The 72,089-nt window shown below is 45.4% G+C and overlaps 1 protein-coding gene across 1 annotated transcript; it reads left to right on the top strand.

Moving 5' to 3' along the window:
- The first annotated feature begins 20,897 nt into the window (after positions 1-20,897).
- On the top strand, positions 20,898-42,612 carry LOC309567572 (syndecan-4-like). Its single transcript, XM_082272966.1, has 5 exons — positions 20,898-20,956; positions 37,472-37,610; positions 39,090-39,130; positions 39,692-39,878; positions 42,330-42,612. Exons 1-5 carry the CDS (start codon positions 20,903-20,905, stop codon positions 42,476-42,478), a joined length of 570 nt encoding a protein of 189 aa, XP_082129092.1. The 5' UTR covers positions 20,898-20,902; the 3' UTR covers positions 42,479-42,612.
- Positions 42,613-72,089: the final 29,477 nt, after the last annotated feature.

The raw sequence follows: 72,089 nt of genomic DNA, 5'->3' as shown, positions 1-72,089 counted from the left end.
GTGTACTGTGTGTTGCTTTTACTGTGGATCTAGTTGTTAGCAGAAAAAACAGGAGGAGAGAGAGATAGCTAGTACGCCCTACCTCTCACCTCCTGTGCAATAGCAGAGTGCACAGTGGGTCTTGTGAGTTGTGACTCTTGGGTGCCCTACAGCACATGAGGGCCACAAATGTTCATGTATAGTTTAAATGTTCTGTAGTGGTGAAGAGAGCTTTCAATTTCACACGTCCACAGGAAATTTGCAGTGGAATAAGGCACCAACACTTCCTCTATAGTTCAGGTGCCAAGTGACAACATTACCTGACACCTGAACTGTCCATGGCTCTGGAAATCTTCAAAAGACTTTTTCAGCCTACTTCCTACAACTTCACTGCCATGGCCCACTGGCACCACAGACTTCTGTATGAACTAGTACCTGCTGCAGAGAAGAGGAGTGGTGATGTGGAGGCTAGGCTGGCCTCCCCATGAAGGAGTGTCCTGCAAAATGATTAGGAATGCCCACCGCATGTGCTTGTCGGGACTGTAAGCTGGAGTTCAGGCATGAGTGAAGAGGCAGCTGAAGGATGTGCTGATCCTGGGGGAGGGTTCCTCTCCAAATCATTCTATAGTGTGGAGCCACCTTTTCCATTCATCTGCTCTCATCACTGCACCTGCAAGACCACTCTCACCATCTCACCACCATGTGACCCCCATCCCCACTCTACTGCACCTGCAAGACCACTCTCACCACCATATCTGACCCCCCCCCCCCATCCCCACTCTACTGCACCTGCAAGACCACTCTCACCACCATATCTGACCCCATCCGCACTCCCCACTCTACTGCACCTGCAAGACCACTCTCACTACCATATCTGACCCCCCCCATCCCCACTCTACTGCACCTGCAAGACCACTCTCACCACCATATCTGACCCCATCCCCACTCTACTGCACCTGCAAGACCACTCTCACCACCTCACCACCATATCTGACCCCATCCCCACTCTACTGCACCTGCAAGACCACTCTCACCACCATATCTGACCCCCCCCCCCCATCCCCACTGCACCTGCAAGACCACTCTCACCACCTCACCACCATGTGACCCCCCCCATCCCCACTCTACTGCACCTGCAAGACCACTTCCACCACCTCACCACCATGTGACCCCCATCCCCACTCTACTGCACCTGCAAGACCACTCTCACCACCATATCTGACCCCATCCCCACTCCCCACTCTACTGCACCTGCAAGATCACTCTCACTACCATATCTGACCCCCCCCATCCCCACTCTACTGCACCTGCAAGACCACTCTCACCACCATATCTGACCCCATCCCCACTCTACTGCACCTGCAAGACCACTCTCACCACCTCACCACCATATCTGACCCCATCCTCACTCTACTGCACCTGCAAGACCACTCTCACCACCATATCTGACCCCCCCCCATCCCCACTCCACTGCACCTGCAAGACCACTCTCACCACCATATCTGACCCCATCCCCACTCTACTGCACCTGCAAGACCACTCTCACCACCATACCTGACCCCCCCCCATCCCCACTCCACTGCACCTGCAAGACCACTCTCACCACCTCACCACCATGTGACCCCCCCCCATCCCCACTCTACTGCACCTGCAAGACCACTTTCACCACCATATCTGACCCCTCCCCCCATCCCATCCCCACTCTATTGCACCTGCAAGACCACTCTCACCACCATGTGACCCCCATCCCCACTCTACTGCACCTGCAAGACCACTCTCACCACCATATGTGAACCCCTAGGGTTGCCACCTCATCCCTTTAAAACACATATTTATTACACAGGTCCTGTGGTTGATTAAGGTGGTAATTAAACTCAATTGGTGCCTTATCTGCCTCAGAATTCATATGTGCTCGGGTTTAAAGGGATGAGATGATAGAACCCCCCCGTCTCCACTCCACTGCACCTGCAAGAGCACATTCACCACCTTTTGTGACCCCTCCATCCCCACTCCACTGCACCTGCAGGACCACTCTCACCACCATATGTGATGACCCCCCCTCCCCACTCCACTACACCTGCAGGACCACTCTCACCACCATATGTGATGACCCCCCCTCCCCACTCCACTATACCTGCAGGACCACTCTCACCACCATATGTGATGACCCCCCCCCGCCCCACTCTATTACACCTGCAGGACCACTCTCACCACCATATGTGATGACCCCCCCTTGCCACTCCACTACACCTGCAGGACCACTCTCACCACCATATGTGATGACCCCCCCCCCCTCCCCACTCCACTACACCTGCAGGACCACTCTCACCACCATATGTGATGACCCCCCCCCCCGCCCCACTCTATTACACCTGCAGGACCACTCTCACCACCATATGTGATGACCCCCCCTCCCCACTCCACTACACCTGCAGGACCACTCTCACCACCATATGTGATGACCCCCCCCTCCCCACTCCACTACACCTGCAGGACCACTCTCACCACCATATGTGATGACCCCCCCCCTCCCCACTCCACTACACCTGCAGGACCACTCTCACCACCATATGTGATGACCCCCCCCCCCGCCCCACTCTATTACACCTGCAGGACCACTCTCACCACCATATGTGATGCCCCCCCCCCTCCTCACTCTACTACATCTGCAGGACCTCTCTCACCACCGCGGCCATCCAATCCTGCTCATACTGTAACCCCCCGCTTCCCCTCCCCCCTTTAGGCACCTTCATGCCTACCCCACCCTCCATTCCCACCAATGTACTTGCCTCTTGCATCAGTCCTCCTGCTCATCACTCTACCTGTAAAATGTCTTCCTCACCCCTCTGTACCAATGCACACCATCCTAGAACTGAATACTAGAAAACAATAGGATAACGTTTACAAGAGCAAAAAAAAAACTCGGTCGGTCGGTCAGGCAGTTTTTGAAAATAAGGATCCTTATCCTGGTGTGTTAGCTCTCAAATTGAGCCTCAAATCTCCTGCAGAGCGAGAGAAATACTTTGGTTTTCTCGCATCTTCTTATCCTGGGTTCCAATGAATGTCAATCTTCACAATCCCAAAAACAAGCATTAAAGTGTATGGAAACCCTCCCAATGAGCTTCTCTTATTTGCTTCCTTTGTATTTTGGTCCAGTGTGTTTGTAACTTCCGCTAAACTCTGCAAAGTTATTTTAAACAGTCTTATCAGCCATGCCGGAGATCCCGGAAAGACGTCATCGGCCAAATATGGTCATGGCTGAATTTGGTCAATGGCATCACCCAGAATCCTAGCCTGTTTTGTTGTTATAAAGGGGGCTTCCAGATTCTGGGAAGTATCCCCCCCTCCCACCCTCATCCTAACCCCCTCCGTAAAGAATAATAAAAGATGCTTATTCAGACATACTGCCTAGGTGGCCAGGAAAGAGAGGACAGCCATTGTGTGCCCCTCCCCCCAATTAATTTGCCAAACTGTTAACAGGCTGAATTCATCATGTCAACCTGAGCCCAAAGCTCATCCTTAGTGACCACATTCCATCATGTTTCTAGGATTAGTCTGAATAACTAGTTTACTAGTAACATTGATACTTTGCTTTTGATAGGCAAGCAAAATGCACAAAAATGTTAACTGGTAAAAAGTGATTTTTTTTCCCCATAACCATTACTTTTTGTTTACGGTTGGTTCATTCACACTTCTGAATTAATATCAATGGGCTGCCTTCCCCATAGAAACGCAGTTCCGGGTCCTTTTTAACCACTTTACCACCGGAGGATTTTGCTGTCTTACGTCCAGGCCACTTTTTGCGATTCGGCGCTGTGCGACTTTAACTGACAATTGCGTGGTCGTGCGACGCCGTACCCAAACGAAATTTACGTCCTTTTTTTCCCACAAACAGAGCTTTCTTTTGGTGGTATTTGATCACCTGTGCGATTTTTACTTTTTGCGCTATAAACAAAAAAAGAGCGTAAATTTTGAAAAAATAACAATATTTTTCACATTTTTTTATATGAAATTCCCCCCCAAAAAAATGTAAAAATCAAATTTTTTTAAAATTTTTGGCTAATTTGTTTTCTGCTACCTATGTTTGGTAAAAAAAATCACAATAAGCGTATTTTGATTGGTTTGCACAAAAGTTATTGCGTTTACTAACCAAGGGAAAGATTTCTGTCATTTTTGGTGTTTTTTTTTTAACGAGTAATGGCGGCGATCTGCGTTTTTTTTTGCGGGACTGCGACATTGCGGCGGACAGATCGGACTCTTGACTGACATTTTTGCCACTTTTGGGGGTACCAGTGACATTACTGCAGTAATCAGTGCTATATATATGCAATGTTACTGTAAAAATGACACTGGCAGGGAAGGGGTTAACTTTATTGGAGAGGGAGGGGTTAATGTATGCCTGGTGCTTACTAACTTGTGTGGGGGGAGGTGACTGAGTGACACAGGGACAGATTGCATGTTCAGCTATGCTGAACCCTGCAATCTGTCTCTTTCTGTCACTTAGGAGATCCGCCCGCTCTGTTTACACAAGCGGGCGGATCTCCAGACTCGATTCCCCGACGATCGGGGAAGAGGAGCGGCGATCACCGCTGCTCCTCCCCTGGCCCGACTCCCGCTGTGACTGAACACAGCGGGAGCGAGCCTCCGGCGGTGCGCGAGCGCTGCCCAGAAGGGGAGGAGTCCAGCGACGTAGGTCTACGACGCTGGACGGAATCTAGCCACTTTGCGCAGTACAGTCCCAGTGACTGGTCGGCAAGTGGTTAAAAATCATGCTGCACCAAGTAGCACCAAGCAATTTAGTGTGCACAAAAACGTGCTGCATTTTCCACTGTGGGGGTGGGGGGTTTCCATTAAAAATGAATGGCACCCCCGTGCATCTGCTAAAGAGCAGCCTGTGGGTCAGAAACATACAAGTGTGAACCTAGGTTTATACTAGATTTTCAAAACAACAAGTTCTATCAGGTTCGATAAAAGCCTTAGTGCAGTAATGGTGGCTATATACGCTTTGATAGATGATTGGTTTGTCTTCCGATCGATCTCTTCCGATCTGAATCATTGATCCATAGTCAGCAACCCATTTGATCAAAATGCCACCTATTGTGAAGTGGATTTAAGTTTCTAGCTTACATACAGTATGATCGTAAATCGCATGATTGATCACATCTTTATTTCCACCATGTAACCTCATAATCTGATCGATGGAAATATGATCGTATTAATAAACAAATGATCTCAGTGCTGCTGATCATTGCAAAACTATTGTTAGCTTTCCATCCTGGCCAAACTACTCTGTTTGATAGAATCCAAGTAAAGCTGAGTCAAAATTGTAGATTTGATCGCTTTGATCAAATCATAGATTGATTGGATACAAAATAAAAAAAAAATAGTGTGTATGGCCACCATAAGGTTCATGCTAAAAGGCTGCTGTTAGACATTCAGGACGCGATCCCGCTGGCTTCTGAATGCCTTTTTTTTGCTGAATGGCAGTTTATAAAGGGGATAATGTGTCGCAACCATGAGCTAAGTGTTTGCTCGTGTCTGTGGTGAAGCCTCATTGACTTGAATGGCCAAGTTTGTTAACTTTGCATGTTGTGTTAACTTTGCATTGTGGCAGTGGCATGTGAATAGCCTACTTTGGCTGTTGTTTGGCCTTTAGATGGGGGATGGGGGGTGCTAAAAACCATGATTTAGCCACTTATTTTCCCCTCCCCCACCGGCCACCTGTTCGAGAGAGGCGTTTATATAGAGTTTTTTTTTTTTTTATATCAGACCAAAAATTGGGGTAACTGTCCATTAGAGGGGCAGTTGGGTGCTAAGAAGATTTCTATGTATCCATAAAACATACATATCGGGGGTGCCAAATACTGTATCTATGATTTAGGACCAGAGTTGTATAAAGTACTCGAAACCCATACTTGAGTAAAAGTACAAGTGCTCGATCACAAAGTGACTTGAGTAGAAGTGGAAGTGCTCGATCAAAAAGTGACTTGAGTAGAAGTGGAAGTGCTCGATCAAAAAGTGACTTGAGTAGAAGTACTAAAGTATTCAACATTTTTTGTACTTAAGTATTGCAAGTAGCTTTTTTAAAAATTTTGCTACTCCAAGTACTGAAAGTAAAAGTACCAGTAGTTTTGAAAAAAAAAATGCTACTCAAGTACTGAAAGTAAAAGTACAAGTACTGTGTTATGTAGTTTTTAAAGAAAGAAGTCAAAAGTTTGAACATCATATTGTTTTTCATTATTTCAAATGCAGCTTTTATTTATACATACAGTAGCATTTATTTTCGTATGCGCTGATAATACACATATTTTGAGCTTCATGAAACCTGCCATCTACTGTTCTGACAGTGGTAATTTTTATAATAGTAACGAGTAACTATGCAGCACAAAAAAAAATATCGGAGTAGAAGTATTGAAATCATCGAAAAAATGTAGTGAAGTAATAGTGGAAGTAGGAGAAAAAAATTCTACTCTAGGAAAGTACAGATACCGCCTTTCAGTACTTAAGTACAGTAGTGAAGTAGTTCTACTTAGTTACTATACATCTCTGTTTAGGACCCATACACACTGCAGTTTCTGAAACCACAAGTGTATTCTCAGCAGGAACAGTGAAATGCAAACCATGTGCTTTTCACACGTGTTAGATCCCACAAAAACACATCCATACGTGTTAAACAGTGTCAAAAATCATCAAAGTTCTTTAAAACAAATTCTGAATATTTTGGAGTGTGAGTGGACTCTCAGACGATATGCTGTACATATATAGGTGAAGATCCAGTACCTAAACTGCCCTTATACTGATCATACAATAGGCAGCGTTGTGGCAGTTGGTGGAGGAAAATTGGCCCAGTCATGGTACATCATGCCCAGGCAGTCCAGCGTATAGTCTCTTGTAGACTGTATAGACCTCTTGTAGAATGGCTGTGCATTGCTTTACATCGGTATATGGCTTAGGGGGCGACCTGTGAAGTCGCGTGCAGCACGACTTCGGCGCGACTTGCACGGACTTCATAACATGAATGTCAATGCAAGTCGCCTCCAGGTCACCCCGAAGTAGTACAGGACCCTTTTTCTAAGTCAGAGCTTAGAAGGGCTCCTGTACTACACAGTGGGAGCGTGAGGACCGCGACTTGTCAGGCTGACAAGTCGCCTGACAAGTCGGATCAATGTGAATGGACACTAAGTCTCAATTCACATTAGCGCGACATGTCAGGCGACTTGGTCAGCCTGACAAGTCGCGCTCCCTCGCAGTCCATTGACTGCTACAGGACTCATTCTAACAGGAGCGACACAAGTCGCTCCGACTTAGAAAAAGGGTCCTGTACTACTTTGGGGCGACCTCGGAGCGACTTGCATAGACTTCCATTATGTGAAGTCCACGCAAGTCGCTCCGAAGTCGTGGTGCATGGGAATGCACAAGTCACCCCCGAAGTAGTACAGAGTCGTGCCGCCCCAGTGTGAACCGACTCTAAGTGGCTCTTCACCCTGTTTGTAAATAAGAATTTAACCACTTGCCCCCACCGCTCCTGCAGATATACTGGGAGGAGACAGCATGGGCAGGCTCAGTCACATATATAAACAGTGATTGTGCGTCCTCCAGGTTAGGCGCATTCCCACTAGGCGCAGTGTGCTCCTCACGTGACTGCTGTTAATGGTAACCGGGTCTTTATGTGATCTCAATGATAAGTCATTGCGATCACTTAATAACAATGTAAACAACCTGTCATGAATGGCTTTCCATTCACGAACAGCTTGCTTACTGTTGTGATCTGTGATTGGCCCAAAGCAATCAATGGCACATGTTAGCTTAGCGAATCACAGATCACAACCATTCATGCACAGGCACGGGTGCAATGTGTGCTTATTCAATGAAGGGCGGAGAAACAGTTCCAATACCCAAAAAAGGGCGGTGATAGAGCCAGGGTGAGTGATAGAACAGCCTCATTTTTCAATGGAAAAACTCCAGATTCTTTGCAAGGAAATTGCTAAATAGGATAAGCACTTATTTGGGATGCTGATTTCGTCATTTCAAATATTTAGAAGCTTTGCCTGAAGTTCCTCTTTAGGGTGATTTCACATTTTTCCATTGAAAAAATACATTAAAAACACATACTGTATGTGTAAATAACTTTTCTCCCTTAGAGATCGCCTCATTCAATTTAAAATGTGTACACCGTGCCTACTACACACTATCTAGAGTGCACACAATGGCCCCAAATACACCACCGGGTTGCTGGAGATGTTCTCCCTCTAAAGGAGATTTTCATCATATTTGTTGGTCGTGCTTGGCCATTACTCAATACTAGGAGGAAGCAGTTCATATTATATGAAAGGTATCCGTGCGGGACCTTCCCTTCTCCGTACGAGTCAGTCTACTGGGTTGGGTTGAGGAGCTTGCCCCCACGGTGGCAGAGCGGACATTGGTCCAAGAAAGGCATTGACCTTGGCGGGAAAAAAAACATCTCCCCATACAGTTCAGGCTTGGATGAACCTGGTCAACTCCACCTAACCTCTTGTAAGGATACCTACTATAACAGAGGGTGTCCTAAAAGTTTGCCAAAGTCTGGAACAAAGGGCTTAACCACTTGCCGACCAGTCAGGTTGGCTGTACTGCGGCAAAGTGGCTCGTTCCCGTCCAGCGACGTAGACCTACGTCGCTGGACTCCTCCCCTTGTGGGCGGCACGCGCCGCCGGAGGCTCGCTCCCGCTGTTTTCAGTCACAGCGGGAGTCGGGACAGGGGAGGGGATCGTCGGGGAATCGAGTCTGGAGATCCGCCCGCTTGTGTAAACAAAGCAGGCGGATCTCCTAAGTGACAGGCAGGGTCAGATTGCAGGGTTCAGCATAGCTGAACCTGCGATCTGTCCCTGTGCCACTCAGTCACCTCCCCCCACACACGTCAGTAAGCACCAGGCATAATTAACCCCTCCCTCTCCAATAAAATTAACCCCTTCCCTGCCAGTGTCATTTTTACAGTAACAGTGCATATGTATAGCACTGATTACTGTAGTAATGTCACTGGTACCCCCAAAAGTGTCAAAAATGTCAGTCAAGGGTCCGATCTGTCCACCACAATGTCGCAGTCCCCCGCAAAAAAAAATCGCAGATCGCCGCCATTACTCGTTAAAAAAAAAAACACCAAAAATGACAGAAATCTTTCCCTTAGTTAGTAAAGGCAATAACTTTTGCGCAAACCAATCAAAATACGCTTATTGTGATTTTTTTTACCAAACATAGGTAGCAGAAAACAAATTGGCCAAAAATGTAAAAAAAATTAGATTTTTACATTTTTTTGGGGGGAATTTCATATAAAAAAATGTGAAAAATATTGTTATTTTTTCAAAATCTACGTTCTTTTTTTGTTTATAGCGCAAAAAGTAAAAATCGCACAGGTGATCAAATACCACCAAAAGAAAGCTCTATTTGTGGGAAAAAAAGGACGTAAATTTCGTTTGGATACGGCGTCGCACGACCGCGCAATTGTCAGTTAAATTCGCACAGTGCCGAATCGCAAAAAGTGGCCTGGACGTAAGACAGCAAAATCCTCCGGTGGTAAAGTGGTTTAAGATGACTCTACGGCAAATATGACTGGTGCCCCTCAATATGAGTTGATGTGTTTTTAATTTTTGGTAATATGCCAGTTTACTAGGGTGGGGTGGGGCAGGTTGGGGTGACCTGTTGGGGGGGGGGGGCGATTTACTAGCTTGTCTTTGTTTACATTTTAAGTTCTGGGGTGAGCCTCACACACACACCTTGTGAGTTGTTTTTATTGGGTGTTTTTGGCGGCTGCGCAGGGCTCCGATGGTCTGCCTTTGTGTTATTGAAATATTAATAAAAAAGAATAAAAAAAAAACGCATGTGTTTTTGATATGTTTTCGGTGCATTTTTTGGATGCCTGACTCTCAGAATACGTCTGTGAAACATGGACATGTGAATCCAAAAATGCACCAAAAACGCAACCGCATGCGTTTTTGATTCATTATCCATTCATTTCAATAGGAAGCTGCATTTTTTGGGGTGGGTTTGAAAAGTGAACCAAAGCTTGTGATTTCTCCTCACTCCAACCGGCTTGTTCAGACCTTCTCTGACTGCCTCTGTCAGAGCCCCCAAATCTGAGTTGTCCCTTCCCTCTCCTTCTCTAGACCTTTCTACCTCCCCTCTATTCTCTTTTCTGGCTCTTTTTTTTTTCTTGGTTATATAATCGCCGTCCTCTAGGGCTGGTTGCGGGAAATGAGCCACTGCTGAGGTGACTGTGAGGAGGCCGTGGGATTGTGACCTTTCCTTGTTTTAATGTATTTATTACTAAAGCTCCATTCCCACCTGGATCTTCCGGAACCGCAAGCAGAATCAGGCGGTTCTATCCGTGATTCCGGAATCGCAGTAAAATGTGGGATGCCTTTGCGATGCCATTACTTCTTGATGGCACCCCAATTGCGCCAGGATTTTTCCATAATTGTCGCTCTATAAATCAAGATGCAATCGCGGCAAAATTGCAAAGCTCGAAGCTTGTCACTCATAAATGAGCAGGAGCTCCGTTTGGGCGACAGCGGCGTGCGATGCAAAGCCTCTTCCCCACAACCCTGGGCGGTGGTTGTGGGGGTCTGCGGGCAGGGGGCTTATTGGAATCTGGAAGCCCCTGATAACAAGGGGGCCCCCAGATCCCTCCCATGTGAATGAGTAGGGGTACATTGTACCCCTACTCATACACCAAAAAAGTGTAAAAACTAAATAAAAACACAACACAGGTTTTTGACAAGTCCTTTATTAAAAAATGAAAAATAAAAAAAAGTCCCCCCCCCCCGGTGCAGATCTAGGGTCAATTACGCCGCCACTACCACTGGCCCGAAAAAAGGATAAAAAAAAAATCCGGTCCTAACTAAGGCTTAGCGCCATCTGACAGCTCCAAAATAACTAAGGAGCAGGACCCCTTTGTGATGTCATTCACCAAGGGCATGCTGGGTCAGTTAAGTCACGAGGGGACAGGGCAACCCAGGTGATGTTACCAGGTGGCCCCGCCCCCTTGTGAGGTTACTGACCCAGCATGCCCTTGGTCGATGACATCACAAGGGACCCCTGCACCTTAGTTATTTAGGAGCTGGCAAACGGCAGAGCTGGCAGACGGCAGGAGCCTGGGTTGGTTTGCTTGCTCGCCCCCTCCCCCCCCCCCCCTCCTGATTTGCTGGGCTGCATAAGGGTCTGGCATGGATTTTGGCACAGGGTTCTCCCAAAAATCTATACCAGACCTGAAGGGTAGAGATGTACCGAACTGTTCGCCGGCGTACAGTTCCCGGCGAACTTAGCATGTTCGCGTTCGCCGCTGCGGGCGAACATATGCGATGTTCGGTCCGCCCCCTATAATACATCATTGAGGCAAACTTTGACCCTGAACTTCACAGTCAGCAGGCACATTTCCAGCCAATCAGCATACCTCTCTCCCACACCCTCCCACCTCCTATAAATAAGCAAGGGCAGCATCCATCTTAGATCATTCTGAAGCAGTGTGTTAGTGAGAGCAGGGAGAGTGTTGCTGCTGCTGCTGCTGTTAATAGCTAGGGACAGTTGTTAGTCAGTGTTCCTGGTCTTGCTAGTCAGTGTTCTTGGTCCACTACTGCTGTAAGGACAGCATCCTGACAGCACCCCAAAAAGCCCTTCTAAGGGCTGGTATTTGTGTAATTTTTTATATATATATATATATATATATATATATATATATATATCTAGTGTCCCCAAAAGCCCTTTTTAGGGCTGGTAATTGAGTATTTTTTTTTTTATATATATATATTTATCTATTGTACACTGCAGTTGCCTGCCCGCTGTGTGTGAGAGGCCACAGACCCACCACAGACTGTACTGTGTGCACACCACACTCATTTCGGGTGGCACAGGCACAGTACCTTGCATTTTAAAAAATATTTTTTTTTCCTCTGTCATAATTGCAGTGAGTGCTGTGTCAGGTCCACAGAGTGCACTGTACCCACTGCAGTGCACTGCCCACCACTGATATATATACGGTGGCACAGCATCTTGTTGCAAATTGAAAAAAAAAATATTTTTTATTATTGCAGTTGCCTGGGGTGCCAGTGACTGTCAGGTCCACAGAGTGTACTGTGCCCACTGCAGTGCCACTGCCCACCCACCACTGATATATACGGTGGCAGGCATGACTTTTTTTGGATTAGTGTCTGGGGGGGTCTAAAAAGCTTACCTGTGAAGTTTCAGCTCTGTAGCATGTCCAGAACCAGAAAAAAAAGATCATATAGGTGTAAAAGGGGTTCCCACCATCCCTGCTCTACTGAACAATTATCTTTTTTTCTGGTTCTGGACATGCTACAGAGCTGAAACTTCACAGGTACACTTTTTAGACCCCTAGACACTAAATCACACAAAAAAGTTCTTAAAAATTGTCATTTTTGATAGAGAGCCAATTATTGGAAAAATTAAAAAAAAAAAAAAACTTAAAAAAAAAAAATTCTTTGTATTTATTGTCTGGGGGGGTCTAAAAGCGTACCTGTAAAGTTTCAGCTCTGTAGCATGTCCAGAACCAGAAAAAAAATAGAATTAGGGTTAGGGCTAGGGTTAGGGTAAGGGTTAGGGCTAGGGTTAGGGTCAGGGCTAAGGTTAGGGTTATTTTTAGTGCTTAGGGTTAGAGGGTTAGAGTTAGAGGGGTAGGGGTAGGGCTACTAACTCTAACCCTAAGTATCTCACCGTAACCCTAACCCTAGCCCCTAACACTAAACCTAACCCTAACCCTCGAACCATAACCCTAACCCTCTAACCTTAACCCTAACCCTCTAAGCCTAGCCATAAAATAACCCTAACCCTAAACCTAACCCTAACCCTAACCCTAGCCCTAACCCTAGCCCTAAGCCTAACCCTAGCCCTAACCCTAATTCGTATTTTTTTCTGGTTCCGGACATGCTACAGAGCTGAAACTTCACAGGTACACTTTTTAGACCCCCCAGATGCTAAATCCAAAGAAATTTTTTATTTTTATTTTTTTTAATTGGCTCTCTATCAAAAAATTACAATTTTTAAGAACTTTTTTTGTGTGATTCAGTGTCTGGGGGTCTAAAAAGTGTACCTGTGAAGTTTCAGCTCTGTAGCATGTCCAGAAGCAGAAAAAAAAAAATTAGAATTAGGGTTAGGGCTAGGGTTATTTTTAGTGCTTAGGGTTAGACGGTTAGGGTTAGAAGCGTAGGGGTAGGGTTACTAACTCTAACCCTAAGTATCTCACCGTAACCCTAACCCTAGCCCCTAACACTAAACCTAACCCTAACCCTTAAAGCCCAGTTCCTGTCCCATTTTGTCCGGTTCTGGTCTGTTTGCGGTTGTTTGCGGTGCGTTAAACGGGGAGTTTGGTCTGTCACTGTGAAGCGGGCGTAACCCTTACACTACCTGATCGATACAACATCATACCTGATCGTATACACACACTGGATGTTTTAAAGCACGTTATTCCAAACAATTTAGGAATTTTAGGTGATTTATGCCCTTTATGGAATAAAACCCGACTCTGCGTCAACTATGTAATTTTCCATGGGAGTTTTGCCATGGATCTCCCTTCGGCATGCCACAGTCCAGGTGTTTGTCCCCTTGAAACAACTTTTCCATTACTATTGTGGCCAGAAAGAGTCCCTGTGGGTTTTAAAATTCGCCTGCCTATTAAAGTCTATGGCGGTTCGCAATGTTCGCCGGTTGGCGAATATTCGCCGATGTTCGCGTTCGCTGTTCGCGAACGGCGAATTTTATGTTTGCGACATCACTACTGAAGGGCCTGGTATGGATAGGAGGCGGTATTCTTTTGTTTACAATCAGCTGTCAGTAGGGAAGCCTGCTGACAGCTGAAAAGTCATCGGTTTCCCAGACCTACTCCTTAATAACCAGCTATTCTTCACACGGAATTTGATTTGTTCTGAAAATTTAGGATTCGTCAGAAAATAAAGAAACCAAACAAAATGAATTTTTCTGTTCTGCACATGTCTAACAACTTTGTAGAGCACAAACCAAACAATTACATTGGTCAAAGCCAAAGTCGTAACAAAGTTGGAGTCATCCAAAGTTGCATTAAGTCACACGGTCAAGTCGCATGGAAATCACACGATTATTACGTCACACAAGTGTGAATGGATGATAGATTTTTCCAAAGTCCTGGGCCAATCAAAGTTGACAGGAGACTAGTTATATCAAGGGGGGAGGACCTGCCTGGATATATCAAGAGGGGAGGACCTGAAACAGAGAAGAGGAGAGCCAAGAAACTGCCCAATGTGTCATCCATGTGAGTGCTGGTCCCCGACACAGACTGTGTGAGTTTGTGGACTAGGGTGACCACTTTTCCAAACTGCCATTCAGGGACACCCACCCCCCCCCCCCAACCGACAACTCCCCCGCCCAAAAAAAAAGACCACTATAACTGTATAGGAATATTCACCTAAAATGGAATTTTAGCGAAGAGATTCAAAGGGGGTCATGGGACTAAAGTTGAAACATGCCAGTTAAAATAAATATAAAGGACCTATTTCCAAGAACTGTCATAGACATTCTGCAATAGATTCCCAACGCTACAGTGGGATACCCCTCTTCAAGCTTTTCCTGGTGACTTTGTTGTTTGGGAGTTTGAGAACTCTAGTAGAGCTACCCAGTATGTAAAGGCTAGCTGTATTTGCTGAGCTAAAGCCAAGTTCCCAAAAAGCTTCTATGTTTTACACAGATAGAGATTGTGCAAGATTTTACCTTAATCACTAAATTCCCTTGCAACGTACAGGCCGCCACTGCGGACAATACATGCCAGGAGAACTGGTGTCAGACATTTTATTGAGAATTGGGTCAGACCCAGAAACAGTTCTAATTTCTGCTGTAAGGCACTGGCTGGCAGGATTGTGGACAGTGTATGTGTATCACCTAGATTCCCCATATACACACGAGGAGTTCCAGGTTCTATAGCTGATGTAGAGAAAACAGACTTTTTGTTTCTAATACTGTAAGTTCTGCTCTGATTCCTGGAGGCTTTTAGGAGCCTTGGGTGGGATGAAGCCTCCATCCCTAGGTTTACATCTTATCCAGTAGCCAGTTTAGCTTTTGTTGACCCCCTTTTTTGCAGTTAGCTGTAATACCTATTAACAGGTTCTCTGTAAAGATCACATGAATAGAATGGTAACACTGAATAAAAACTCTTTACTAGGGAAAAAAGAAACTCTTTAGTCAATGCAGCACAACAATTTTAACTGGTGGTACACTTGCTGTTGCTGAACATACATTAGAGCATTGCAGAATGTCTATGACAGTTCTTGGAAATAGGTCCTTTATATTTATGGTCAGTGTGTGGCACTGCCAGCAGACATCCATTGAATTGAAAAGTTTAACTTACATTTTTTGTCCTCTTCTTAAATACTGATAACCCAGCCGGCCGTTGGAGACAGTTACAGGAGGAGCAGGCAGGCTGAGTTGAGCTGAGGCGGCGCCGCACATGAGATGATCCCGGGCCGGCTCCAGCTGACGTCACCGTCCACCTCTGCTCACTGCTCTCCTATTGGCTCGAATTGCAGGCAGCCCGCCCTCTAATGGTACACACAGCCCAGCCCAGCCATGACGAGCCATCCTCCCTCATCCAGCCACGGACTGACTCGGACATGACTCACAGACAGTCCAGACTGACCGAGTTCGGCGGACATTCCGGGACATTGCATTGTCCCGTAATGAGGGTGACCGGGACCCGGGACAGACACCCCAAAAACGGGACTGTCCCGGGCGATCCGGGACACGTGGTCACCCTATTGTGGACATGTGCCAACACCCATACAGATATCATATTGGAGACAGTGGAATTGTCCATGAAACCACCGCGTCCCATTCGCCATTATTGAGACTGCCTGCACGAAACCCCTGTGCATCCCTGTGGCCCTCACATGGGGCACACATTGATACACCCTGTGTGAATGAGGCCTTTTCCAGGAACATGTGTGATGGCAATACTTTTTTTAGGATTCTTTTCAGCTGCATTTACATGTGTTTGTAAAGCATTCACTGTTACATTACTTATGTATCTACATGTGAAAAACTGCAGAATGCTTTACTTTTTTATGCCCATGCAAGCACCACATTTATGTAAATTAGGCTTGCTAAAATACATTTTTCTTACATATGTGTTTGTTTAAAATAGTGTTTCATTGCATATGGCGTAAATGAGCCCTAAGAACAGAGAATGAGAAAGTGTAACAGAAAGTGAGAGGAAATTCCCTGACAGGATTTCTGTTGCAAGATTTGGTGTCACCTCTTGTCCTGGTGACATACTGTATACCGTTCAGTTTTCTCCTCAATGTCACAGTAAATATCATCACCAGGAGAAGGGGTTGGGGGGGAGGGGTCTCCTCAGAGGGGACACAGACAGCGTCTCCATTCCTCTTCCCTCTCCCTCCATCCTTTTTTCTTTCTTTATTTTTCTCTCGCTCTCACTCCCTCTTTCTTTCTTTCTCTCTCCCTCCCTCTTTCTTTCTCTCTCCCTCCATCCCTCTTTATTTCTCTCTCCCTCCATCCCTCTTTCTTTCTCTCTCCCTCCATCCCTCTTTCTTTCTCTCTCCCTCCATCCCTCTTTCTTTCTCTCTTTCTCTCTCCCTCCATCCCTCTTTCTTTCTTTCTTTCTTTCTTTCTTTCTTTCTTTCTTTCTTTCTTTCTTTCTTTCTTTCTCTCTCTCTCCCTCTTTCTTTCTCTCTCCCTCCCTCCCTCTTTCTTCTCTATCCCTCTTTCTTTCTTCCTTTCTTTCTTTCGTTCTTTCTTTCTCTCTCTCTCCCTCCCTCCCTCCCTCTTTCTTCTCTATCCCTCTTTCTTTCTCTCTCACTCCCTCTCTCCCTCCATTCCTCTTTCTCTCTCCTCCCATCCCTCTTTCTTGCTTCATTTTCTTTCTTTCTTTCTCTCTCTCTCCCTGCATCCCTCTTTCTTTTTCTCTCCCTCCGCCCTCTTTCTTTCTCTCTCCCTTCCTCTTTCTTTCTTTCTCTCTCTCTCCCTTGCTCTTTCTTTCTTTCTCTCTCCCTCCCTTCCTCTTTCTTTCTTTCTCTCTCCCTCCCTTCCTCCCTCTTTCTTTCTCTCTCTCTCTCCCTTCCTCCCTCTTTCTTTCTCTCTCTCTCCCTCCCTCCCTCTTTCTTTCTTTCTCTCTCTCTCTCTCTCCCTTCCTCCCTCTTTCTTTCTCTCTCTCCCTCCCTCCCTCCCTCTTTCTTTCTCTCTCTATCCCTCCCTCCCTCCCTCCCTCTTTCGTCTCTATCCCTCTTTCTTTCGTTCTCATTCCCTCCCTCCCTCTTTCTTCTCTCTCCCTCCATCCCTCTTTCTTTGTTTCTCTCGCCCTCCCTCCCGCTTTCTTCTCTCTTCCTCTATCCCTCTTTCTTTCTTTCCTTCTCACTCCCTCCCTCCCTCTTTCGTCTCTATCCCTCTTTCTTTCGCTCTCATTCCCTCCCTCCCTCTTTCTTCTCTCTCCCTCCATCCCTCTTTCTTTGTTTCTCTCGCCCTCCCTCCCTCTTTCTTCTCTCTTCCTCTATCCCTCTTTCTTCCTTTCTTTCTCACTCCCTCTTTCTTTCTCCCCCCCCCCATTCCTCTTTATTTATTTCTTTCTTTCTCACTCTCTTCCTCCCTGTTTCTCCCCCCCCCCCCCACATCCCTCTTTCCTTTTTTCTCACTCCCTTCCTCCTTCTTTCTCTCTCCCTCCATCCCTCTTCCCTCTCCCTCCATTTTTCTTTCTTTTTCTCTCTCTCTCCCTCTTTTTTCTCTCTCCCCCATCCCTCTTTCTTTATCTCCCCCATCCCTTTCTTTCTCTCTCTCCTTCCATCCCTTTTTCTTTCTTTCTCTCTCCCTCCATCCCTTTTTCTTTTTTTCTTTCTTTCTTTCTTTCTTTCTTTCTTTCTTTCTTTCTTTCTTTCTTTCTTTCTTTCTTTCTTTCTTTCTTTCTTTCTTTCTTTCTTTCCTCCCTTCCTTCTCTCTTTCTTTCTTTCTCTTTCCCTCCATCCCTCTTTATTTATTTCTTTCTCTCTTCCTCTCTCCATTCCTCTTCCTCTCTCCCTCCATCCCCCTTTCTCTTTTTTCTTTCCCTATATATTACCACATTCTGCACTATGTAAGTCATCTCACACTCTATATAACCACACCCCTTTAGGCCACACCCATCATTTAGCATCATTAAAACCATGCCCATTCTTTCCCACGGCAAGCCGCACCATGCCTACTAATGAAAGCCCTGCCCCTAATTAAAACAATACTCCGCCTACAGACAAAAAAGTGTCTCTGAAAGCTTTATGAGAATGTTGGCAACTTTGGAGACGGGGAGGTTGATTTACTAAAGGCAAATATTGTCATAGTGTGTCTGTGCAGCCATTGTTGCCTTATTGCTATCATTGGGGATGGAAGGAAAACCTGTGCATCCCCATGTGGGTACATATAGATACCAGGCCTTACATCTTGTCTTTCCCAGGATTGTATGTGACTGCAACATCATACATACACTGCTTTTGCAATGCTTTTTTTTATTATTATTATTTATCATTATAAAATATTTATCATTTTTTTATTGAGCTGCATTTACAGGCATTTGTCATGTTGTGATGTGCGTTCTATTGTGTGTACATGTGAGGAAAGTCTGCACTTGTTTTTATTGCACATGTAATAAGGACAATGGTGTGAACTAAGCTCACTGAAATCCATTCATTTTCCCTACATATGGGTTTGTTCTATGTTTACAATTTCTCATGATAAAAAGGAGTCCTAAAAGAAGAGGGAACGTCTAATGGGAAAGTAACAGGAAGTGAGAGGAATTCCCCTTATAGACAGCTGTCACCACATTCCTATTGGAGGATTTAGTGCCTCTTGTTCTGGTGACAACTTTCACTATGTCACAGTGATAATGGTCACCAGGAATGAGGGGGGGGGGGGGGTCTCCCAGGAATGAGGGGGGGGGTCTCCCCAGTGGGGGTGCTGAGTTTTGGTAAAGTGTGAGGTAATAATGGGGGTCTCCTCAGAGGGGGTGCTGAGATTTGGTAATGTGTGAGGTAATAATGGGGTCTCCTGAGAGGGGGTGGTGAGTTTTGGTAATGTGTGAGGTAATAATGGGGGTCTCCTCAGAGGGGGTGGTGAGTTTTGGTAATGTGTGAGGTAATAATGGGGGTCTCCTGAGAGGGGGTGCTGAGTTTTAGTAATGTGTGAGGTAATAATGGGGGTCTCCTCAGAGGGGGTGCTGAGTTTTGGTAAAGTGTGAGGTAATAATGGGGGTCTCCTCAGAGGGGGTGCTGAGTTTTGGTAATGTGTGAGGTAATAATGGGGGTCTCCTGAGAGGGGGTGCTGAGATTTGGTAATGTGTGAGGCAGAGGCGTAACTAGAACCTTCAGGGCCCTGATGCAAGAAACCATGAAGGGCCCCCCCAGACCCCTGGCCGGGGCCCTTCCCTTCAAGCCCAGGGCTCTTCCCACTAATCCTGGGGCTCTTTACACTCGTTGCATGGCCTTTTATTACGGTCCCGCAGCAGGATCCTTTCACAAGTTCTGCAGTGGGCCCCCTTCCTGCAATCTTGGGGCCTCCCCACAGTGGTGCAAAGCCAGGGCCCGGTCGCAAGTGTGACCTTTGCGATCCTTTAAGTTCACCCACTGGTTTGCTACCGGGCCCCCTGGAGCATGGGGCCCGGTAGCGATTGCAACCCCTGCAACCCCTGTAGTTACGCCCCTGGTGTGAGGTAATAACGGGGGTCTCCTCAGTGGGGGTGGTGAGTTTTGGTAATGTGTGAGGTAATAATGGGGGTCTCCTGAGAGGGGGTGCTGAGATTTGGTAATGTGTGAGGTAATAACGGGGGTCTCCTCAGTGGGGGTGGTGAGTTTTGGTAATGTGTGAGGTAATAATGGGGGTCTCCTGAGAGGGGGTGCTGAGATTTGGTAATGTGTGAGGTAATAATGGGGGTCTCCTGAGAGGGGGTGCTGAGTTTTGGTAATGTGTGAGGTAATAATGGGGGTCTCCTCAGAGGGGGTGCTGAGATTTGGTAATGTGTGAGGTAATAATGGGGGTCTCCTCAGGGGGCGGGGGCTGAGTTTTGGTAATGTGAGGTAATAATGGGGGTCTCCTCAGAGGGGGTGCTGAGATTTGGTAATGTGTGAGGTAATAATGGGGGTCTCGTCTCCTCAGAGGGGGTGGTGAGTTTTGGTAAAGTGTGAGGTAATAATGGGGGTCTCCTCAGAGGGGGTGCTGAGATTTGGTAATGTGTGAGGTAATAATGGGGGTCTCCTCAGAGGGGGTGCTGAGATTTGGTAATGTGTGAGGTAATAATGGGGTCTCCTGAGAGGGGGTGGTGAGTTTTGGTAATGTGTGAGGTAATAATGGGGGTCTCCTCAGAGGGGGTGGTGAGTTTTGGTAATGTGTGAGGTAATAATGGGGTCTCCTGAGAGGGGGTGCTGAGTTTTAGTAATGTGTGAGGTAATAATGGGGGTCTCCTCAGAGGGGGTGCTGAGATTTGGTAATGTGTGAGGTAATAATGGGCGTCTCCTCGGGGGGGGGGGGGTGTTGAGTTTTGGTAATGTGAGGTAATAATGGGGGTCTCCTCAGAGGGGGTGCTGAGTTTTGGTAATGTGTGAGGTAATTGCAGGGTTCTCTGTCTATCCCTGATGAACGGAGGACAGACGCTCCCCCCTCCTCACACACACGTCACAGTTAGGAAAGAAAAGGGCCGAGCAGGGAAAATTCCTTTGCTGAGAAGTGAGAGAGAAAGCCTCTTATGTCATTTCCCCTTTAAATGAATGAATTAGACATGGAAATTCCGGCGGTGGGGGAGGGGAGGTGTGCAGTGAGGGGGCGGGGCTTTGGTCGTACATAACCCTTTGAAGGTGTGAGTGGCCGGCAGAGGGAAGTTGTGAGGAGATCGTAGAGAAGGAATACAAAGTTTTCATTACTCGGAATATTCTCAGAGACAAACATGAAGGGACTCATCATCATCGCTATGCTCATCTGTGCCGCCGCCGCTGAGTCGGTGAGTGACCCGCCATGGCCGGGATACGGACATTACCTGTAGGGGGGAGGGGAGGGACGTGGTGTCTGCGGTATGGCGGGGATATGGAGTGCGGAGTTATAGGGGCGATCCATAAAAAAGGTGAAATGTTACCATCTGTACGGGGGAAGAGAGGAGGTGAGGGGAAGACTTAGACTGGGATACGTATGAAAAGTTATTATGGGGGTTCTATGGAGTGGAGATGATTGGGGAGTAGTCTATGGAGTGGAGATGATTTGGGGGGGGTAGACTATGGAGTGGAGATGATTTGGGGGGGGTAGACTATGGAGTGGAGATGATTTGGGGGGGTAGTCTATGGAGTGGAGATGATTTGGGGGGGTAGTCTATGGAGTGGAGATGATTTGGGGGGGTAGTCTATGGAGTGGAGATGATTTGGGGGGGTAGTCTATGGAGTGGAGATGATTTGGGGGGGTAGACTATGGAGTGGAGATGATTTGGGGGGGTAGACTATGGAGTGGAGATGATTTGGGGGGGTAGACTATGGAGTGGAGATGATTTGGGGGGGTAGACTATGGAGTGGAGATGATTTGGGGGGGGGGTAGACTATGGAGTGGAGATGATTTGGGGGGGGGGGGTAGACTATGGAGTGGAGATGATTTGGGGGGGGGTAGTCTATGGAGTGGAGATGGGGGGGGGGTAGACTATGGAGTGGAGATGATTTGGGGGGTCAGTCTATAGCATGGAGGGGCTACCTAAAAATGGGGGTCTTGTGTGGGAGGGATTTCTGTAAAGTTACTTTTTTAGGAGGGGGGTTTAGGAAGGTGTGAAGATCTGTCCCCCCCCCCCCCCCCTCATTGCAGGGTATCAGTATGATGCTTCTACCTCTGTATGCTCCACATGTAGTGCTCTCCCTCTGCACTGCCTTGCCCTGTACTTCCAGTGTAGGGGGTCCTGGTTGTGATGTTGGTGGATGGTGTGCAGAGGGGGTCATTGCTCTGGGGGGGGGGGGGGGGTATGTAGTGGTCATTGAGCTGTTTGTGTGGAATGTCTAAGCAGGAGAGGCTCCATTTATAAAAGCTTGCCTCTTGTCTGTGCTCCATCTCTCCAGCACAGAGCATGAGGTTAGCACTCTGACCTGGCCTATTGTTCAGCCGAATTCCAGCACCTTTTCCTTGCAGATGTCATTCTCTTGGTTGATGGGCTGTGGATGAAGATCTATCCCAGTCTCGGCCACAACCCCCCTTGTATATGTATAAGGGGTAAATGTGAGGGTGTCAGGAAAGCGGCACTATAAACATAAGCAGTTGTTCCCTCTAATGTCTTTAGGTCTCACAAACAAGGATGCAGTTCTCCCACATGGAGGGCCTCCTTAATATTTATGTTTGGGAACTATTTCCTACTCTAATCTACGACCACCAATGCACTATGTGACCTAATCATGGGATGTTGAATGGTGGTACAATGCCTATACCTTGTTTATTTTTTGGGCTTGTTCCATGACCTCCTTCCTAGGCCCCCAGGAAGTAGTGACTACATCGCACTCATTCCTGCCTCTTGGCCAGATAACATTTTGGCACGGGAATTGCATTTGTGGTGACTTAGAAGATATTTAGATTCCATCTTGAGAATGGAATTTTTTTTGTCTGGGGATAAAGTAAGCTCTTGACTGCCTTATTAGCAGATGTAGTGGCTTTTCCCCCTGAATGTATCATTCTTTTACTCCGTCAAGTAGTTATGTAAAATGAGAGGCTTTGGATAAACAGGGCAGGAGGAGGAAGCGAAGGATGTGGAGTGGTGGCATACCTGACCCTAGCTGTGTCTTCTGTTTGTTCAGGAGTATCAGATTAAAGCATCTGTTAGTGTTTGGAAGAAAGTTCTGCCCAGAAATATGCTGGGCTTTCTGCTAGTCTCATCGTACGCTGAATGTACATGTAAGGGGGGGGGGGGGGGGACCAAATAAGAGGGAAAGAATCCACCACAATCTCCTTGGAGATGCCTGGAGTTATTTGGCTTTGATGTCACGGTACATTAGTGTTGCAACATAGGCCCTCCTTTCTTGCGTAATGTCACATGAAAACATTTTCTTGGGGGTTTTTTTTTTTTTTTCTCCCTTTATTTCCTAAAATGGGTATCCTTCCTGCTTTGTGATTTCCCAATACTGAATGCCATAAAGTTTCAGTGCGAACGCTGAGATTGCAAGGTTTTCATTACTGCTCTGCAAAAGAGATTTCTGACTTCACAATTTTAAGTTTCGAGCTTGTTTTCCATGTTTGGCTTATTTTATTTTAAGACTAGTGGTCATTATGGACACTATACAGTCCCAAATACTTATATTGGTCTATAGTCACTATTTGCATTATTATGTAAGCATTTATTACCGTATATAGTTTCCATGTTGGTCTATATTCCATATGTGGAGACTACAGTCATTAAGAAGAACCATAGTGCATTGTGAGACCTTACTGTTCCTTTAGTAACTAGTATAATAGTTCAGAAAGGGACTATGCAGCATTGTGTAAGCAATTTTCTCTAAGGCTTATATAATAGTGCAAAGCGGAGCTATAGGACGTAGTGCAGACATTATTCACTAACCCTCATATAATAGTACGAGGATGGCCTATAGACCAATGTGTAAAACCATTAGTCACTAAGACTTGGGGGGAGGGGGGGGGGGTAGATATGCCAAGTATGAGATGGTGTATTCTGGAAGCGGTAAAGTGGTCTATTGCTATTGCAAAATTGGCCAGCTAGTTGCATGGTGAAGAAACTTTGGGGAAAACCCAACAGGCAGCTGCTCCTGTCTTTATTGGGGGGGGGGGGGGTTGTCTTTATCATCCCCTCTGTACAGAGCTCTGTGTTGATTGTCAACACAGAGCTCTGACTGTACACAGGCAGTCAGCAGGTCTTGGATTTACTGACAGGCTCCCACTCTGAACAATCACAGCGGGTGCTGGTGAGGAGGCATGCGTGCCCGCTCTAGAGATCCAGAAGTAGGCAGTGATGTAAGTATACGTCGCACTGCCTGTCCGCTGTAGATTGCGGGGTGTCCTTCAACAAGGCCATGAAGACTTTAGGCTTATGTTCACACACGTGGTGCGGGAAACAGCGATTTCCTGCACATTTTCCGCATCTCAATGCAATTGTACTGTTTGCAATCCATTGCTGGTGTCATTACAAACTTAAAGAGGAAGTAAACCCTCCTCAGGAAGTTGTACCTATAGGTAAGCCTTAACATAGGCTTACCTATAGGTACTGTAAATATCTCCTAAACATGTACCGTTTAGGAGATATTTACATTTGATGCAGCCAGTGACGTCACTGGCGCATGCGCTCTGAAGGAACGGCAGATCGTGCCGTTCCTTCAGAGCCCTGTGCCGTGACCGTCGGCTCCCGCGCGCGGGAGTGACGTCACCGCGGCTCCGGCCAATCAGATGGCCGGATGCCGCGATCCCGGAAGACGGGCGACTGTACATGTCGCCCGTCATAGAGGTAAGAGAGCGGCGCGGCGAGGGCTCGTTCTAAGGTAAGTATTTGATAATGAGCTAGTATGCGATGCATACTAGCTCATTATGTATTTATCTTTCAGGATGTAAAGAAAAGAAAAAAAAAATATCGGTTTACAACCTCTTTAACCACTTGCCGACCGCCGCACGACTATCTACGTGGGCGGTCAGCCCCTCACAGGCAAAGTGACGTAGGTCTACGTCGCTCGCCTGTGAGGGTTTAGGGAGCGAGCGCGCGCCGCCGGAGGCGCGCTCCCGCTCCCGCGTGGTCACGGACCCCCCCGCGCGCGTGACCGGCGGACCCGATCGCCGCCGGCCACTCTGCGATCGGCGGGGGAGAGGGAGATAGTCAGGCAGCTTGTGTAAACAAGCTGCCTGTCATTCTCCTCTCTGTATGAGAGCTGATCACATGGATCTACTATGTAGATCCATTGATCACTCCTCATACAGTTGAAGCCACAGCCAATCACAGTTAGAATCACGCCCCTAGGGACACACACAGCCCCTCCCTCTCAAATAAAGTTAACCCCTTCACTACCAGTGCATTTTTACAGTAACAGTGCATATGTATAGCACTGATTACTGTAGAAATGTCACTGGTAACCCCAAAAGTGTCAAAAATGTCAGTCAAGGGTCCGATCTGTCCGCCGCAATGTCGCAGTACCGCAAAAAAAATCGCAGATCGCCGCCATTACGCGTTAAAAAAAAAAACAACAAAAATGACAAAAATCTTTCCCTTTGTTAGTAAACGCAATAACTTTTGCGCAAACCAATCAAAATACGCTTTTTGCGATTTTTTTTTTTACCAAACATAGGTAGCATAAAACAAATTGGCCGAAAATATTAAAAAATTTTGATTTTTACATTTTTTTTTGGGGGAATTTCATATAAAAAAAAGGGAAAAATATTGCTATTTTTGCAAAATTTACGCTCTTTTTTTGTTTATAGCGCGTGATCAAAAAATCGCACAGGTGATCAAATACCACCAAAAGAAAGCTCTGTTTGTGGGAAAAAAAGGACGCCAAATTCGTTTCGGTACAGCGTCGCACGACCGCGCAATTGTCCGTTAAAGTCACGCAGTGCCGAATCGCAAAATGCCCTCTGGTCGTTTAGCAGCCAAATCCTCCGGGGCTTAAGTGGTTAACACCTAGAAGTGATCTCTGGGGTTCACCATTGTGTTTGGCACCATAGGCCTCATCTTTCAATTCATTAATGCCCTATGTTGGAGCTGATAAGTATTTTTCTATTGCTTGTTGGGAAACAAATTAGTTACTGTGTGTGACCAACTTCCAGACCTTTTTAAATGCAGGCCCTATGACGCACAACACTTATGCCTCGTACACACGCATCGATAGTTGGACGTGAATTTTCGGCCAACGTCCGATCGGCCGATTTTCGGCTTGTTAGTATGATGCTTTCGACAACCGACTCCGACTTTTCGGCCGAAAAAAATCATCTGGTGTGCAGGCTATCAAATTTTTGTTGGCCGTCAACACAACGGCTGATTTTTCCGTCAGTCAGTCCAGATTTCGGCAGACAAAAATCTGATGAGCAAGACTGGGCATGCTCAGAGAAGAAAAAACACATGGAAAGTAAACCGGCACATGACATCACTTCTGAAGTTGGTTTTTGTTGGCCGAGAAAATTTGTGCGCTGTCTAGGCACATTTCAACCAACACAACAACACTGGACAAAAGACAGCTGAACGGTCGGCCGATAATCGTTGCGTGTGTACGGGGCATTAAGGGCAAAGACTGCTCCCACACTCAGTGATCAGTGTACAGAGTCTTAGCTCTGTAGTAATAGAACATATGGACCTTAGAACTGGGCTCACTGTCCTTGTGAGCATTGAATTGTAGGATGTGGTTAAATGTTAAACTTCAGTAAGAAATGTGCCAGTGTTTGAACCCAGTTGGGCAGACTGTGTGCTCTTTTCGGAAGCAGTGGGGTATGGATGCTACAATGGTTTTGACATATGCTTCTAAAGGGGGTGGAGGGGAGCTTCAATTGCAGCAGTTCAAAACAAAAAGTCAGCCTGGCAGTTCAGAAAGACGAACGCTCATAGATTGAGGCCCTGCTAGGGTTATTGTTCTTTGGGTTCCCCTCATTTGCATATAAATGATACTGCAGTTTATGAGGTACGAAAGTGTTCCACTTAAAACATAATTTCCGTTGGAAGGATTAAATTACCATACTCTCTACACATCCAGCGCAGGCCCCTTGTTCATTAGCTAAATCATTAATTGGCTGCATGTGAACAGAGTTTAAACAGCGGCACATCTAGTACTTGACCCACCATCCTGTATTTTTGTACTGGCTGCAGTAGTCACATGGAGATTGCATCATATTTGAAGTATCTGTTTTTTTCTAGTCTGACTTTAGTGGACCATTAGATGTTCGCTTGTTTGGCTGACAGAGGGTTCTTCATATATTATGCTGGCCATACACTATACGAAAAATTGTTCAAACTAATTTTCAATTACCGAACACTCAGCAGTGAGAGCAAACTATTCTGCCATCATGTGATGACTGAATAAATTGTTCGATGGACATCAGTTTTTTGTTTTGTTTTTTCACAGTTGGGTGAGAAACACATTATCCTTTCGATGTATCCCCTTTTCAGCAGAATTTTCTAACCAACCTCTGTAGGGGGGGCGTCTACAAAGTTCCTTGGTCTCTAGTGGGTTCCCTATAGAAGTATATGGAGAATTGTCCCCCCCCCCCCCCCCCCAAAAGGGGGAACAAAGTGCTCCCAGCAATAGAAAGTGAGGGAACTGGTTCTTCTAAACCACATCCTGGGAGCTAAACCGTCATCATTTTGGTTCAGAGCTCCATTTTAATTTGGATCAAGCTCCCTGACAATGGTTTGTTCAGTTGTACATCTCGTTTCCATATTCTAGTTCATTGTGCAAACATGGGAGGAGCAGTTCAGTACCTTTTTACACCCTCCCCATGACTAATGATTACTGCATAAGTCAATAACTTCTTTATTTAAAATCTTTCATGTTGCCAGTACTGCACGTCGGTTGCGTGTTTCTCCTCTCACTTAGTAATTTCACATGTGCATGACACATCTCTATGAACAGAACAGCTGCAGTACTATTCATCCACAGCCTATGGTGAATGTTTGGAAGGGCTGGCTCTTGGCTTCCTGAAGGCCTTTGTTGTGCCTTCACATAGAGTAGTCCTGTATGCAGCGCAGGGCTCCAGGTGCCTTTACATGTAGGGTAAACAGCCTGTGCGTGTCTACCTATTCTGATGTGTTCATGCTTCACATCCTGACCACGTCATTCCTTAGGGCTAAGAAATCTTGTTTGTAGACATTTGACTGTGCACGTCTTTACTTAACAAGGCTTGGCTGCATGATTTGGTGTTTGGAAAACCATGAGGGATCCCTAACTTTCCAAAATACAGCACTTGAAGCACAACTCAAGCTTTATTCCAGTTCTAGATAGTGGGGTGAGGGTTGACACTTTTGTTGGGTTTCAAATGCTGTGTCCACAGACTTCTCCTCCTGGTCTCATGTCACTAGACAGGAAGTGAGACCTCTCCTATGACGACATGAACAGCTTTACAATCCTGGAGGTTCTAACCCATCATTACTCAAAGTTGCAGCTCCCTGCCTGTTTTTTTTTTTTTTGTTGCCCAAATGGGTAGGGCGAAATCTCCCACATGGGAACATTTTCAGGGAATGAAATGTTCTGTTCCCCACATTTTATATTAAAGGGGATTTTCTTCATCTTCAAATTGCCTATTAAATTAGGCAGACCCTACTTTTTTAATTTGGTACATTTTTAGGTCTAGCTGTAGTCTTACTCCTGGAATACTTTGTCCTGAACACATGACTGGCTTTCTTGGCAAAGTGTTTGTGGATATGGCTAATGGCTTGGAGATGTCAACGTTTTTATGAGAATGATTTCATAACTGTGCAGGCATGTGAGATTGATATATCACAAATCTGTATGTTGGCAAATGAAAGGCCTAGGCTAGAGGTTATTGGCGACACATAACGTATCACACATGTTCTGTGCAAGTTTTTGTCCGTTATTAACAAGTAGATACTGCAAATGGGTCTTGTTTCCACTAACTTTGTCATGCTCCCAGTGCTAACCTATAAAATTCCAGTTCTGTCGCTTGAAATACGGGATGTCAATAATATCCCCCTTGAATCTCCTTCTATAGTGCTATATTGGATTTAGATCTTGATCGTCTCTGCCCAGATTTGGCCTCAAGATTAATATTTTTTTAAGGAACTATGTAGGGTGCCATTGCAAGCCCCTTTCAGTTGTCATGCTGATTAATGGTTCCATAATTGTTGCAGAGTCAGAATAAGTAGGCATGTTAGGAGTGCGGACTCTGATCTGGGTGCTTGGTCCAGGTCATTGTGTTTAATAGGTTGATTTTTGAGACGGCCAGGATGCTAAAACTTTGACCAGATCTGTACCAGCAGCCTCTGTAGTTTCTCATTCTAGGCTTCCACCTAATAAGACTGGATGGCAGGTTGAACTGTCAGCCATTTTTGCGCAATATCATAACACAAGGATTTTTCTGCTCTAGGAAAATCTTTTGCATGTGTTGCATTAAGTTAACCAGTGTCTTGTTTCCTTTTGAAATGGGAAAAGTAGAATTCCCTTTTTTATACAGGTTTCACAATCCTGTACGGACACATTTAACTGAGAGTGAAAAAGAATAGCTCTATTGTACGGGTGGGCTTTGTTCCAACAGGTGCTTGTCCCGTGTTCCAACTGCATTATCTCCTTTTACAACTTTCTCTGATTTGCTCTACTTGATGATGAATTTCTAAGATGAAGTTTGGTTTTGCTTTGTTTTGACTCCTTGTATACAAATTGAGTATAAAGTATAATTGTCCTTCGGACATCCTGCTATAGGATATGAGGGTAAATGGCTTTTATTTTAACTGTCTGACTCTGTATGTGTGGGGTGTTTTGAGTCGTCTCCCTGCCCCCATCTATATAGAGCGTCAGTGTAATTTTTACCCTGGTGCTAGTAGAGCTTTAAAGACTAATATATGGATTACACTACTTGGGTGCTGTTAGTTGCTTGCATCTCCAGCATTGGGTCATGTGGAAGACCTTGTGGCATTGGTCATGTGATCTTTGCTATAGGAGGAGGACTGACTGGCATCCATGCATAGCCAACCAAATCGTGGCTCTGCCCTTCAGGATAACTAAAGGCAAAACCTTAGTTTCGGGCAGTGGAGATGATTAGAACACCATTCGATTTTGTCTATGGCACTGTTGGGGGAAGTATACACCACTATTTTGTCCTGCTTACCATTCACTTTGCAAGTAAAAAAATCTCATTTTTGGCTCGTCCCCAGAAAAATAGATGGGGAAATAATGAAACGAGGACACTAGTTCTGGTGATCCCGGCGACATCCAGGGATTGCCTCACTTTGGATGGATTTCCAATCCCCCCCCCCCCCTGTTTTAGCCGTGGGACTGGAAGTGAAGGGAAATCTCCCCAGTGGGACAAAAAACCTGGCGGGGTTTGACTATTCCTTACTCCTTTCCTTTGAAGGAAAAAAAAACTATAGTTCTGCTTTAAAGTGGTAGTAAAGCATGGAATTTAAGCAGGTAAGCTTACCTGTAGGTAAAATGAATATCTCCCAAAAAAGTGCATTATTTAGAAGACTCATGTGAGCAGCAGCTGGTGACCTCACCGTCACATGCGTTCTGAAGGAACGGCACAGAGCCAACATTCAAAGCGTTTTTGTGGGGTTTGTCCTATGGACTATGGTCATGCAGAATCCCCTTTTTGTTGCTGGGAGTTCAATGGGGAGAGCCTGCAAATGTCCAACACAGGTTTTTACACCTGAACTGCCATACTTGGCTCAGCCTAAGAAATGCCTTAAAGAGGAAGTAAACCCTCCTCGGGAAGTTGTACCTATAGGTAAGCCTATGATAAGGCTTACCTATAGGTACTGTAAATATCTCCTAAACATGTACCGTTTAGGAGATATTTACCTTTAATGCAGCCAGTGACGTCACTGGCGCATGCGCTCTGAAGGAACGGCTGATCGTGCCGTTCCTTCAGAGCCCCGTGCCGTGACCGTCGGCTCCCGCGCGCGTGCGCGGGAGTGACGTCACCGCGGCTCCGGCCAATCAGATGGCCGGATGCCGCGATCCCGGAAGACGGGCGACTGAACATGTCGCTCGTCATACAGGTGAGTGAGCGGCACGGCGGGGGCTCGTTCTAAGGTAAGTATTTCATAATGAGCTAATATGCGATGCATACTAGCTCATTATGTGTTTCTCTTGCAGGATGTAAAAAAAAAAAAAAAAATTTTAAACGGGTTTACAACCTCTTTAAGCTTAATACACATTCAAAAAGCCTGTAAAACTTATTTAAGAAAAAGGCTCAATACTATATTGAATATTGCTTCTATTGTGACACCTAGGTGTGTGTGTGTTGTGTTTTTTTTTTTTTTTTTTTCTCTCTCCCTTGTGTGCGCTTTCCAAACCACAATCTTATTTTTATTACTTGGAGCAACTAGATAAGGTATTATCCTGGGAGGTAAACTTTGTAAACAGATTGTCCCTTTTCTGCATTATTACTTTGTACCTATTTCTATGGAGCCTGGCACTATTAGTGTGCAAATGGCTTTACACTGTAATCGGGAATCATTGCATGATCTCAGGTCTAGGCAAACAACTGATTCATTACTGATAGCCACAGTCAATAGTATAGAGGTCAGGCAATGAAATGGATTTCACTGTAGACCCTTTATTATGCAGTCTACTAAAGTGTTAATTTCCTGTTTCCGAAAAGACCAAATTAGGCATTGTTTGTCCAGCAGCAAATGTGCACCAAGATGTTGCATGGCGGCCTCCTGATCTATCCTGTTCAACAGGGATCCTCAAATTACGGCCCTCCAGCTGTTGCAGAACTACACATCCCATGAGGCATTGTAAAACTGACTTTTTTTATGTCTATAGCAAGGGTAAGCAATCTAGCATACCAGAAGTTGTGGAACTACAAATCCCATAATGCAGCTACTAGCAGGACTTGTAAAGACAGGCATGATGGGATTTGTACTCGCCTACCCCTGGTCTATAGGCTCTTCACTGAGAATATAAACCTTTGCTGGTCACACATTTTTATGTGAAGGACTCGCACATTCTTTATTATGTGAAGGACTAGAATGGGTCAATTTTCTAAGACCGCTTAGTGAATGTCACCAAGTATGTGTTGGTGGTTTTAGGATGTTTTTAGTAGTGACAAAAGGGATTTCCTCTTTGTTCTGTGAGCGCCCATTCAGACTGGCGCGACACGACTTGCTGGGGCCACCTGTGAAGTCGTGGTGCACAGCGTTCACCGCGACCTCGGCGCGACTTGCAGGGACTTCATATAATTGAAGTCAATGCAAGTCGCCTCCAGGTCGCCCCGAAGTAGTACAGGACCCTTTTTCTTAGTCGGAGCGACTTGTGTCGCTCCTATTAGAATGGGTCCTGTACCATTCAATGGCGGGCGACCGACCGCAATTTCACTCCTCTTCTAATGCAGAAACTTTTTGAAGACCCCCCCCCCCCATAGTATGTACATCTCATCTTCTTCTAAACTTTGGATCAGTTCATCAGTAAGTTTTTAAATTGTATGGCAAACGCATACATCTGCAGGGGGGGAAGAATCCTAATCCTCTGTGGATTTAAAGTTTCTTCTGAATAAAGTCTATTGATCTATACATTGACTTCACCTTAAAACACCTTTTTTGAGAGGTATTTTGTTGTGGGGATGCCTGTATCCTTAATGTGCCGTGATTACCTTCTGCTGTTTTCAGCAAACATGTACAGACAGACAGACTCTGAGCTCTGTTCTGCTCTCAGGAAGCGGTTTCCCCCCCAGGCTTGGAATCTCTCCCCTCCATTGAGTTTGATTCATTCTTAAAGCGAGCTCCAGTTTCCTTGACGTGTTTTTCTCCAAAAAGCACCCCCCGTCATTCTCTTTATTTGCATAATATAAACAGGATCCTGGTATAGTATAAGAGTATTTCTTCTTCTTACTTACAATTCTAATGTTTATCACAGGATCCCAACAGACAGGCAGTGCTCAGCAGCATGGGCATCTGAAGCCCGCTTTAAATTGCTTCCGGGGCTTAATGCAGCTGGCTACCCAGCAATCGCATTCCAAACTCACGCCTGCACAGTAAGGATGAAGCGCGGCACACTGTTTACACTTTACAGGTTGCCATAACAATAGCGGCAGAAGCTCCTATCCTTTTTCTATGGCAACCTGTCAATCAAGACAGAACCTGGAAAGAAGTCCAAGTGCGGTTCAAAGACTCCTGGGATAGATGACGCAGACATCCCAGGAGTCCTAGCAAATCGCCTAATGATGAAACTGCCTAGGCCCGGAAGTGCAGACTATTTAAGTAACAAAAAAAGGTATAAAGAAATTAAATTGCCATTAGACTGTTCTATGGGTGGGCATTTTTGTTTCAAGTAACTTGAATAAATGGGTGGAACTCCACTTAAAGAAGGTATTTCCAATGTGGATCGAGGGCCTGGCTCATAGCTTTTTTTTTTTTTTTTTTCTACAGCAGGTTTCTGATTTCAGCGCTCTGATTTGCATATAGCAAACATCACATGGGATTTCTTAAAACTGCTCCTGGCCTGCAGTTAACCTCGTAGCTGCCATTTTGAGAATTTAACAAGGAATGGCTACATTGCATTGTCCCACCAATATTTGAGCATATCTCTGTACGTAAAAACACATAAAGCAAAAATGGAACCTAAAACTTTTTGGTCCTAAATGAATTGTTTTAAAGGGATCTGCTTACTTCTGAAAAAATAAATTTCTATTTTTATTGACCTGTATCTCCAGCTTTGAACATTGCATGTGCCACACTTAACACCAGCCATTCTCATCGGGGTTCTGTGGAACCCTAGAGTTCTTCCAGAGACTGCTGGGGGTTTCTTGAGCTGTTGCTGACCTCCCCTGCATAGATCTGGGTCCAATGCCACTTGGCAGAGCCAGCAATATGTTAGCAGTTAAAATGTTAGAAAGGTTCCTCTGTTCAAATTTTGAACGATGATTCACATAATCAACACCATCAGAGCTATGTTGGAACGTGGACCACTCACTTCAGTGTTTGGCTTCTCCAGCAAGCTCTTGAAATTACACGGTTTATACTCTTGGATTTAGGATTACTGGATGTCACAAGCAGAAAGCTACAAGATGGCATCTGTGTTTGCACGAGGGGCTCATCGCAAACAGTGCTGCCTTGTTGTGCAGGTGGACTGCAGAGTACTTTAGACAGACTAGATGGCAATATCTCTATGCTTTAGTTTATCCAATCCTTGTTACTATAATATAGTTCCATTTGTAATTGCTAGTAGGCATGATCAGAAGGTTGGGACTAGATACCAGAGGGGCTGCACATGCAGATTTTGGGATTCAGATGGGCAATTTTTGGAGTAATAGCATTTTGTGACTATCCTATAGCCTTGCTTAGAAAAAACAAAACCTTGCCAGTTTCTCTGTAGATGAGTAGAGTTTCTGCTCATAGACTGTATTCAGTTGATGGCTATAGTGGGCCCAGATGGTTGGATATTGCACTGCCGCCACTCTGGTAAGCCAAGTTTTTTTGTTAGATGGAAAGTGCAGACTTTTCGTTTTTCCTCCTCCCTCCCATCTTGAATGTTTTGCATACTTGAACTGTGTTTTCAATCAAGTTTGACCAGTAGGATTCCGTGAGAAGGAGAAAAAATTCAAGGCTAGTACTTGAAACCATGTAAATATAGCTAGAGTACATTCTTCTTGCATGGTCTGTGTGCGTGATTTACTAGAAAGGAATGAATAAACCAGGGTGCTGCTCTCCCTTTATGTCCCTAGTTATTAAAAGCTAATATAATTTCTTTTACACTATTTGCTACCCACTGCTGTGTAATGTCAAATGTGGAACCACTTAAGGATCAGGCATTTTTCTCATATTTGTTGCTTACAAGTCAAAACCAGGATTTTTCGCTAGACAATTACTTGGAACCCCCAAAAAATATATAATTTTTTTTTTATTAAAGCTGTTAAGTTAATACCTAAAAACAAGTCATGCTTAAAAACTCCACGCTCTTGGATTGGTGCCAAACTACAGTACTTGGAAATCTCCACAGGCGACGCTTTTAAAATTTATACAGGTTACCAGTTTAGAGTTGGGCCCTTTCACACAATCGGGTCCAGCTGTCCTTTTTTTTTTTTTTTTTTTTTTTTTTTCCCCCAGGCCGACCTGATAAGGCCACTTATTGTCCTCTATGGGGAGGTGGATCTGCTGACAACCTGCTGAAAATGGGACGTATGGCGATGTTAGCCATGCGTCCATCAGGTCAGATCAGATGAAAGCAGGGCAGGCTGTCAATTTTTCATCCGATCTCCCCATAGAGGGGAGCGGGGCTCTGACAGGTCTGAGCACAGTGAGCGAAGACAAACCTGTCAGCCGCCTGCTCTGCGGGGATCAGTGGGAGGGGGGCACCTCTCCCACCTCTTAAATTGATCTTGTGGCAAATCTGCCACCTGAGGAAAATACTGGGGTTATTGCATATAGCTGCAGCCATAACCCAGGTATTAACGTCAAAATTATGACTTTTGTTTACAGTTAGGCGGTCGGCAAGTGGTTAAGTAGTAGAAGCTTTTTGAACTGTGCTGTCCCAGAGACTGACCTTGTTTAGGAGTACAGCTTATCTTGAGTGCTAGTTAAATATTATCCACATTGATTACTGTATACAGCATGTGGGGGGGGGGGGGGGGGGGGACTTGTTTTCTTGCTCTTGTAAAACAATTAGACGATGCATAATGCAAGAACACACGTGAAGCTGCAGATCTGTTAATGTACTCAATAACCTTGTTGGATTCCCATCTGTCTTTTTCTTGTCTACATACAGAATGCAGACTTTCTTAATCCTTACTATTCCTAAGCCAGCCATAGACTGTGCAAATTTCTTTCCTGCAGCCAGGGGTTGCAGGAAAGAAGTTCTCACGATTTCCACCCCCCCCCCCCCCCCAATCAATACAGACAGTGCTCACAGGGGGATTCTTCCTACTGAGACATTCTTCTCCCAAAGGGGGCAGGAACAGGCTGGGGGAAGCCATCCCTGCCGGGAGAAGATAGTGACTATCGCTAGCCCGTATAGCAGCCGCTTGCAATCAGTTATCTGGCAGGCTGGTTGTATCTAAGTTGATCAATCGATTAGCTTGGTACATTCAGGCTGCACATTATTGGTTTGAATTTTTGCCGGTTCCTGCTGAACCATCTGAGATTCAAACAGGATATGGCTGGCCATCTCTAACCAACCCCCCCCCCCCCCCCTCCAACCTTCCAGTCTTCCAACCCCCCTGAAAACTGATGGAACCTGAACTGGAATTCATATTTCTGTCTTGGCACAAAACATGACTCAAGTGATGACGCCCGTGTGAAAGTAGCCCCCCCCCCCCCCTCATAGTAATCTGCTTGTGTTCAATCATCCTTTTATGATTCATATATTTGACATCACTAGAACTTTTACTTTTCAGCGTTCTATATTTTCACCCACCTTTCATTGTAATGTTCTTTGTGTCATACATCCTATCATGCTCAGCGCCTTATTGTGTCTTTTACAGGGAACCTATTTTGTTAGGTGTGTTCCTGTAAATCAGGTGTGGTTATAAAGCTTGCTGTAAAAGAAACTTCTATACCAACCTGTTTTAATTATTGAAATAATATCTTCTTGAGAAGAGATTGCTTTGCTAGGCTGACATTAACTGTTTTCCTGCCAAGCCTAAAGGTATAGGTGCATTTGTAATGTGGAGTCGTGTTGTGGTTGTAAACACATCTGCCTCCTGTTTTTTTCTTTTGTTTTCCCCTCTTGAGAAAGTAGTGTGTAAAATGCCTCACTTAACTGGTCTAAACTGCTGACGTTTGCATTCTGGCTGATGTGGATTACAACAGCCTTGACCTAAGATGGCAAAGGACAGGTTGAAGTTCAACAGGGAGAGTGTGTGTGTGTGGCGCGCCGTCCCGTCTCCATCAGAAGTTTGAGAATGGGTATGTCTTGACGTTGAGGCACTGTTAGCATACAATGTCCCCGTAGAATACGGTAATTTCTACGTTGGCAAAGTCTGCGGGCAGGTTTACTGGTCTAAGGCTGGCCATACGTTCATATAATAATAATTTTATTTTCCACAACCAGTAGGACCCAGTTCCTCTCCCTGGGATGCTGTGGATGGGGGGGGGGGTCCCCTCTTGCCTAGTTATTGAGGGTTCCCTGTTTAGTATTGTATTCTGAGGGGAGGGAGACTTCCCTGCGGTCAGAATACACTGATCAACTCTGGCTATAGCCGGTGGTGCTCATTTTAAGAGACTTCACACAGGCTTGTATTACACAAGTTGGTCGACTTGTACAACCAGCCTGCCCTCGCATGAATCGAAATTTTGGCCGGTCCCTCGTTAATACTTGGGCAGTTTACTATGCTGTTATGACTTATGGTCAGGCCTAAGAACTTAAAGCAACCCTCTTGCTATACAGAACTTTCACAGGAAAGCTATACTTGTGGAAAAAAAGTGTCATTGCTTGCCTTTCTTGTTACCTGCACTACATTTAGGAGACAGCTCCCTCTGCCCGCTGGTTAAGATACTTCTTCTGAATGGGTCGGACACCTGCAGCTCTCGTTGACTTGGTCTAGTACCAGGGTGGTGTCCATGCCAAGTCCACCTAGAACCAATAACCTAGTCTTTGGGAGAATGCTTGCGTTTGGGTTGCCTGGGGGGGGGGGGTCACTTTATCTTGATCAGTAGATTCTCAGCTCTGTCCACCCTAGTGGCTACTGCCATTGTCGTGGGATGGAATAGGAAAGTAACATGTGAAGTCTTCTGCACCGGAGTTGGGGGTTTTATCACCCTTGTGTTGCAACTATGAAAAGTATTTAGCTGCCTTTTAAACAGTGTAGTTTGTGTTAAGTGTAGTCTATGATTGTTGATGCCATGTATATATTTACCTAGGTTTTGTAGCGTATATTTATGGTGTTTCTCCCCATCTTAATGCAGATAAGAGAAACGGAGACAATGGACCCTAATGGAATGTTTGACCCTATGGAGTCCTCTGGGTCTCTACCTGATGATGAGGATTTGGATGACTATTATGAAGATGTGGATTCCGATTCAGATGAAGGGTCTGCCTCTGGAGGTAAAACTTGTTTTACATCAGTTATTAAAATAAAACGTATATAGAACTTTGTTCTAATCATAATTCAGGGTGGTGCATAATGGACATCTCCTCAGTAAATACATGGAGCGTGCTCTGTGACCCAGAATGTGCCAGTCACTTTGATGGCAACATTTGTCATGCTGGCTTTACATCTTTTAAAGCTGTCGTATGGAACCAGTGCATCAGGCTTATTAAATTCCTACAAGGGAAGTTTTAAGGTTGTGTTGTATGAAAGGGGACAGAACCACCTTGAAAAGAGAAATGGCTGCCATGGCCAGAAAAACATGAAATGCCGATTCACACTAGTGTGGTGACAGACATTGCATGTGACTCGCACTGCACTGCTGTGCAGATCACGTGTTGTCTGTGCAATGCGATTTCAGCCATACAAAATGTATGGCTTGCATTGCATTTGCACCAGAATGGTGCCGGCCCCCTTTTTTGGGGGGGTTGCATTGGAATTGGATCACATTCCTGCACCAATACACAGATTGTAGTGTGATCTGTGAACCAATCTGGGGGTGTCTTTAACTTTACATTGACCCCCCCCCCCCCCCTTCACAGATCTCAGTGCACAATGCAGGAACCGGCACTGATTTTCAGGTTTCCCACATCACACCGGTGTGAACTGGGACTAAAACAAAAATTTAGTTGTAAATGGTGTTCAAAGCATAAATGACTGCTTTTACTTCCTCTTTTCGTACTCCTTCCTTACACGTAGGCTCCAAAAGTATATCTCCGGTGCCTACAGGACGTGTTGAAACATATTTGACACATAAATGCATAGGAAAGATAAACAAGGTGTGGTTAGAAAAGTCTTGGAAAAACAAGATTTGGTGCACTGAGAAGCTTATGTTCTAAGTAAACATTCAAGTCTTCTGAAATGTTATGGGGGGGGGGGGGGGGGGTGGGATGTTTAGTAGTTAGCTAAAATGGTACAATTGTCACCAAGGCACGTTTTGGAAGCGCTGAAAGGTGTCTGGGGAGCAATGCAAAGGTCTTCCACATGGCTAATCAACATTATCACAGGGATATGGTGTACAGTGCAAATATTGGGGGGTGAAGAGCAATATGTGCATAGGCTGCGTTATTGCGATTGCTAGTCAACCAGTTTAGTGTGGGTTTTTATTTTGATACACTAATGGTTTAGCTTTTGGGTCCTCTAGACTGATTCAGATTATCTAGTTTGATAGGGTATCTGTTATATAGCAAGTATCAATTTTGTGATCCTATCGCAGGCTTTTTTTTTTTTTTTCTTTATCTTCTAAAAGTGCAGAAACATTTTTGTTAATCCTGTTGCCATAGGTAGGTGCAATATTGTCGTCCTGAAAGTAGTCTGGTCTGCTTAATACCCTTTTTTGGGTTTTTCTTTTTTTTTTTTTTTTTTTTTTTTGAATGTAGTAATGCCTTTGAAATGTATACTGATATTTTATCTTAATCTGTTTTCCTCCTTTGCAGATGAAATGGATGACCTTGAATCAACTCTGGACACACCCACTGTAAGTATTGAGTTTAGAATGTACTGCTGCATTACTCCAATCCTTTGCTCAAGGGGGTTGGAAATGTTCCTTTTGTGCTCCTTGTCTTTTGTGCTTTTTGTATTTTTTAGGGTTTGTAATGCATATGCTTTTCGCATATTGTGATGTATAGTATATCGCCTAGCTTAAGTTTCAAGTAGGTACATGTTGCAAATACAGATGAGGCCAGATTCTTTTAGCACAGTGGTTTGAATCTGTTTTATTTAGAATCCTTGGACGATTTTTTTTCTCATTTTTATGTATAAATTTGCAGTTCTAATTTTAAGATTGTGTACACTTTTTTGTTTTTTTTATTTTTTTTTTTACTTCCTGAGGGAAAGTGTAATATTGGAGTTGCGTAGCTAGCCATTTTTTGTTCAGGAGTACCTACTGAGACGTTGTGGCAGATAAAAAAAAAAACATTGTACATACCCTGCCACAGAGTAGAGTAACACTGAGCTTTTCCCTTTTTTTTTTTTTTTTTTCATACAATGCTGGAAAGTTGGACTTATTTGTAATAAACCCCCCCCCCATCTATTACAGACTACTATGGGTAACAAGATTCCAGAAAACGACCTCATTGACTTGAAAAACGGTAATGATGTCCTTCAGATTGACAATGAGATAATACCCAGGAAGAATCTCATACCTGATGAAGCTGAACAATCGAACGAAATCTCCATGGCTAGCACTGCCAACAGCTTCTTTAGCAAGACTGAAGTTATAGTCGGTAGGTTCATTTTTAACCCACTTCCTTCCATATAGTTTGTTTGTTTTGTACAGATGGTTGTAAGGTACAGTTCCTGTTTGTACTACACTGCCAAATCTGAACAGGCCTTTTTTTTATGCTTTGCTTTGTTTTCCTCCCCTTTGATTGGAAGGAAAAGCAATGTGAATTGTGCATTCTATTTTATCAAGAGGAGTTTCCTTCCTATTACAATAAAGGCTGGTGGATGGAGGGGAGCATAAACAAATCTTTCTATTTCTAACTAATTATAAAAAAAAAAAATCTGTCCACTCTGGAAATAATGGCCTGTAAAGTAGGGACATTGGCCGTTTCATTGAAAATTTCAGTAAGAGTTGAAGACAAATAGGGGGGGCCGTCCCCATAATACATTTGCATTCACTGGGCTCGTTTACACATGCAGTAGCTCTCCTAAAAGTAGTCCATGAGCTGCTTTTCAGAGGGGTAATTGACAGACTATTAGAAGGCATTATGTTGCCTCCTCACCACGTGTGGGGTTTTGTTTTTTGTTTTTTTTTTTTTTTTTTTTTTTGATATTCAAACCCCCCCCCCACTAAAAGCCTGCACCATCACCCCATTACCTTGAGTTGGGGGTGGTAAAGTTCCCCACCCCAATGGCGGGTGTAAATGAGACCTAGAACATGCATGTACTTCATTTACATGAATTGGCCATCTTTAAAGATTTAAATTTAGATGACACATAGAGGTTATTTACTAAAGCTGGAGAATGCAAAAATCAGGCTCTGCATAGAAACCAATCTGCTTCCAGGTGTTGCCAAAGCTTTATTGAACAAGCTGAGGTTAGAAGCTGATTGGTTTCTGAAGTTTCAGAAGTGAGCCTGATTTTGTGCACTCCAGGTTTAGTAAATAAACTTCAGTCTTTAGAAGCAAATGTTGCAAGATTTGGGTATATAGAGTATCTATTGTGAAATCTGATTTGCAAAGAGGAGTCTGCAGGTAATCCATAGGTAAATGGAAAACGCAGTATACAACATTTAGGAGAGATTGCCTTAAAGTAAATGGTAAAGTGGGCAGAGGACCTTGTAGTATATGTAATTGAGGGCAGTCATGCATGGACAGGTTGTGCTCCTTTGCAATACTCAAAATGGTTATACTCTCAGTAACCTAACGCTGCTTATAATGCCACTCCAGGTGCTCATATGGAAACGCAAATGCATAGTAAGGGTGCAGGCATCCATGTATGCTTAATGTGTTATTAAACCCAGGACTCTGCATTCACCATATCTGGTCTCTCTCAGGCTGCAGAACATGAGAATGCAGTTATTTTAGTAAATACCTTATCAGCAGTGTATAGCTGTCTTTTGACTTCTACATGCTTTAACCAGGCACTGATAGAAGTCTTCACACTGCTCTCACTGTCCTATAAGACTGCAGGACCACTGTCCGGACAGTGCTGATTAACCCTGTGCTGATCACATGCGCACTTCAAGAAAAACAAACCTTTAGAAATATACACTGAACTGAGCATGTGCAGCTTGCCCCCCAAGGCTCTGTACTATTAGGAGGTGGTTTTGGGACAGTGGCAGAAGGGGGGGGGGGGGATCATAAAAGCCTTTTTACACATTGCAGAGGATTAACCCCTTAGGTTCCACAGTGAGTGTAACCAGCATGCTTTACTGCATATACAGACTGATTTTATGGTTGTGGGCTTAACCCTTTCTAATCTAGAAAGCTGTGTATACTTGTGAAGGCAAAGGATGTCGCACACAACTAGCTCTGCAGGTGATGTGGAGAGTGAACGGCCCCAGCCTCATGCTGCTCCTAAGCCCATGCCCCTGACATGTTTTGCCCCGCTCCGGGGCTTAATCGTAGAAGTCAACCTTTGGTGTGTGGTGTCCTTTTGTCTTCAGTGGTTCTACTTTTATTGCTCTAAAAGTGAGATTGGAGTATGCCAACTCATTGAAAACAATGCACTCCCTAGGGTTGGTTTTATAAGACAAATGGACTGCTCACTATCCAAGGGATTTTTCCCTATAGCTTAATGAATGAGGTAAAGCATTGACTTGCATCATCTAATCATGTACAAGCAAAAATGCTGTGCAGTGGCTTATTTTCCTTGTGAGCGATGAGTGAGTATATGAAAAGTGAACTTCTCGGCAATCCCTAAGCTCTGGGGAAAATTATCTTGCAAAGGGAACAGCTGAACTGCCTTTAGTAAACTCTCCCCCACTGTGATGAACAATTTTTCATCAATTGTCACATGCTAAAGACACTCTGATTCCTATTCTCCCATTGCGAAGATGCTAGTTTCCTGATTATATCTGGTCAGACTACTTTATCCAACTCAAAAAAAGAGAACCCCTGTGTGCATTTGTTTTGTTTTTCTCATAAAACAGTTGTGGTGCACATGCTTTACCAAAGAACTAAGTATTTCTGTGTAATGTTAATGAGGGTCTCCCTTTTTTCCTTTCACAGCTCTTGTTGCTGGTGCTCTAGTTGGCCTGCTGTTCGCCATCTTCATCATTGTTTTGTTGGTCATGCGCCTTAGGAGGAACAAAGGAGACCTCACCTATGATACAGTGAAAAAGCCCATCTACAAGAAGGCACCTACAGTTGAGGCATAGAAGACTTTATAATCTTTTGACTGAACTTTTTGAAATGCATTATGGACCTAAGAAACACCTTTTTTGTATAAAAGTGCATTCCAATTACTGCATCAAGAGATTTTTTTTTTCTTCTTCAAGAAATCGGTTGTGACGCTTATCCAGTTAAAGTGCATTGAAAGGATACAAAATAAGCTGTTAAGTGACTCTCTAAACTAAAGCTATAATGTTGCCATAGTATTTGGACTGGCAGATTTCTCCCCCCCCCCCCCCCCCCCCCCACAGATGTTGTATGAGAACTGTTGCAAAACAAGGAAATGTTGATGGTAAATGTTTAAGGTACACTACATAAAAGATGGACTTTATTTATGTTCATTATACATAAACACTAATGCACATATACTGTATTTAATTTGTGTCACAGACATTACACTGCAGTTTTTTTTTTTTTTTTTTCTATAGGAATTCCCCCCCCACCACACCTGAGAACCACCTTTTGCAGACCAAGTCAGACAAATGCCTAATCGCATCTGGGTTTTGGATGCATGATTCGCTAACCCTTGAAGCAGTGCTGTTTCCAGGGTTTGGAACTAATGTGTTTCATCATGGTTTATTCTCCCTGGAACAAGCTCTACTTCTGGGATATTGTGAATGATGGCCACCATTACTGGAGGGAAACTCGGCCCTGCAGCTTTTTCTACTTTAAGATCTGTCCAACCTTGATGTGGTCCACTGTTGGGCAGCCTGTATCTTCCACTATAAGGGATTGCATTGTCTAGTGCCTTACTGGTTGGCAAGGCATATTAGGAGTGGTCATTTCCTAATAGCCAGATGTCAACTTATTGCTTATTTTTGGTGTGGAGCAGTAGAGCTCCCTTAGGTGAAGGTCCCATGATATCGGCAATATTGAAGTCTCAACCAAAATTGAATGTCAGATTACTTGAACACCACTTTTTGTGGCTTGGGCTCATGTTGCTTACCCCCCAGTGTATGTCTATTCCCATTTTTAAAGGGATTTGTGTGCAAAGGAAAGAAATGGACTCTTTACCTACAACGTCTACAAATCTCCACATGATTGCTGTTTTCTTTTGAACTTTGTAAGCATCACGGTTGCCAAACCCAACATAAAAGCAACGGTTTTCTGACCAAGTGCAACGCTTGCTTTTTTGTCTGAATGTCCTTCATGTTGGTGTGTCTTTCATATGTTTTAGAATGAATGACTAGGTGTGTGTGAAAATAAATATATATGTGCAAAAAAAAAAGATTTATAGTTTTGGTACAGCAGACAAGTGTTTGTGGGTTTTTTTTTTTTTGGGGGGGGGGGGGGGGGGGAAGAGAAGGTTAGGAATTTAAAGTTTAAGATTTTGAAGTGAATATTTAAAGAATATTTAAATTTTTTATATTCACTTTATAATGTTAGGTTAAATAGTGTTTTATTGATCACAAATTCTACTTTTGTAATTTAACTTGCCCCCCTCCCCTTAATGTTTCATAATAAACTGTGTGTGTGTATGTATATATGTATAATATATTTTTATACAAAGGGCATTTTTCTTATTGTGAACCTGTCACTAAACTATTGTAATGACAAATGGTAGCTTTTTTTTTTTTTTTTCCCCCTCACGCTCTTTAAAAAAAAAAATAAAATAAGAAAAGGCAGTGTTTCGAAAATGAGACCTGCACTATATCCATAATCTGGAAATTATCCCAGCTAAAAAATTCAATGTTCCATAACTTGAAAGTGCATCAGCCCTAGATTGAGATGTCTTTCAAGAATGTGGGAATAGGCCTTGCTCCACTTATGTCACCAAAATAAGTGACCGGTTCACTTCAAATACACGTAGGGCAGTTGATAAATTACATTTCCATCTTGTAAGTACAGCCACAATGGTTTCCTTGTGTACAACTGCTCTGTGCGTCATTCAGTTCTTCACAAAGTACAGTTTCAAGTTTTGTTTTTTATATCTTGTAAAATATTTTTATGTAGCAACTATTAAATATTTATATTTCACAACTTTAATAGCAGTGTGGGGTGTTTTTTTTTTTTTTTTTTTTTTTTTTTTTTTTTTTTTTTTTTTTTTTTTTCCCCCCCTTCTTGCAGACTTAATTTTAAAGTAGGTTGTTTCAACTATGAGATGTGATTGAACTTTAGGACTGTTTTCTCCTTCTCCAAACCCCTTCTTTTTTTTTTTTTTTTTTAATCTGGGCTGCAGCATAGTGTACCTGTGGTTTTCCATAGACTTCTATTATGTCCTGTGTGTTTGGTGCAAATTCAGAAGGTGCTCCAAAAACGGGGACAAAAACTTTGGGAAACCACAGGTAACCTGCATGAAAACCGATGTGCAGTTCTGCTGCCGTCAAACCGTATGTAGCACAGAAATGTTAAGCCCCTCTTATGCTGGACATACAAAAATTAGATTTTCGTTTTAAGAAAATTTGTTTGGTTTTCTAATCGTTAGTGGGGTCAAATCTTTGTGTTTTCTACTGCAGTGACAAGAAAATTCAAAGGAGCAGGAAGGAAACTTAATTTTCAGGCAGTGTATGTGGTGATCGCTCAGAAATTACTGCATTCATTTTAAAATTGAATGTTGAAGGCAATTTTTAATTTACATTTTTCCATTCATCGCATGATTAAAAAATTTTCGTACGAATGTTCATACAAACCTTCTCGTCCAAAAATCTGTGTGTCAGCGTGTGAGTGAAGACAAACCATTTGCCACCCACCAGGTGCTTGCAATGGTCAGGTAAAGCCTTTTATCCATTAAGTAAAAAAAAAAAAAAACTGACTGGTCCGCTTCAATTTGTTAGTGTAACTAAATCTGCTAGTACATCAAATTACACCCCTCTCCCCACAACAGACTAACAATGCTGCTGCTCAAAGGGCTGTGCTTTACTATGTCATCCAGACACCCAAAGAAAGTGTTGCTGCCATCGCATCCAAGGATTGGTAAACTGCAATATGCTTTTGGGTTTAATACTGACTGAAGATTGATGAGGCTTCCTTTATGTCTACAGGAGCCGGAGGGGGGTTTAGTGGAAAGTCTGTTTCAGTTCCCGGATTTCTCACTTTTGTCGAAGGGATGTCCTAATTTGCCATCAATGCTATCCAATGTTCATGGGCTTTATTGCCAAATTAGTTTGTTTTTTTGACAATGGGGAGAGATTAGAGTGCAGAGTTTTCATTTAGATTTTCCCCACCTTCTGTCAGAAATCCTGCAAAAAAAATTAAGTACAGTTTAGAACTTCTGACAATTTGATTTTTTTTTTCTTTTGCACTATCCCAGTGACATCCACACCCATGATTTGGCCCTTTTACTCCTACCTCCTGGGATGCACGTCACAAATACTTGTAGCTGCTGGCTTTATTTTTGCATAGTTGGGTGACATTCCTCTAATTCTTGCCAGAAGCAAAAAACAGAATGGTCTGTTTGGTTCAAAGGCTTGGTATGCTCAAGCATCTTATTAACTCTAAATTAATTTTACCTACTTCAATACTGGGCACTTTCACCCCCTTCCTGCTCAGGCCAATTTTCAGCTTTCAGCACTGTCACATTTTGACAATTGCGTGGCCATAGTTGTATAGTTACATGGTGAGGTTGAATAAAGACAATAGTCCATCCAGTTCAACCTGTGTGGCTGTAATCATCTCTCATACCCCTGAATGTTCTGATCCTTGAGATGTACGTCTAAGAGTCTTTTGAAAGCCACCATACTTCCTGCAGAAACCACCTCTTGTGGTAGAGAATTCCACAATCTTGTAGCCCTAACAGTAAAGAACCCCCCCACTTTGCCTGAGGTTAAAATGCTTCTCCTCTAATCGCATTATATGCCATTGAGTCCTCATGCAATCCTTTCCTTTCAACTGAATAGCTTTTTGTTCTATGCTGAGATCACCATTGAGATGTTTATAAATTGCTATCATGTCCCCTCTCAGGTGTCTCTTCTCCAGGGAGAATAAATCAAGCGATTGCAGACGCTCTTCATAATTAAGGGCCTCCAATCCCCTAATCAGTTTAGTTGCCCTTCTCTGGACTCTCTCCAGCTCCAACACATCCCTCCTGAGGACTGGCGACCAGAACTGTACAGAATACTCCAGATGTGGTCAGATCAGAGTTTTATTAAGTGGAAGGATTATAGTTTTAGCTCTGGAATACATCCCTTTCTTTATGCATGCTAATATTCTGCTGGCTTTGGCAGCTGCCGCTTGACATTGCATGCTATTGCTTAATCTATTCTCTACTAATACTCCCAGATCTTTCTCCATTTTTTGATTCTCCCAAAGGTTCCCCCACTAAAGTGAAATGTGCTTTTGTTTTTGGTTCCCCCAAGTGCAAAACCTTACACTTTTAACCACTTAAGCCCCGGAAGATTTTACCCCCATTCCGACCAGGGGGTATTTTACGACTCGGCACTGCGTGACTTTAACTGACAATTGTGCGGTCATGCAATGTGGTACCCAAACGAAATTTACGTCTTTTTTTTCCCACAAACAGAGCTTTCTTTTGGTGGTATTTGATCACCTCTGCGCTTTTTATTTTTTGCGATATTAATAAAAAAAGAGCGAAAATTTTGCAAAAAAATGACATTTTCAACTTTGTCTTTTAAAAAATATCCAATATACTCAATTTATGTATTTTTTTTTTTTGGCCAAAATATATTTAGCTACATGTCTTTGACAAAAAAAAATTCAATGAGCGTATTTTTATTGGTTTGCGCAAAAGTTATAGCGTCTACAAACTATGGTGTAAATACAGAAATTTACGCAGCTTTAATTTTTGACTGCCTATCTCATTTCATGAAGTGCTAAAATGGCAGGGCAGTACAAACCCCCCCAAACTACCACTTTTTGGAAAGTAGACATCCTAAGGAATGTTCTGAGAGGCATGTTGAGCTCATTGAATATTTCATTTTTTTTGTCACAGGTGTTTGAAAAATGACTAAAAATTTTTTTTTTTTTTTTTTTACACAAAGTTGTCATTGAAATGATATATTGCTCACACATGCCATGGGTATATGTGTAATTACACCCCAAAATATATTCTGCTGCTTCTCCTGAGTACAGGGATACCACATATGTGGGACTTTTTGGGAGCCTAGCTGTGTACGGGACCACAAAAACAAATCCCCACCATCAGAATTTCAAAGGGCGTACATTTTTCATTGCATTTTCTCACTACCTCTAACGGTTTAGGAGGCCCTGAAATGTCAAGATACCACAAAACCCCCCCAAATGACCCCATTTTGGAAAGTAGACACCCCAAGCTGGTTGCTAAGAGGCATGGAATATTTTATATTTTACCACAAGTTTTGGGAATATTACTATTTTTTTTTTTTACACAACGTTGTCACTAAAAGATAAAATTCTCACACATGACATGGGTATATGTGGAATTACACCCCAAAATACATTCTGCCACTTCTCCTGAGTATGGGGATGCCCCATGTGTGAGACTTTTTGGGAGCCTAGCTGTGTACAGGACCGCGAAAACCAATCAACACTCCCAGGTTTTCTAATGGTGTAAATTGTGCATGTCACCTCTGCACTACCTGTCACAGTTTCGGAGGCCCTAAAATTCCAAGATAGCACAAACCCCCCCCCAAATGACCCCATTTTGGAAAGTAGACACCCCAAGCTATTTGCTGAGAGGCATGGTGAGTCCATGGAATATTTTATATTCTGCCACAAGTTCCGGGAAATACATATATATATATATATATATATATATATATATATTTTTTTTTTTTTTTTCACAAAGTTGTCAGTAAATGAAATATTGCTCACACATGCCATGGGTATATGTGAACTGACACCCCAAAATACATTCTGCTGCTTCTCCTGAGTACAGGGATACCCCATGTGTGAGACTTTTTTGCAGTCTAGCCGAGTACAGGACCCCGAAAACCAATCATCGCCTTCAGGCTTTCCAAGGGCGTAAATTGTTGATTTCACTCCTGACTACCTATCACAGTTTTGGAGGCCATGAAATGCCAAGACAGCACAACCCCCCCCCCCCAAATGACCCCTTTTCGGAAAGTAGACACCCTGAGCTATTTGCAGAGAGGCATGTTGAGTGTTTTGCAGATCTCACTTTTTGTCACAAAGTTTTGGAAATTGAAAAAAGAGGAAAAAAAATGCATTTTCCTGTTTTTTTTCTTCATTTTCCAAAAAAAATTAGAGCTGCAAAATACTCACCATGCCTCTCAGCAAATAGATTGGAGTGTCTACTTTGCAAAATGGGGTCATTTGGGGGGGGGTTTGTGCAATCTTGGCTTTTTATGGACTTCAAAACTGTGATAGGTAGTAAGGAGTGAGATCAACAATTTACGCCCTTAGAAAGCCTAAAGGTGCGCATTGGTTTTCCGGGTCCTGTACGCGGCTAGACTGGCAAAAAGTCTCACACATGGGGTATCATTGTACTCAGGAGAAGCAGCAGAATGTATTTTGGGGTGTCATTTCACATATACCCATGGCCTGTGTGAGCAATATATCATTTACTGACAACTTTGTGTAAAAAAAATAAAAAAAAATAAAAAAAATTTTTTTCCTCGAAACTTGTGGCAAAATATAAACTATTCCATGGACTCACCATACTTCTCAGCCAGTAGCTTGGAGTGTCTACTTTGCAAAATGGGGTCATTTGGGGGGGTTTTGTGCCATCTTGAAATTTCAGGGCCTCTGAAACTGTGACAGGTAGTCAGGGGTAAAATCAGCAATTTATGCCATTAGAAAACCTGAAGATGTGGATTGGTTTTCGGGGGCGCGTACACAGCTAGGCTCCCAAAAAGTCTCACACATGTGGTATCCCTGTACTCAGGAGAAGCAAAAGAATGTATTTTGGGGTGTCATTTCACATATTCCCATGGCATGCATGAGCAATATATCATTTAGTGACAACTTTCTGTAAAAAAACAACAAAAAAAAAAATAATAATTTTCCCGAAACTTGTGGCAAAATATAAAATACTCCATGGACTCACCATGCCTCTTAGAAAAAAGCTTTGGGTGTCTACTTTTCAAAAAGGGGTCATTAGGGGGGTGTTTGAACAGTTCCGGCATTTTATACTCAATCTTATCCACACATCACCCACTCTTCTAACCACTTGAAAACCAAGCCTTTTCTGTGCCTTTTTGTTTACATGAAAAAATATTTTTTTTTTACTAGAAAATTACTTTGAACCCCCAAACATTATATATTTTTTTAAAGCAGAGGCCCTGAAGAATAAAATGGTGGATGTTGCAAATTTTTTTGTCACACGGTATTTGCGCACAGATTTTCCAAACGCAATTTTTGCGAAAAAAATACATTTTTTTTAATTTATTGCACAAATACACTATATAATTCCAATTTTTTTTGGTAAAATTTAAAAGATGATCTTATGCCGAGTTCATAGACACCTAACATGACATGCTTTAAAAATTGCGCATGCCTGCGCAGCGACAAAAACGTATGTACATTTTTGAAAACCTTTAAAAGTCTCTACAGGTTACCACTTTAGACTTACAGAGGAGGTCTACTGCAAGAATTACTGCACTCGATCTGGCGATCGCGGCGATACCTCACATGCATGCTGCAATTGTGGTTTACATATGACACTAGACCACCGCTTGCGTGCGCCATTGCGCGCAAGCACCGGGGGTAAGGGGGGGGGGGCTCAATTTTTTTTTTTTTCTTTTGCTTTTTTATGTTATTTTGACACCTTTCCTTTAATTTTTTTTTTTAAATCATTTTTATTGTTATCATAGTGAATTTAAATATCCCCTATGATAGCAATCTGTAGTGACAGGTACTCTTTTTTTAAAAAAATTGGGGTCTTTTAGACTCTAGATCTCTCCTCTGACCTTAACGCATCTGACCACACCAAAATTGGTGTGATAAAATACTTTCCCAATTTCCCAATGGCCCTGTTTATTTCTGGCGAAACAGAAGTCATAAAATGCTCGTAGCCTCCGGCATCTTAGGCCATAGAGATGATTGGAGCCATTCTCATCTCCAATTAGCTCTATGGTTAGATAATTGAACCACTGGCTGCACTCTCGGGTTAACCGGTGGGACAGGAGAGCCAGAGAAAAACCATGGAAGGCTGCGGAAGGCGGCGGTGGGGGGGGGGGGGAGGCCCCTCCCACTGCATGTAAAAGCAGTCTAGCGGCCAATTACCTGCTAGAATTGCTTTTACATGTAAGCCGACCGCTGGCTGTAAAAAACGATACCAAGATGATGCCTAAATCTGCAGGCATCATCCTGGTATAACCACTCAAAGTCCAGCAACGTACCAGTACATTGCTGGTCCTTGTTTGGCATATAGGTTTTTTTTTTTTTCATGCAGCCTGTGGGCTGAACGGAAAAAAAGAGAACCTATCAGAAATCAGCACAGGAATAATGCGTAGTATTACTCATCATTAACCGCCCAAACAACCACCCACTGAATTTAATGATGGGTATACACGACACTATCCACGTATACCAAAATAGGATTTTAACTGCAGTGCTGAAATCAGAAAATCACCACAGCTGCTATCAGCAAAGGTATCCATATATGCTGAGCGCAAACGCTGTTTGTGTCAGAATATATAAAATCAATGCGTGGTAGCCGACGAGGGACCTGCAAGAGAAACAGGTCACAAAAGAATGAAAAAACAAACAAAGGACATTGAAAAAAAGTATAGTAGGAAGGAGTAGAAGGACATATAAAATGACTGACAACAACAGTTTTTGGATCTTCATCATTAACCGCCCAAACAACCACCCACTGAATTTAATGATGGGTATACACGGCGCTATCCACGTATACCAAAATAGGATTTTAACTGCAGTGCTGAAATCAGAAAATCACCACAGCTGCTATCAGCAAAGGTATCCATATATGCTGAGCGCAAACGCTGTTTGTGTCAGAATATATAAAATCAATGCGTGGTAGCCGACGAGGGACCTGCAAGAGAAACAGGTCACAAAAGAATGAAAAAACAAACAAAGGACATTGAAAAAAAAGTATAGTAGGAAGGAGTAGAAGGACATATAAAATGACTGACAACAACAGTTTTTGGATCTTCATCATTAACCGCCCAAACAACCACCCACTGAATTTAATGATGGGTATACACGGCGCTATCCACGTATACCAAAATAGGATTTTAACTGCAGTGCTGAAATCAGAAAATCACCACAGCTGCTATCAGCAAAGGTATCCATATATGCTGAGCGCAAACGCTGTTTGTGTCAGAATATATAAAATCAATGCGTGGTAGCCGACGAGGGACCTGCAAGAGAAACAGGTCACAAAAGAATGAAAAAACAAACAAAGGACATTGAAAAAAAGTATAGTAGGAAGGAGTAGAAGGACATATAAAATTACTGACACCACAACAGTTTTTGGATCCTTTTATTTTTCTTTCTAACTGTTCCTTTACTTCTTGATTTGGGAGGGACTGCGATCATCTGCGATCTTCTCTTCCAGCTTGGGTCTCTCAAAATGTCGATGGACATCCAACATCCTTCGAGACCCTGTGTTTATGTGCCCTACACTGTGTCGTGCTGTACCCTACGCTAATAATCCACTAGTGTATGGTAGCGCTCGAAACATTCCCCGATGCAGAGACCAGGTTGGTCAGGACATTTGGGACAATAATAACGGGTGTCACGCCTAAATCCGCGCTTGCTACAGACACGACATCTTCTTTGGGGCCATCTTTGGGTAGGGGTACTCGGGAGGACATGTGAAAAATGCCTCTCATGCAGCCGGCTCACTGCATCTGGAAGGGGAAGTTGGGCAGGCATGCCTCCTGGGTACAGGTAGGAAGAAATTGTACTCAATGATGGAAAAGGTAAACTGGGACCAAACCCTGGGATCCCTGACCACAGAGGAAAAATGGGAATGCTTTAGGAACATTTTAGGCAAAGGCATCTTGCAGTGCATTCCTATGGGAAATAAATTTAGAAGAGACAAAGCCAAACCTGGCTGGCTAAACTGTAGCGTCATAAAACTTATTAGGGGGAAAAAATTGGCCTTCAAGAAGTATAAATCAGAGGGCACAGTATCGGCTTTCGAGCAATACAAGGAGGCAAATAAGAAAAGTAAACAAGAAATCAAGATGGCTAAAATCAACTTTGAGAGACAAATAGCGGAGGATAGTAAAAAAAACCCAAAGAAATTCTTTAAATATATCAACAGCAAAAAAACTAAGGCAGAGCATATTGCACACATAATTAACAATGATGGGAGGATGGTTACAGAGGACACTGAAAAAGCAACCGTGCTAAATGCTTTTTTCTCGTCAGTCTTTACACAGGAAAAGGAGGGGTACACTGACCATGACTGTATGGTTAGTAGTAATAAACAGGACTTGCCACCATGGCTAACAGAGGGGGAAATCAGGGAAAGGCTGGATAAACTTAACACAAACAAATCACCAGGACCGGATGGCATACATCCGAGAGTACTCAAGGAACTCAGTAAAGTTATATCGAGACCACTGTTCCTGATCTTTGCTGACAGTATTAGGACAGGAGATGTACCAGGGGATTGGAAGAAAGCTAACGTGATTCCAATATTCAAAAAGGGCCAGAGGCATATCCCGGGAAATTATAGGCCTGTCAGTTTGACATCAGTAGTATGTAAACTTCTGGAGGGGATGATAAGGGACTATATCGTAGAGTTTGCTAAGGACAACAACATCATCAGCAGTAATCAGCACGGGTTTACAAATGGGCGTTCTTGTCAAACCAATCTCCTTACATTCTACGAGGAGGTGAGCTGTGAGATAGATAGGGGCAGACCAGTAGATGTGGTGTACTTAGATTTCGCTAAGGCGTTTGATACAGTTCCCCACAAGCGCTTAATTTATAAAATAAGGTCTGCAGGTATCGATAGCAGGGTTTGCTCTTGGATACGGAACTGGCTAAAAAGGCGGGTCCAAAGGGTAGTAATAAACAGCGCATACTCAGACTGGTCTGAGGTGGTAAGCGGGGTCCCCCAAGGCTCAGTCCTGGGACCAACCTTGTTCAATTTATTCATAAACAACATTGAGGTCGGGATCAGTAGTTCGATATCAGTTTTTGCAGATGACACAAAATTGGGCAGGGCAATAACTTCACAACATGAAGCAGATATCCTGCAGAATGACCTGGACAAAATAACAGAGTGGGCAACGACATGGCAAATGAGGTTTAACGTGGAGAAGTGTAAGGTTTTGCACTTGGGGACTAAAAACATAAAATCACAATACACGTTAGGAGGGGAGCCCTTGGGGGAATCAAAAATGGAGAAGGATCTGGGAGTATTGGTTGATGATAGATTAGGAAACAGCATGCAATGTCAAGCGGCAGCTTCCAAAGCCAACAGAATATTAGCATGCATAAAGAAAGGGATGCATTCCAGAGATAAGACTATAATCCTTCCACTTTATAAAACTCTGGTCCGACCGCATCTGGAGTATTCCGTCCAGTTCTGGTCGCCAGTCCTCAGGAGGGATGTGTTGGAGCTGGAGAGAGTCCAGAGAAGGGCAACTAAACTAATTAGGGGATTGGAGGACCTTGACTATGAAGAGCGTCTACAATCGCTCGATTTATTCTCCCTGGAGAAGAGACGTCTGAGGGGGGACATGATAGCAATTTATAAATATCTTAATGGGGATCCCAGCTTAGAAAAAAAGCTGTTCATTCGAAGGGATTGCATGAGGACTCGAGGGCATACAATGCGATTAGAGGAGAAGCGTTTTAACCTCAGGCAACGCGGGGGGTTCTTTACTGTTAGGGCAACAAGATTGTGGAATTCTCTACCACAAGAGGTGGTTTCTGCGGGTAGTATGGTGGCTTTCAAAAGACTCTTAGACTTACATCTCAAGGATCAGAACATTCAGGGGTATGGGAGATGATTACAGCCACACATGCCTACACAGGTTGAACTGGATGGACTATTTTCTTTATTCAACCTCACCTACTATGTAACTATGTAACTATATGTAAGGATGATCTCTTCCTGGAATTCCCGGAAAGATCCAGTTCGTCCTGACGCCCTGTATAGGACAAAGGCGTTCAGCATAGCCAATTGGTATAGGTAAACAGACACTTTTTTGTACCAGCGTCTGGCTTTACGGGCAACTAAATACGGCGCCAAAAGCTGGTCGTTAAGGTCCACCCCTCCCATGTTAAGGTTATATTCGTGGACACAGAGGGGTTTCTCCATAACGCCAGTTGCCGTAGGAATTTGGATCGTCGTGTCTGGGTGAAGGGAGGACAGAACATAAACATCCCGTGTATCCTTCCACTTCACCGCAAGTAATTTGTCCGTTTTCAAGCAGGCTCTCGCCCCCCGACTAAGACGGGAATCTACAAGCCGTTGGGGGAAGCCCCGGCGATTAGGTCGCACGGTGCCACATGCGCCAATTTGTAAATCGAGAAGGTGACTAAATAGTGGCACGCTTGTATAAAAGTTGTCCACGTACAAATGGTACCCCTTTCCGGATAAGGGTGACACCAAGTCCCAAACGATCTTACCGCTGCTCCCTATGTAGTCTGGGCAGTTGGGGGGCTCCACACAGCTATCTTTTCCCTCATAGACCCGGAAACTAACTGTATAGCCTGTGGCCCTGTCACACAATTTATACAGTTTGACCCCGTACTTGGCACGCTTGCTGGGGAGGTACTGTTTCATAGCAAGGCGGCCAGTAAATTTAATCAGGGACTCGTCAACGCAGACAACTTGTTCGGGGGTAAACAAGGCTGCAAACCGCTGATTGAAGTGGTCTATGAGGGGCCGAATTTTGTGGAGCCGATCGTATGCAGGGTCTCCCCGAGGACGACAGAGTTCATTGTCGCTGAAATGCATAAATCGCAGAATTTGCTCGTATCTCGTCCTGGACATAGAGGCAGAGTACATGCGCATATGGTGAACTGGGCTAGTGGACCAATATAGCCGCAATTCACTCTGTTTAGTTATGCCCATGTGGAGGGAAAGGCCCAGAAAGATCTTAAATTCGGAAACCGTTATAGGTTTCCAGCCGAATTGTCTGGCAAGGTGTGAATTTGGGTTGGCGGCGATGAACTGTTGTGCATATAAATTTGATTGATCCACAATAGATCTGTAAAGATCTTCCGTGAAGAACAGCTCAAAAAAGTTCAGGGGCGTAAAACCAGCTGTCTCCACGTGGATTCCAGGTTGGGCGGTGAATGGGGGAAGTACTGGCGCTGTAGTATCAGTGGGTTGCCAATTAGGAAATGCCAGCGCATCAGGGAGGGCACTATGGGCTCTACGGGCCTGTCTTCGAATACGCGGTGGCTGCGGGCCACTACTTGTGCTAGCCACCGCACCAGCTTTAACTGCACTTAGGGGACTCGCCACGTCACCAGGTCTTACTGCAGTGCTGGTTGTACTAGGTCCAGGTTGTACTAGGCCGCTGGCGCTTGCCAGGTCGCCAGAAGGATGAGCGGCACTAGTACCCACACTCTGCTCCATACGAGCACCCTGCGATTCCTGCATCACAACAACTTCAGAATGGGGTCGGGTACGCCTGGGTCTAACAGGGACCCATCTGTCGTCGGAGCTATCTGTCAGGGAGCCGCTGCCGTCATCAGGTTCATATACTGACACTAATTCGGTCATTGTAGCTTCCCCTTCGCTATCAGATGACTCGGTCAGCATATAACTGACAAGCTCTTCATCCCTGTACGAACGTTTGGTCATTTTGGTAACTAAATTTACTCGTACAGTGATGCGACTCACAGGTAATAAAAGTACCTGGTTGTCGAAGATTATTTCAAGCGCTACAAAAAAAACTGCTAATGCTAGCAGGGATCAGGCCTGACTCTGCTAACACAGCGGTTTTGTGTCTTGTGTTTTTTTGCAAGTGACAGTAATCTATTGATTACTACACTTGCCTGGGTGAAAGGGTTAAACGCAGGTGCTGGCCGGAATCAGTACTGATCGTGCAAACACCGCGTTTTGGGAACCCTAAACTATGGGGGCGCTAGTATAGTTCTGATCAGATCAGATATTGATCTGTTCAAACACTATACTAGAAATGGAAGTGTAGGTGCGTGCGTGCGTGCGTGCGTGCGTGTGTGGCAATCAAGGGGTTACTTCTAAACTATGCGCTGGGGATCTGGGGGGGGGGTGGCGGGGACCCTAAACCTCCTTTGGGAAAGAAACTAGCTAGCTAGCGCAACCTCAAGTCACAATGACACCAATACAAAATACAGTAAAAACAGTATATTATGTGTGTATTAGTGCTAATGTGACAGAGGGTGTAGGGGTTAACGGGATGTGATCAGGGGGGGATCAGGGGTTTAAATCTTTATTGGAAGGGACTGGCGGGTATCCTAAGGATAAAAGGAACGGTGGCAAGCGCTAAACCTGGTCACAAGTCACACTTATACGGGTATATAGAAAATGCTATATACTGTATACAGTGTGCATTGTGGCAGGGGGTGTAGGGGTGATCAGGAGGGGATCAGGGGATTAAATCTTTATTGGGCGGGTGGCGGGGACCCTAAACCTCCTTGGGACACAAACTTAGTCGCCTGCGCTAATTCTGATCACAATGACACTAATACAAAAATACAAAAACACAGTATATTACGTTTGTATTAGTGCTGATGTGACAGAGGGTGTAGGGGTTAACTAGCGGTGATCAGGGGGGGATCAGGTGGGATCAGGGGCTTAAATCTTTATTAGGGGGGGGTGGCGGGTAATTCAAGTGGAAAAAGGGGGGTCGCAAGCGCTAGACCTGACCACAAATCACACTTATACGGGTATATAGCAAAATGCTATATACTGTATACGGTGTGTGTTATGGCAGGGGGTGTAGGGGTGATCAGGGGGGGGTCAGGGGATTAAATCTTTATTGGGCGGGTGGCGGGGACCCTAAACCTTCTTGGGACAGAAACTTAGTCGCCTGCGCTAATTCTGATCACAATGACACTAATACAAAAATACAATAACACCGTATATTGCGTTTGTATTAGTGCTGATGTGACAGAGGGTGTAGGGGTTAACGGCGGTGATCAGGGGGGGGTCAGGGGAGATCAGTGGGTCAAATATTTATTAGGGGGGGGTGGGGGGTAATTTGAGTGGAAAAGGGGGGGTCGCAAGGGCTACACCTGTTCACAAATCACACTTATACAGGTATATAGGTATATGCTATATGCTGTATATAGTGTGTGTTGTGTCAGGTGCTGTAGGGGTTAATTGGGGGGGCGATCGGGGGTGAAATGTGCCTATCTAACTGTGTGTGGGTGTGCTTGGTGCAGTACTCACAGTAAGATGTGCTCTCCTCTCACGCTGGATCCAAAAAGACCGTTGTGGGGGGAGGGCACATCTCCTCTAAGCCTGTGTTTACATTTCACAGGCTTAGAGGATGATCTGATTGGGCAGGACCGATCAACAGGTCCAGACCAAAAATGATTGGCCTGGACCTGATGACTGATCGGTTCTGAACCCAATCGAGTCATCATCGGCGGCGGGGACGCGCGGGAGCGCGCACAGGGCCGGCAAATTGTGCTGACGTAGGCCTACGTCAGTTTGCCTGGCTGGGGCTGAGTGCCGACGTAGATCGTCGTGCGCCGGTCGTAAAGTGGTTAAACCTCATTTGCCATGTTGTTGCCCACTCTTGTTGTTTTGTTCAGGTCATTCTGTAGGATATCTGCTTCATGCCGTGCAGTTACTGCCCTGCCCAATTTTGTGTCCTCTGCAAAAACTGATATAGAACTACTTATCCTGTCCTCAATGCTGTTTATGAATAAATTGAACAAGGTTGGTCCCAGGACTGAGCCTTGGGGGACCTCACTTACCACACCATCTCAGACCAGTCTGAGTATGTGCTATTTATTACCACCCTTTGGACATGCCCTTTTAGCCAGTTCCGTATCCAAGAGCAAACCTTGCGGTCGATGCCTGCAGACCTTATTTTATAAATTAAGCGCTTGTGGGGAACTGTATCAAACGCCTTAGCGAAATCCAAGTGCACCACACCCACTGGTCCCCTCCCCCCATCCAACTCACAGCTCACCTCCTGGTAGAATGTTGAGATTGGTTTGACAAGAACGCCCATTTGTAAACCCATGCTGATTATTGCTGATGATGTTGTCTTTAGCAAACTCTACGATATAGTCCCTTATCATCCCCTCCAGAAGTTTACATACTATCGATGTCAGACTGACAGGCCTATAATTTCCCAGGATATGCCTCTGCCCTTCTTTTTTGAATATCGGTATCACGTTAGCTTTCCTCCAATCCCCTGGTACATGTCCTGTCATAATTCTGTCAGCAAAGATTGGGAACAGTGGTCTAGATATAATCTTACTAAGGTCTTTGAGTACTCTCGGATGTACGCCATCTGGGCCTGGTGATTTATTTGTGTTAACCACTTGCCGACTGCCGCACGACTATATACGGCGGCAGTCAGCCCCTAACAGGCAAAGTGACGTGGGGTACGTCACTAGCCTGGGAGGCTCTAGGGAGCGAGTGCGCACCGCCGGAGGCACACTCCCAACTCGCTCACGGACCCCCCCCTCACTCGTGATCGTTGGTTACAGAGGGAGAAAGGCAGGTGGCTAATGTAAACAAAGCCGCCTGTCATTCTCCCCTGTGTAACAGCAGAGATCATACGGTCCTGCTATGTAGGATCGTATGTCTCTGCTGTTACATGAAAAGCCACATCCCACAACAGTAAGAAGCACGCCCCTAGGGACACACATAGCCACTGCATCTCTTAATAAAGTTAACCCCTTCCCTGCCAGCCACTGCATCTCTAATAGTTAACCCCTTCCCTGCCAGTTATTTTTACAATAACAGTGCATATGTATAGCAAACTATTCAGAGAGAGGAGATACAATAAGACACGTGGCCACTCCCTAAAACTTGAGGAAAGGCGGTTTAACCTTAAAGTGCGTAAGGGGTTCTTCACTGTAAGAGCGGTAAGGATGTGGAATTCTCTTCCACAAGCAGTCGTATCAGCAGGGAGCATTGATAGTTTCAAAAAACTATTAGATGGGCACCTTAGAGACCACAACATACAGGGGTATACAATGTACGGTTAAAAGCAAACACACACGCACATCATAGGTTGAACTGGATGGACTGATGTCTTTTTTCAACCGCACTAACTATGTAACACTGATTACTGTAGTAATGTCACTGGTACCCCCAAAAGTGTCAAATGTCAGTCAAGAGTCCGATCTATCCGCCACAATGTTGCAGTCCCGCAAAAAAAAAATCGCAGATCGCCACCATTACTCGTTTAAAGAAAAAAGACAAAAATCTTTCCCCTAGATAGTAAACGCAATAACTTTTGCGCAAACCAATCAAAATATGCTTATTGCAATTTTTTTTTTTTACCAAACATATGTAGCACAAAACAAATTGGCCTAAAATGTTAAAGATTTAATTTTTTTTTTTTCATATAAAAAAATGTGAAATTGTTATTTTTGCAAAATTGTCACTTTTTTTGTTTATAGGGCACGATCAAGAAATCGCACAGGTGATCAAATACCACCAAAAGAAAGCTCTGTTTGTGGGGAAAAAAAGGACGTCAATTTCATTTGGGTACAGCTTCGCACGACCGCGCAATTGTCCGTTAAAGTCACGCAGTGCCGAATCGCAAAATAGGCCCTGGTCAGGAAGGGGGTAAAATCTTCCGGGGCTTAAGTGGTTAATTTTCTCTTACGTCCTCCGACAGTCGCCGCCTCTTCATATTCGTCACATATGGGGTATTAGACTTTGCTCCGAAGGAGTAGCTAGGCAACAGAATATGTTAACATTAAAGCTTTTAACATATCCCACCCTCAAGGGGTGGTCCCCTCAGTCAATACCCTCCTACTTCCTGCAACCATATCTCAGTTTCAGTGGAATAGCAGTAGAGTATACAACCAAACCCCAAAAGAGGGGCGGGGGCGGCGACTGTCGGAGGACTCAGAGAAAGGAATTTTACAGGAATCTTCATATTCGTCACATATGGGGACGTCCCAAAGCAGTGCAAACATGAGGGGTGGGAAACGCATCCGCGCCGAAAGGCAACGCAGTCTCCGCATCAAAGAAAGGAACCTTACCAAAGGAAGGAAACCAGCTAGGCTACAGGAAAAATAATTGCTCAACAGGAGCAACAACCCAGGAAAAGACAAATAACCAGGGGATAAAAAACTTATCCCAACAGCCAGAGGTCCCTAACAAGGGACCCTAGGGAATTGCCGCACTAAGAACCTTGCGGCCAAAGGAAGCATCCGCCGATGCCTGAACATCTACTTTGTAGAATTTTGTGAAAGTGTGCACGGTCGACCAGGTCGCCGCCTTACACACCTGGGCTACAGAAGCCCCATGACAACAGGCCCAAGACGTACTCAGAGATCTAGTAGAGTGCTCCTTCACAGGCACAGGGGGAACCTTCCCCTGCAAAGCATAGGCCTGGTCAATGGTCTGCCTGATCCATTTAATATTTAAATACCACCAAAAGAAAGCTCTGTTTGTGGGGAAAAAAAGGACGTCAATTTCATTTGGGTACAGCTTCGCACGACCGCGCAATTGTCCGTTAAAGTCACGCAGTGCCGAATCGCAAAATAGGCCCTGGTCAGGAAGGGGGTAAATTCTTCCGGGGCTTAAGTGGTTAATTTTCTCTTACGTCCTCCGACAGTCGCCGCCTCTTCATATTCGTCACATATGGGGTATTAGACTTTGCTCCGAAGGAGTAGCTAGGCAACAGAATATGTTAACATTAAAGCTTTTAACATATCCCACCCTCAAGGGGTGGTCCCCTCAGTCAATACCCTCCTACTTCCTGCAACCATATCTCAGTTTCAATGTCTAGCTTGTCAGGAGTGGCTGGCGCTCTCTGTGCTGGGGCTTTGTGCCCCAGACTCTTTCTTCTTTTTTGATTTTTTGTTTGAGTTTTCTCTCTACCTTTACTTAGCTGTTCTTTTTGTCAGCGTTAGTTAGTTCTTCGGATGAAGAGGATCATGCGGGCTGGGTCTCGGGCTGATCCCCCTGGTCGCAGGTCGTGGGTCAGTGGCTTCCCAGCCTGCCATCGAGCGTTCAGCCAGGTAACGCTCCTGGCACAGTGAACGACCCATTTCTGTTCGGTGCAGGGATGATTGGTGAGGTGGCTACCTCACTGGACGCTGTGCGGTTTCTTAACCCCCATTCTGTGCGTCTTGTATGCGACTCTCCCTGCCTCATGTGCAGCGGCTTGTTCGCCTGTGCGGGTCCCCCACGCCATTGTGAGGTAAGTGTATCCATGTGGGGACCTGTCTGTCTGGGGGGGTGTCAGTCTGGGACTGTGTAACCTGCCTCTGTTCTCACTGTTTGTCTCCCTATCACTCGGCTGCATGCTGTGGGCTGCAAGGGGGGGGGGGGGGAGCTGTGTGACACTGTGTGTGTCAGCCTTGTCAGTGTGAGAAGCTGTGTGCTGTGGGGCATGTTTTGTGGCATGTTTGGGCACTATACAGCGATCGCTGCGGCGATCTAACATGTTTTTTATACATGGATAACATGTGTGCATTACTGTACTGTGGAGCGGCGGTTTGGCGCCATTTTGCCTACACTCGCTCCGGCCGCATGTTCTACATGCATGGCGGCCATTTTCTTGTAGCCTCCCATAGGCTTTAATAGAGCGCCCTGGCCGCATCACTTCCTCTTCTCCAGGATACATCGATCGAGGCAGCGGCGAGGGTCTGCTCAGGTTATATCCTTCTTATCCATTGCCTGTGTCAGTTTTATTGTCCCTGTAGGGGTCTCATTGTGCTTGTGTGTAGTGCGGTGGGCTGCGCTCGCCGCGCTTGTTAAAGGGGCAGTTAACCCTTTATTATCCGGCATTTGTAATTGGGGCAATGGATTCTCAGGAGGGCAAATTTCCTACCGCCTTGATGGAAAGCCAGGGGACCGCTGTTTCCCCCCCAGGGGGGGATTTAGCCACTATTGTGGCTGGCCTTGCTGCTCAGGTGCAGATGCTGGTGGCTGCTCAATCTACTAAGAGACCCAGAGTTTCTCTTTCCTCTGATTCTGAGGGTGAAGGTGATGGGGCTGTTATGGCGGGGGCCTCCTTATCGGGGTCCCGCTCCTCCCTGGATCTAGTGGGGTCCGAGGTGGAGGCTGAAGTTGAAGGGGTTGATAATTCTCCCCCTGGCTCGCCTGAAGAGCTTGCAATCATGGATGAATTGATTGCTTCCATAAAACAAACGCTGCGTTTGCAGGATGAAGTGTGTCCCCCCCGCTGCCTTGGCGGCTTATGGGACGCAGAGAAAACGCAGGACGCCGCAGGTTTTTCCCTGCAATGATGATTTTCAGCGCGCTGTTAAAGAACAATGGCGCAATCTACGCAAACCTTTTGCTGTGCCAAGTAGGTTCAAGCTGCGTTATCCTTTCTCGCCTTCCACTGATGAAAGGTGGTGTGTGCCACCCCCGGTGGATCACGCAATTGCGGTTTTAAACAAATCCACTGCGATTCCTGCAGAGGATTCCCCTGTGTTCCGTGATGCCACGGATAGGAGATTGGAGTCTCTTGCCCGTCATACTTATTCTGTTACGGGTTCTATGCTTAAGGCTCTGTTTGCCTCTCTCATGGCGGCCCAGGCTGTCGCAAGTTGGACGCAGATGCTTAGGCGCGTCCTAGTGGCCGATTCGGCCTCGCCGGCGACCCTGGATATGGTGGATCAAATCCACCAGGGTGTCATGTATCTGTGTGATGCGGACTTGGACCTAGTCCCGTTGGCTGCATGTGTGCACAGCGTGGCGGTGTTGTCTCGCCGTCTGGTTTGGTTAAAATGTTGGTCGGTGGATCAATCTTCACGTAAGACCTTAGCCAATCTGCCTTATGATGGGTCTCGCCTTTTTGGGGAGTCCTTGGATGTGTTGATTAAGGGGATCACCGGAGGTAAGAGCACTCTCTTGCCCCATTTCCCCAAGGTTAAAGGGGCTTCTGGGAAGAAGCATGCTAATTTTCGGCCCCCTCAGGGGTCCTTTCGTGCCTTTCGGTCGCACTACAAGGGCAAACCGTTCAAAGGTCAAGGCTCTCAGAAGAAGCCCTGGTCTGGGAAACAGGAGTCCGGTCAATCCGGATCCGCAGCCCATAACAGTGCGGCCTGAAGGGGCGCCCTCACCCAGTTTTGGGGTGGGGGGACGCTTGCTCGGTTTTCTTCAACCCTGGTTGGCCCGCGTGCGGGACAGATGGGTTCAGGAGATCGTTCGATCTGGTTACAAGATCGAGTTTCTCTCTCGGCCGGAGAGCAGATTTTTTCCCTCAAATCTTCAACTGTCTCCGGAGCGTTTACGGGACCTGCACCTGGCGGTGCGGGACCTGAGGGCTCAGGGAGTGGTGGTTCCGGTGCCTCGTTGGGACAGATTTCGGGGGTTTTATTCCAATCTGTTCACCGTGCCCAGAAAGGAGGGCAAGGTTCGTCCAATTCTGGACTTGAAGGCTCTGAACCGCTCTGTGCGGGTTCGCAAGTTCCGCATGGAATCCCTGCGGTCGGTGGTGGCTGCCCTGGTTCCGGGGGAATTCATGGCCTCCATCGATTTGAAGGATGCGTATCTTCACATCCCCATTTTCGAGGGTCACCAGAGGTACCTTCGATTCGCCATTGCGGAGGATCACTACCAGTTCGTGGCGTTGCCTTTTGGTCTCGCCTCGGCTCCGCGGGTCTTCACCAAGGTGCTTGCACCGGTTCTGGCATTATTGAGGGCCCAGGGCATTTCTGTCCTGGGGTATCTGGACGACGTTCTGGTTCGGTCTGCGACCAGCCAGGGTCTGGAGAAGGACCTGTCTGTCACGATGCAAACTCTGCAGGAGTTTGGTTGGACGATAAATTTTCCAAAGTTGACACTGAGTCCGTCGGTTCGTCTTCCCTACCTGGGAATGATTCTGGACTCGGTGCAGGCGAAGGTCTTCCTGCCGGAAGACAAACTCAGAACTCTTCAGGAGGAAGTCAGGTCCCTCAGGGACGTTCCGCACTCGTCTCTGCGGACGTGCATGAGATGTCTGGGATTGATGGTCTCGGCCTTCGAGGCGATTCCCTTCACCCAGTTTCACACGCGGGGTCTCCAAGCGGAGATCCTGTCCATGTGGGACGGGCGACCTCAATCTCTGGATCTTCAAATCTCGTTGAGTCATCGCACCAGAAGAGACCTTCTGTGGTGGCTCCAGTCCCCGTTGGTGTCCGGGGGCAAGTCGTTTCGTCCTATCTCGTGGACGGTAATCACCACGGATGCCAGCCTGTCGGGCTGGGGTGGTGTTCTGGACGTTCTGTCCGCCCAGGGGACTTGGTCGGAGGGGGAGTCCTCCCTTCCGATCAACATTCTGGAATTGCGTGCGATCAAACTCTGTCTTCATCGCTGGACGGACCGGCTGCAGGGCTGCCCGGTTCGGGTGCAGACGGACAATGCCACGGCGGTGGCCTACATCAACCACCAAGGGGGCACCAGGAGTGCCCGAGCGGCTCGAGAAGTGGCCGACATTCTGTCTTGGGCCGAGACTCATGTCCCGGCGATAACGGCGGTTCACATTCCAGGGGTGGAGAACTGGCAGGCGGACTATCTGAGTCGCCAGACCCTGGATCAGGGGGAATGGTCTCTCCACCCGGCTGTCTTCCAGATGTGCGCGAAGTGGGGTCTTCCAGATGTGGACCTGTTCGCGTCTCGTCTCAACAACAAGGTGAGGAGGTTCGTGGCAAGGACGCGCGACCCTCGGGCAGACGCGTTGGACGCGTTAGTGGCCCCGTGGCATCAGTACAAGCTGATGTACGCGTTTCCACCGATTCAGTTGCTGTCCAGGTTCCTTCGCAGGTTACACTCGGAACGCAGCACGGTGGTTCTTGTGGCACCGGACTGGCCTCGCCGGTCCTGGTACGCAGACCTCGTGAATCTGGAGGTCGACGCCCCGTGGCGTCTGCCTCTTCGAGACGATCTCCTGTCTCAGGGCCCGATATTCCATCCTGCTTTACAGTCGCTGGCTTTGACGGCCTGGCTGTTGAGACCGAGGTCCTGAAGGAGAAGGGTCTCTCCCCAGAGGTCGTTCATACCTTGATCAACGCGAGGAAGTCTTCCTCGGGGAAGGTTTATTACCGTACTTGGAAGGCCTATTTTGCCTGGTGTGAGTCCAGGGGGTTTTCACCCCGCACGTACTCGGTTTCCCAAGTGCTGTCCTTCCTTCAAACGGGTGTCGATCAGCGTTTGGCGCTGGCTACGATAAAGGGTCAGGTGTCTGCGCTGGCCGTTCTGTTTCAACGTCCCGTGGCTTCCAACTCCTTGGTTGGCACTTTTGTTCAGGGAGTGCGGCATCTGGTTCCTCCTAGAAGGGATCCTCTGCCCCCTTGGGACTTGAATCTCGTTCTATCTGTGTTACAACGTGCTCCTTTTGAACAGATCAGGGAGATCTCGTTGTCTATGTTGTCCAAAAAGGTCGCCTTTTTGGTTGCGATCACTTCGGCTCGCAGAGTGTCGGAGCTGGCGGCTTTGTCCTGCAAGTCTCCGTATCTGGTTGTTCATTTGGATAAGGTGGTCTTGCGACCTAATCCTTCTTTTCTTCTGAAGCGAGTTTCGGAATTCCATCTAAATGAAGATATTGTCTTGCCTTCGCTGTGCGCGAAGCCTAAACATCCAAAGGAGGTGAGACTTCATTCTTTGGATGTTGTTCGGGCGATAAGGGTTTACCTTAAATCGACTTCGAGTTTTTTCGAAAGACGGACTCCTTGTTTGTTCTTCCAGAGGGTCCTCGGAAGGGCATGGCGGCGTCGGCCTCTACCATCGCCAAATTGATCAGGCAGACCATTGACCAGGCCTATGCTTTGCAGGGGAAGGTTCCCCCTGTGCCTGTGAAGGAGCACTCTACTAGATCTCTGAGTACGTCTTGGGCCTGTCGTCATGGGGCTTCTGTAGCCCAGGTGTGTAAGGCGGCGACCTGGTCGACCGTGCACACTTTCACAAAATTCTACAAAGTAGATGGTCAGGCATCGGCGGATGCTTCCTTTGGCCGCAAGGTTCTTAGTGCGGCAATTCCCTAGGGTCCCTTTTTAGGGACCTCTGGCTGTTGGGATAAGTTTTTTATCCCCTGGTTATTTGTCTTTTCCTGGGTTGTTGCTCCTGTTGAGCAATTATTTTTCCTGTAGCCCAGCTGGTTTCCTTCCTTTGGTAAGGTTCCTTTCTTTGATGCGGAGACTGCGTTGCCTTTCGGCGCGGATGCGTTTCCCACCCCTCATGTTTGCACGGCTTTGGGACGTCCCCATATGTGACGAATATGAAGAGGCGGCGACTGTCGGAGGACGTAAGAGAAAACGGAATTTTTGTAAAATCTTACCTGTAAAATTCCTTTCTCTGAGTCCTCCGACAGTCGCCGCCCCCGCCCCTCTTTTGGGGTTTGGTTGTATACTCTACTGCTATTCCACTGAAACTGAGATATGGTTGCAGGAAGTAGGAGGGTATTGACTGAGGGGACCACCCCTTGAGGGTGGGATATGTTAAAAGCTTTAATGTTAACATATTCTGTTGCCTAGCTACTCCTTCGGAGCAAAGTCTAATACCCCATATGTGACGAATATGAAGAGGCGGCGACTGTCAGAGGACTCAGAGAAAGGAATTTTACAGGTAAGATTTTACAAAAATTCCGTTTTCTCTGTCGCTCATTGACAGACGCAGACTTCTTGATTAATATCAGTAGGGATATACTGCCCCCTACAGGAGTAGGACACTAGGCAGGAAAAAAGTTCTGGCCACACCTTATGGGCAGTCCCAGGGGGTATATCCTCTCTCTCCCTGCTACAGGATGTCAGTTTTTTTTCTGCCTAGTCAGGACCTTGCTGGGATCTCTGGTCGTGGCAAGCTTTTTTTTTTTTAGATCTTTTTTAGTTAGCTTTTTTCCTCCAGTTTGTTCCTGTGAGATCTTCAAGCAATTATGCTGGATCTGGGCGATGGGCTGGATGCGCGGCCTACGAGCGCGTGCAGGCCCTAGCTCCGCGCTGGGTCGGCCGCGACATAGTCCCACTGGACGGGGACTGGCCCCGCGAGTTAAACGTCTCGCCAGGTCGCCTACGACCAGTCGGAATCTGAGTTGCGGCGTCCGTATTGGCCGACAGCCCCCCCACCTCGGTGGAGAGGGATTCTGTCAGGAGTTGGTGCCCGCCTGTTCTGTTATGGTGAGTAGAATGTTCCCCCCTCTCCCCCTGACGGGTTTTGGGGTGGACGCGGGCCCCTCCCCGGGATGGTCGAACCCTCATGATTCCGGGTTCCCCTCTGTCCTATTACGCACCCCCACCTTCTGCCCCCCCTCACTAGTGGGTACAGGCCACATATGGATGCGGTGGGGGGGGGGGCGCCGCCGGTGTTACCCTAAAAACGATCAGGGGGGGTTAATACCTGTGCTTTCAGGCCCATCTATGATCGATCCGTAGGGTAGGCTCACGGGGGTCCCCTGTTGACACTGTGGACCGCGCGGGGCCCCCATTTTGTTGTAGCCTGCATGTCCTCTGCATGGTGGCGGCCATCTTGGTACACCCAGCTCGTCCTGCTTGAGAGCTGAGCAGCTGTAGTAATCACCAAGGGCGTGGCCCCTCCCTAGACCCGGGAAAATCACTCCACAAAAGACTTCCTGTCAGACAGCGCTGAGAGCAGTCCTGGTTTGAACTCTGGTGCATCAAGTGGTGAGCCTTTTTGGGGTCTCTCTTCTCTCTCTGCGGGGGTCTCAAGCATGTGACCACTGGGGGCGCTTTAGCGCTAGGAGATTCTTTTTAAAAAAAAAAAAAGTTTTTTTTTTTTTTTTTCATTTTGTCATTTTTTGCTGACAGGTTTCCCTGACATTGCCATGGACCCTGCTGCACACGAGTCCCCATCTGATCCCCTTGAGGTGGCCGCAGGGCCCTCCGATTCTCCACTCACCATTGATTCGCTTTCAGCGGTCCTGAGAGTCATTTGTGTCCCAGGTGGAGGTGGCCTGTCAGGGACGGGGGGCTAAAAAACGAACCCCGTCCACCCCTGTCTTGTCCGATACCTCAGACTCTGATCCTGAGCCGGTCGCTGCTGCCGCGGGTTCCTCCTTTAGGGTTGATGTCCCGCATCCCTCTGACAGTGAGAATGATCTTCCTGCCTCTGCCATAGCGCAGGACAAAGCACTGGTGGACGCACTGATTATGTCAGTCCGGGAGACCCTAAAACTTTGGCACTCGCAAGCCCTCTAAGGTGGAAAAGGTGTTTCCCTTTCCCAAATGCTTTAATGATATTATTAAAGACGAGTGGGCTCATCCAAAACGACCCCTGGGATGCCTAAACGGATTGCTAGGCGCTACCCATTTGAAGAGTCCCTCCTTAAAAAATGGATGCTGCCACCTGTGGTGGATCCACCGGTTTTCAGACTAAATAAAGCCACAGTTATCCCGGTGGAGGATTCCCCGTCCTTTCGGGATCCAGTTGACCGTAGGGCGGAATCTGTGTCCCGTTCCATATTCTGCCTGGCAGGATCGGCCCTAAGGCCAGTGTTTACCATTGCTCTGGTTTCACAGACATTGACGGAATGGGCCAAGCTATTACGCCATGACCTGAAGGGGAGAAGTCTCCCTCCTGCCGTGCTGGAGTTGCTGGAGCAAATAGTGCAGGGGCTACAGTTTGTTTGTGACGCCGCACTGGACGCTGCCCCATTGCTGGGGCGTGTGTCGATCTTGGTGGTGGTCCTCCGGCGCATGCATGTTCTCAATTTGGGCCTAAGCTTTTTTGTCCCCTGGAAAAATTAAACAAGTTTATATTAGTGAAGGAATTGCACTTATTTTCAAGAAATCTAAACTTCAAATATATTTTTAATAAGGAACGGGGAACAGCTGGAACCTGGGATAGGGACAATTATAAAGATTTAAGGGCTCAGGGTTTTCGCACATTAAAAATATTGATCCAACTTTTGGATGAAAATGAGCAGGCCGGGGTGCATTCGGAGTCGGGATCGTCCTCCAGTGATGAGGACTCCAAACCAAGTCCCCTCAAATTTAGGGCAAAAATTCCCCAAAATGCAAACACGTCCAGCAGTATGGGCTTTTCTCAAACAAATAGTAAAGAAAATTGAAAATCTATCTCAAAGAGCTGATCCTACTCCCAACGTGTAGGGCCTTGGATGACCTAGTCCATAATGATCCTCCGGTAAGGGAGGCAATGTGATAGTAATGGACAGGAACCAATATGAAGATATATGTTCAAAAATTCTATCAAATTTGGAGTGGCATAGTGTAGTATCGCAAGACCTAATCAATGGTTTTGGAATACAGTTCAAATCCCTGATATGTGATGCATTGACAGGGATCTTTATGAATATTTGAATGTAAAATGGCCTGTAATACCCACCTTCTATGCCCTTCCTAAGGTGCACAAATGCCTAGAAAAAAACCTTGGCCATCCAATCCTGTCAGGAATTGGCTGCCAGACTGAGATGGCTAGCAGATTTGTTGACAGCCAACTCCGACCACATGTACTTGGATTACCTTCATACCTTAAAGATACTTTAAAGAGCTCTTGAAGGGTGTGGAGGGGCTTACCATTCCTGAGGGAGCACTACTAGTGGCCATTGATATTGAGGCATTATATTCATCTATACCGCATTAGAAGGGAGTTTCCACTTTCCTGCGGGAACAGCATAGATCTAGCTAGCCACTGGCAGAATTTGTAGTGAAATTGTTTTACCATATTCTCACATAAAATATATGTTTGTTCAGTGGGACAACTTACCTCCAGGTACAGGGGGTTGGGAGAGATCCCTTTTTTTCAGATGACGCTGCGTCGATCTATCTGTGCCACATTCTGCTGTGGCGCTGCTATATTGATGATGGTCTGGACGGGGCTTGCAATTGAATTCACACAATTTATGTCATTTATATCTCTTAATGACTACAGCCTCAAATTTAATATGTAGTTTGACACGCAAAGCATTCCTTTTTTGGATGTGAGAATATATCTACAATCAAATGGTTCCTTATATACTACCCTGTATCGAAAGGAACCAGCAGGAAATACAATACTACACTTGACCCGTGTTCATCCTTGTCCCTTGGTACACAGTATCCCCTACAGCTAATATTTGAGGCTACGGGATATAGCAAAAAGATATTAAAAGCCTACCATATAGCCAAACTTAATCAAAGAGAACATCAGATTTTTGCACCTAAAATTCGGGGGAGAAAAAAGGATACCACCAAAGTGATTACAAGATTTTGTGCCCACCAGGAACATATTTGAGAAGTATTATCTCTAAATTGGCATTTCCTGATGGATGACAATATAATTTCAAAATACATACATGACCACCCGTCGGTAGTATTCCTCTGAGGGAGCTGTGGGAGGGGTAGGCACTTTTCGGTGTGGGGGATGTGATCAATATTCATGGGTCAGAGAGGGGAATACATTCCCACTATCTAGGAAGGGGGGGGGTTACCTTTAGATCTAAATCTTTTGAAAATTGCCAAACAGAGGGAGTGGTCTACATGGCTATGTGCATATTTGGATCATTCTATATTGGAAAAACGAAAAGGACCTTTGGACAGAGGATACAGAACCACCTCGACTATAATGATGTGGGGCTCTTGTGCACGCCCATCGGTAAACATGTGGGGCTAAGACATAGCTATGATCCCAAAGTTATTTCCTTTTTTGTCCTTGAAGAAATCCCCCAAAACACATTTATTAATTGACACTTGGGCGCCAAGCCTGAATGGAGGAGGAAATTTTTTTTCTCCTAGCCATCCATATCTGGCTGGAGTTCATCCTCCAGCTGGAGGTGGCGCTGCTTGCGATGTAATGCAGCCTAGTTGGATGTATTCGTCCTGGAGCTGCGTCGTATGTTGCATGCATGTACATCGATCTTGGCACCCGCGCCGGATATGACACAACGGGCCGGCGTGCGGCCTTGTAATTTCCAGTGGGATCATATTTACTGTATGAGCGGCAGGACATGGGACCAGGTGCGGTGTGGTAGCCTCTCATGTCACACCGTCTCACAGTGACTGTATACAAGGTAAGGGGCCACTGACTATAGCTGCATTTTTTGGCCATGATTATTATATTGCAACGCCAATATTTGGATGTATGCTGGAGGCTGGTGGTTGTGTAATACTCTTGGGGGGAGGGTTTTTTTTTTAAATTTGGCTGGCTGAGCTGACTGGTTGTGCTTTGGTGTTACCATTGGGAAGCTTGAACATTGGCTTTGTTGACGGGGGGGGGGGGGGGGGGCGTGGATGGGGGTGATGTATTGGTGGTGGGTTGTTTTGAGCATTTCTATTGAGGGAGTGGATGTGGTTGCGATGTGCAACATACAGTATGTGGGTATGGTTTGTGTTGGGGTGTGAGTTGGGTGGTTTGGGTGCATGGTATGAAGGGGCGATTATGTATGTTTGTTGTCTGTGGATTGATGGGGGATGTGTGTTTTGTTGTGGAGGATGGCCTCGAGCAGGGTGGGATGTGCTTGGGTAGGATGTTTGTGTTGGTGTGGGTTGTTGTGTGTTTGCACTTGGAATGTGTGGGGGACCGCCTAGTTGTGACGATTGTTTTGGTGAATATGTTGTGGTGTGCAGGCTTTCCATGCATGGCTCCGCCCTGACTCTTTGAAGTAATTTATAATTTAGCTGTCCGGACATAATTGTGGCCTATTTTTGAACATGCTAGATACGGTCCAGTGTCCTTCAGACCTGACTCTGGTA

Source organism: Pelophylax lessonae (genome assembly GCF_965119305.1).
Source record: "Pelophylax lessonae genome assembly, chromosome: 11".
Lineage (NCBI taxonomy): Eukaryota > Metazoa > Chordata > Amphibia > Anura > Ranidae > Pelophylax > Pelophylax lessonae.
Note: the sequence above shows the minus strand (reverse complement) of the source record. Positions and strands in the feature narration are given on the sequence as shown.

Coding starts and splice junctions, on each gene's coding strand:
- LOC309567572 (XM_082272966.1), top strand. CDS start 20,903: ATGAAGGGACTCATCATCATCGCTATGCTCATCTGTGCCGCCGCCGCT. Junction 20,957..37,471: donor GTGCCGCCGCCGCTGAGTCG/GTGAGTGACCCG, acceptor ATCTTAATGCAG/ATAAGAGAAACGGAGACAAT. Junction 37,611..39,089: donor TGAAGGGTCTGCCTCTGGAG/GTAAAACTTGTT, acceptor CCTCCTTTGCAG/ATGAAATGGATGACCTTGAA.